This window comes from Leopardus geoffroyi, chromosome B2 (genome assembly GCF_018350155.1).
Source record: "Leopardus geoffroyi isolate Oge1 chromosome B2, O.geoffroyi_Oge1_pat1.0, whole genome shotgun sequence".
Classification (NCBI taxonomy): Eukaryota; Metazoa; Chordata; class Mammalia; order Carnivora; family Felidae; genus Leopardus; species Leopardus geoffroyi.
In genome coordinates, this window is record NC_059332.1 from 31,855,929 (window position 1) to 31,928,017 (window position 72,089).

The following is a 72,089-nucleotide window of genomic DNA, read 5'->3' on the forward strand; positions in this document are numbered from 1 at the left end:
TTTCTGCAAGGAAATATCAAAGATTCAAAACAGCCAAAGTAAAACCAATGAATCACTGAAGTAATAATTAATAAACTTTATTGTGCCCATGCCAAGAAGACAGTTTTTGAATCAAGAGCATTTATTTTCTTTCTTTATTATTTTTTAAAATTAAATCCAAATTAGTTAGCATATTGTGAAACAATGATTTCAGGAGTAGATTTCTTTTTCAATGATTTCAGGAGTAGATTTCTTTTTTTTTTTTTTTTTTTAATTTTTTTTTCAACGTTTATTTATTTTTGGGACAGAGAGAGACAGAGCATGAATGGGGGAGGGGCAGAGAGAGAGGGAGACACAGAATCGGAAACAGGCTCCAGGCTCCGAGCCATCAGCCCAGAGCCTGACGCGGGGCTCGAACTCACGGACCGCGAGATCGTGACCTGGCTGAAGTCGGACGCTTAACCGACTGCGCCACCCAGGCGCCCCTCAGGAGTAGATTTCTTAATGCCCCTTACCCATTTATCCCATCTCCCCTCCCACAAGCCCTCCAGCAACCCTCAGTTTCTTATCCATATTGATGAGTCTTTTCTGTTTTGTCCCCCTTCCTGTTTTTATATTACTTTTGTTTCCCTTTCCTCACGTTCATCTGTTTTGTCTCTTAAACTCCTCACATGAGTGAAGTCATATGATTTTTGTCTTTCTCTGACTAATTTCACTTAGCATGATACCCTCCAGTTCCATCCACGTCATTGCAAATGGCAAGATTTCATTCTTTTTGATTGCTGAATAATACTCCATTGTGTGTATATATATATATATATATATATATATATATATATATACCACATTTTCTTTATCCATTCATCCATCACTGGACATTTGGGCTCTTCCCATACTTTGGCTATTGTTGATAGTGCTGCTATAAACATGGGGGTGCATGTGTCCCTTTGAAACAGCACACCTGTATCCCTTGGATAAATGCCTACTAGTGCAATTGCTGGGTCATAGGGTAGTTCTATTTTTAGTTTTCTGAGGAACCTCCATACTGTTTTCCAGAGTGGCTGCACCAGCTTGCATTCCCACCAAAAATGCAAAAGAGATCCTCTTTCTCTGCATCCTCACCAACACCTGTTGTTGCCTGAGTTGTTAATGTTGGCCATTCTGACAGGTGTAAGGTGGTATCTCATGGTGGTTTTGATTTGTATTTCTCTGATGATGAGTGATGTTGAGCATTTTTTCATGTGTCGGTTGTCCATCTGGATGTCTTCTTTGGAGAAGTGTCTATTCATCTCTTTTGCCCATTTCTTCACTGGATTATTTGTTTTTTGGGTGTTGAGTTTGATAAGTTCTTTATAAATTTTGGATACTATCCCTTTATCTGATATGTCATTTACAAATATCTTCTCCCATTCTGTCGGTTGCCTTTTAGTTTTGCTGATTGTTTCCTATGCTGTGCAGAAGCTTTTTATTTGATGAGGTCCCAGTAGTTCATTTTTGCTTTTGTTTCCCTTGCCTCCAGAGACGTGTTGAGTAAGAAGTTTCTGTGGCCAAGATCAAAGAGGTTTTTGCCTGCTTTCTCCTCTGGGATTTTGATGGCTTCCTGTCTTACATTGAGGTCTTTCATCCATTTTGAGTTTCTTTTTGTGTATGGTGGAAGAAAGTGGTCCAGGTTCATTCTTCTGCATGGCGCTGTCCAGTTTTCCCAGCACCACTTGCTGAAGAGACTGTCTTTATTCTATTGGATATTCTTTCCTGCTTTGTCAAAGATGAGTTGGCCATACGTTTGTGGGTCCATTTCTGGGTTCTCTATTCTATTCCATTGATCTGAGTGTCTGTTCTTGTGCCAGTACCATACTGTCTTGATGATTACAGCTTTGTAGTATAGCTTGAAGTCTGGGATTGTGATGCCTCCTGCTTTGGTTTTCTTTTTCAAGATTGCTTTGGCTATTCAAGGTCTTTTCTGGTTCCATACAAATTTTAGGATTATTTGTTCTAGCTCTGTGAAGAATGTTGGTGTTATTTTGATAGGGATTGAATTGAATATGTAGATTGCTTTGGGTAGTATTGACATTTTAACAATGTTAGTTCTTCCTATCCAGGAGCATGGAATCTTTTTCCATTTTTTTGTGTCTTCTTCAATTTCTTTCATAAGCTTTCTATAGTTTTCAGTGTATAGATTTTTCACCTCTTTGGTTAGATTTATTCCTAGGTATTTTATGGTTTTTTTGTGCAACTGTAAATGGGATCAAGTCCTTGATTTCTCTGTCTGTCACTTCATTGTTGGTGTATAGGAATGCAACCGATTTCTGTGCATTGATTTTATATCCTGCAACTTTGCTGAATCCATGAATCAGTTCTAGCAGTTTTTTGGTGGAATCTTTTGGGTTTTCCATATACAGTATGATGTCATCTGCAAAAAGTGAAAGTTTGACCTCCTCCTGGCTGATTTGGATGCCTTTTATTTTTTTGTGTTGTCTGATTGCAGAGGCTAAGACTTCCAATACTATGTTGAATAACAGTGGTGAGAGTGGACATCCCTGTCTTGTTCCTGACCTTAGGGGGAAAGCTCTTAGTTTTTCCCCATTGAGGATGATATTAGTGTTGGGTCGTTCAGATATGGTTTTTATGATCTTGAGGTATGCTCCTTCTATCCCTACTTTCTTGAGACTTTTTATCAAGAAAGGAGGCTATATTTTGTCAAATGCTTTCTCTGCATCTATTGAGAGAATCATATGGTTCTTGTCCTTTCTTCTATTGATGTGATGAATCATGTTAGTTGTTTTTGTAGATATTGAACCAGCCCTACATTACAGGTATAAATCCCACTTGGTCGTGGTGAATAATTTTTTTAATGTATTGTTGGAGCCGGTTGGCTAATATCTTGTTAAGGATTTTTGCATCCATGTTCATCAGGGAAATTGGTCTATAGTTCTCCTTTTTAGTGTGGTCTCTGTCTGGTTTTGGAATTAAGGTAATGCTGGCTTCATAGAAAGAACTTCAGGGGAAGTTTTCCTTCCATTTCCATTTTTTGAAGCAGTTTCAAGAGAATAGGTGTTAACTCTTCCTTAAATGTTTGGTAGAATTCCCCTGGAAAGCCATCTGGCCCTGGACTCTTGTTTTTGACAGATTTTTTATTACTAATTTGATTTCCTTACTGGTTATGGGTCTGTTCAAATTTTCTATTTTGGTAGTGTATATGTTTCTACGTATTTGTCCATTTCTTCCAGATTACCCATTTTATTGGCATATAATTGTTCATAATATTCTCTTATTATTGTTTTTGTTTCTGCTCTATTGCTTGTGGTCTCCCCTCTTTCATTCTTGATTTTATTTATTTGGGTTCTTGCCTTTTTCTTCTTGATCAAACTGGCTAGTGGTCTATCAATTTTATTAATTCTTTCAAAGAACCAGCTTCTGGTTTCATTGATCTGTTCTACTGGTTTTGTTTGTTTGTTTGTTTGTTTCAATAGCATTAGTTTCTGTTCTAATCGTTATTATTTCCTGTCTTCTGCTGGTTTTGGGTTTTATTTGCTGTTGTTTTTTTTCTAGCTCCTTAAGGTGTAAGATTAGGTTGTGTATCTGAGATCTTTCTTCCTTCTTTAGGAAGGCCTGGATTGCTATATACTTTCCTTTTATGACTGCCTTTGCTGCGTCACAGAGATTTTGGGTTGTGGTGTTATCTTTTCATCGACTTCCATATACTTTTTAATTTCCTCTTTAACTGCTTGGTTAGCCCATTCATTCTTTGGTAGGATGTTCTTCAGTCTCCAAGTATTTGTTACCTCTCCAAATTTTTTCTTGTGGTTGATTTTGAGTTTCATAGCGTTGTGGTCTGAAAATATGCACGGTATGATCTCGATTTTTTTGTACTTACTTAGGGCTGATTTGTGTCCCAGTATATGGTCTATTCTGGAGAACGTTCCATGTGCACTGGAGAAGCATGTATATTCAGCTGCTTTAGGATGAAATGTTCTGAATATATTTGTGAAGTCCATCTGGTCTGGTGTGTTATTCAAAGCCATTGTTTCCTTGTTGATTTTTTGATTAGATGATCTGCCCATTGCTGTGAGTGGGGTGTTGAAGTCTCCTACTGTTATGTTATTACTATCAATGAGTTTCTTTATGCTTGTGATTAATTGATTTATATATTTGCGTGCTGCCACATTTGGTGCATCAATGTTCACAATTGTTAGGACTTCTTGGTGGATAGACCCCTTGATTATGACATAATGCCCTTCTGCATCCCTTGATACAGTCTTTATTTTAAAGTCTAGATTGTCTGCTATAAGTATGGCTTCTCCAGCTTTCTTTTGTTGACTATTAACATGATAGATGGTTCTCCATCCCCTTATTTTCAATCTCAAAGTGTCTTTAGGTCTAAAGTGGGTCTTTTGTAAACCACATATAGATGGATCTTGTTTTCTTATCCATTCTCTTACCCTATGTCTTTTGATTGGAGCATTGCGTCCATTGACGTTTAGAGTGAGTACTGAAAGATATGAATTTATTGCCATTATGATGCTTGTCGATCATTTCTATTATTTGTATTATTTCTAATAATTGTGTTATTTATATTTTTTTCTTGACTTGTACTGGCTAGGGTCTCTACTATAATGATAAATATTATTTTGCATTGTGTATAAAAATGTATATAGCAAATATTGTGTAAATAATAGGTTTATATAATATATTTATAATATGTTATAAATATTATTATGTGAATACAAAGCATGAAAATGTGAAATTTTCCAGTCTCAAGAGGAGAGTATTCAATAATTTAACATTAAGTACAGTATCTGTGGATTTTTTCTGAAAATAATATTTAAAAAAATTTTTAATATTTATTTCTTTTTAGCAGAGGAGGGGCAAAGAGAGAGAGACAGAGAATCTGAAATGGGCTCTGCACTGACAGGCTAACAGCAGTGAGCGCAATGCAGGGTTCAAACTCAGGAACCATGAGACCATGACCTGAGCTGAAGTTGGATGCTCAACCGACTTAGCCACTGAAAATAATCTTAATAGATTAAGGGAGTTTCCTTCTATTCTTATTTTGTTAAAAGTTTTAATCATAAATGTATGTTGACTTATATCAAATGATTTTCTATATCCATTAAGATAATTTTATGGTTTTTCTAATGTTATTCTGTTACCAGAATAATTCTGTAAGTATAATGTGCTAACATTAGAAAAATAAATTCTCGGGGCACCTGGGTGGCTCAGACAGTTAAGCATCTAACTTTTGATCTCAACTCAAGTCATGATCTCACAGTCTGTGAGTTCAAGCCCCATGTGGGGCTCTGTGCTGACAGCATAGAGCCTGCTTGGAATTCTCTCTCCATCTTTCTCTCTGCCCCTACCCTACCCGTGCACTTTCTCTCTCTCAAAATAAAGAAGTAAATTTAAATAAAAAGAAAAATAAATTATGACTGCATTCATGGAATAAACCCCACTGTGTTACAGTAGAGTGTATTTTTTCACATTGCTGGATGTAATTTGTCAAAATTTTGTGCAGATTTCTATATCTGCATCATAAGAGAGACTAGTCTGTAGCTTATGTTCTGGTTGTTTTGAGTTTAATTTACTCTTTTGTTTTCCTAGTTTCCAAAACTGGAAACCTAGGTTATTGATGTGAGGTTTGTTCTTTTCTAAAAGAGATTGTTTACAACTATAAATTTCCCTCTAAGCACTACTTTACCTGCATGCCATAAGTTTCATATGTTTTATTTTTGTTTTCATCAGTTCTAATCTCCCTTGTGATTTTTTTTTCTTTGACACATGGCTTATTGTAAAGTTTGTTGTTTACACTGGACTGGATAGACTTAACACATATATTCAGAACCTTTCATCCTAAAGCAACAGAATACACATTCTTCTCAAGTGCACATGGAACATTCTCCAGAAGATATCACATACTGGGTCACAAATCAGTCCACAATAAGTACAAAAAGATCAATATCATACCATGGATATTTTCAGAACATAATGCTATGAAACTTGAAATCAACCAGAAGAAAAAAATTGGAAAGACCACAAATACCTGGAAATTAAAGAACATCCTACTCAACAATGAATGACTTCACCAAGAAATTAAGAGAAAATTAAAAAGTACATGGAGGGGCACCTGGGTGGCTCAATCGGTTGAGCGTCTGACTTCAGCTCAGGCCATGATCTCATAGTCCGTGAATTCGAGCCCCACATCGGCCTCTGTGCTGACAGCTCAGAGCCTGGAGCCTGCTTCAGATTCTGTGTCTCCCTATCTTTCTGCCCCTCCCCTGCTCATGCTCTCTCTCTGTCTCAAAAATAATAAAAACATTAAAAAAAAATTTTTTTTAAATACAAGAAACTAATGAAAATGAAAACATTTTCAGTCCAAAACCTGTCAGGTACAACAAAGGTGTCATAAGAGGGAAGTATGTAGCAATCCAGGCCTTCCTAAAGAAGAAAGAAATGTCTCAAATACACAACCTAACCTTACACCTAAAGGAGCTGGAAAAAGAACAGCAAATAAATCCCCAAAACAGCAGAAGAAGGGAACCGATAAAGATTAGAGCAGAAATCAATAATATCAAAAGAAAAAAGAAAAAAGAAAAACACAGTAGAACTGATCAACAAAACCAGGAGCTGATTCTTTGAAAGAATTAACAAAATTGATAAACCCCTAGTAAGATTGATCAAAAAGAAAAAAAGAAAAGACCCAAATAAATAAAATCACAAATGAAAGAGGAGAGATCATAACCAAATCACAGAAATACAAACAATAAGAAAATATTATGAGCAATTAATTCCCAGACACATATAAACTACTGAAAAAAACTGATACATATAAAAACTGGAAAAATAAAGAAATAGAAAATTTGAACACACCCATAACCAGTAAAGAAATTGAATCAATAATCAAATATCTCCCAACAAACAAGAGTCCAGGGCCAGATAGCTTTCCAGGGGAATTCTACCAAACACCTAAAGAAGAGTTAACACCCATTCTAAAAGAAGCTATTCTGAAAAGTAGAAATAGAAGAAAAGCTTCCAAATTCATTCTATGAAGCCAGCATTATCTTGATTCCAAAACCAGACAAAGACCCCACTAAAAAGGAGAAGTACAGACCAATTTCCCTGATGAGCATGGTTGCAAAAGTCCTCAACAAGTTACTAGCCAACCAGATCCACCTATACATTAAAAGAATTATTCACCACGACCAAGTGGGATTTATACCTGGGATTCAGGGCTGGTTCAGTACCCATAAAATAATCAATGTGATACATCACATCAATAAAAGAAAAGACAAGAACCACATGATCCACTCAATAGATGCAGAGAAAGCATTTAAGCATTTAATTACGAAATTAAAAATGGAACTACCCTACCACCCAGCAATTTCACTATTAGGTAGTTACCAAAAGGACACAAAATGCTGATTTGAAGGGGCACATGCCCCCCAGTGTTTATAGTAGCACTATCAACAATAACCAAATTGTGGAAACAGCCCAAATGTCCATCAACTGATGAATGAATAAAGAAGATATGATATATATAAAGAAGATCAAGTCAATTGATAGCATTGTTAAAATTGTCTATATCCTTGCTGATTTTCTGACGACTTGTTTTATCAATTTTGAAAGCAGTGTAGTGAGATCGTCAGCTATTATTGTTGAATTGTCTATTTCTTCTTCCAATTCGGTCAGAATTTGCTTCATATATTTGGGGGCTATGTTGTTAATTGTATATATGTTAATAATTTTTATATCACCTTGAGAAATTGACCCTTTTATCATTGTGATGTGTCCCTCTTCATCTTTAATAATATGTGTAACTAAACTCTTTTTTTGTCTTATATTAATGTAGTCACTCAACCTCTCATGATTACTGTTTCTGTAAATATCTTTTTCCATTCTTTAACTTTCAAACTATGTATATCTTTGGATCCAAAGTTCGTTCTCATGAATTGCATATCACTGGATCATGTGTTTTAATCAATCTGAAAATGTCTGCCTTTTGGTTATTTAATTTATTTAAATTGAATGTAACTATTTATATGGATGGACTTATATTTATTTTTCTATCTCATGACTTTTTGGTTGCTTTGTTTCTCTTTACTGCCCTTTTTCTGTTAAATAGATTTTTATAGTATGCCATTTTAATTTTTGGTTGATGTTTTAACATTTTTAAAGCTATTTTTAATGTTTCCTACAAGAGTTACAATATGCATCTTAATTTATTGCAATCTTCAGATTAATACTAATTGAATTCCAGCAAACTACTAAAACTTTTGCACCAATATACTTTTATGCACCCTGTTGTCGCTCTGGTGTGATTATTGTCACATATATTATCAACATGTGTTACAAGCTCAACAATTAAACATTATAAGTATTGCTTTCTATGATCTTTTTTCTATTAAAGAGGTTAAAAAAGGAAAAGAATAATATTTCTAGTAGTTTTTATAGTAGCTTACATATTTACTAGCTCTGGTATTCAATTCATTCTAGTATTGTTCCCTTCCTCCAGTATAGTCCCATTCCTACCTCTACGCCTTTCTGCTATTGTTGTCATATATGTTACTTTATGTGTTATAAATCCAGCAATACAATTTTATAACTATTGTTGTTTGCCTAAATTAAGAAAAGCTATCAGGTATATACATAAAGGATACAAAAAAAACTGATTCAAAGGGAGATATGCACCCCAATGTTTATAGCAGCATGATCAACAATGGCCAAATTATGGAAACAGCCCAACTGTCCATTGACTGATAAATGGATAAAGAAGATGTGGTATGTATGTATATATGCATGTGTGTGTGTGTGTGTGTGTGTGTGTGTGTGTGCATGTGCGTGTGTCTCTTACTCAGCCATCAAAAAGAACGAGATCTGGTCATTTGCAATGATGTGGATGGAGCTAAAGAGTATTTTACTAGGTGAAATAAGTCAGTCAAGAACGACAAATACCATATGATTTCATTCATATGTGGAACTTAAGACACAAAACCGATGAACATAGTGGGGGAAAAGAGAGGTAAACCACAAAACAGACTGTTAACTATGGAGACTAAACTGAGGGCTATTGGAGAAGAGGGGTGGGGGGCTGGGCTAAATGGGGGACAGGTATTAAGGAGGGCACTTGTGATGAGGACTGGGTGTTGTGTGTAAGTGGTGAATCACTAAATTCTATACCTGAGATTAATGTTATGTATGTTAACTAACTGGAATTTAAATTAAAATTTGAAAAAGAGAAAAGAAACTAACAGGTATATGAAAAGATGCTCAGTATCGTTAACCATCAGGGAAATGCAAAATAAAACCACAATGAGATATCACCTCACATCTGTTAGGATGCCTATTATTAAATAAATAGATAACAAGTGTTGATGAGGATGTGGAGAAAAGAAAACCCTTGTACACTGTTGGTGGGAATGCAAATTGGTGCAGACGTTATCGAAAACAGTAAGGTGATTTCTCAAAAAATTAAAAATAGAGTTACCATACGGTCCAGCAATCCTACTTCTGGATATATATAGTCAAAGAAATTTAAGTTAAGATCTTGCAGTGATACCTGCACCCCCATGTTTATTGTGCCATGATTCATAACAGCCAAGATATGGAAGCAACCTAACTGTCCATTGATGGATAAATGGATGAAGGAAATATGGTAAGTGTACACAGTGGAACACTTTTCAGCCTTAAAAGAAAGGAAAGATATCTTGCATTTGTGGCAACACGGATAAACCTGGAGGACATTTTGCTAAGTGAACTAAACCAAACACAGAAAGACAAATACTATAATACAACTTATATAAGGAATCTAAATTAGTCAAACTTATAAAAGCAGAGAGTTAAATGGTAGTTTCCAGGGGTTGGAGGGAGGAAGAAATGGGGAGGTATTGGTCAAAGGGTACAAAGTTTCAGTTATGCAAGATGAATAAGTCCTAGAGATCTACTGTATAATATTCCCATTAGTTTATAATACGGTATTATATTCTTAAAATGTGTTAACAGGATATTTCTTATGGTAAAAATGTAACAGGATATTTCTTACTGTTTTTGTCATGAAGTGACAATAATAATTGTTATTATTAATCAATTAAAAGGGCAGGAGGAAGCTTTTGGAGATGCTAGATATGTTTACGACATAGATTGTGATGATGGTTTCACAAATGTACACTTATTTCCAAACATCATGTTGCGTGTATTAAATAAATGCAGTCTTTGTATGCCAATAATACCTCAGCAAAATGTTTTTTTAGAAAAAGAAATATACGTATATATTTTTATAATTACCTTTACCAGTATTCTGTGTTTCTTCATGCAGATTAACACTTCCATCTGCTTTCACTTGTTTTTAATTTCAAGAACTTGTAAGGCAGATTTGCTAGCAACAAATTCAGTCTTTCTTGAGCTGGAAACATCTTCATTTCACCTTCATTTCTAAAGGATAGTTTCACTGGATATCATATTCTTGGTTTGACAAGGGTTCTTTTTTTCTTTCAGCACTTGAAATACATCAAATCTCTCTCTCTACAGGCCACTAGTATTACTGATGAAGAGTTAGTTGTTCATATTATTGGGATTCCCTTGCACATTTGAGTCATTTACTGTGTTCAAGGTTTTCTCTTTACCTTTGGCTTTCAGAGGTTTGACTCTGATGTGCCTAGATGTGGATCTCTGTGTTTATTTTACCTGGATATGTAGATCACTGTCTTTTATGAAATTTGACAAGTTTTCAGGCATTACTTCTTCTCCTTTCTCTATTTCATTTCATGTATGTTGGTATACTTGATGACTACCCACATGTCTCTAATGATGTTTTTCTTCATTCCTTTAGTCTCTATTCTTCAAATTGAGGTAAGTTCCAATGACCTATCTTCAAGCTTCCTGCCAATATCCTCCTTCAGATCAGATCTACTGTTGAATTTTTCACTCCAATTACTCTACTTTTCAGCTCTACAATTTCCAATTGGATCTTTTTAAAAATAATTTACATCATTTTGTTGATGTTATCTATTTGATGAGTAGTTTTCACATTCTTTCCTTTAACATTTTAAGTCTGATTTTTTTTTTAGTTCTTTGAACATATTTAAATGATTTCTTTGAAGACTTTATTGGGCCAACATCTGGGCTCCCTCAGAGACAGCTTCTGTTGACTTTTTTTTTTTTATCGTGTGTGCGGGTAACACCATGCTCTTTCTTTTCTATTTTGCCTTTTTTGTTGTTGAAAAAATTTTCAGTAATATGTTGCATTAAAACTCTAAATACCGATTCCCCACCCAGCAGGAATGAATGTTCTTGATGCTTGTTTACTTTCTATTTTAGTGACATGCTTGGGCTAATTCTGTAGTCTGTTTCCCCACAGTGTGAAGACTATGCTGTCCTTGCTATGTTTCTATTACAATTCCTTTCTTAGTTTTAAGCTTCCCTTCCTAGCGTCACCCATGTGTCACTACAACCCAATGGCAACAATGATGGATCAGAGGTTCTGCTTAAACACCTTGAGCTAATAAGGTGTTGCTATTGGATCTGAGTGTGAGTTGGAAAATGTTTTCAAAGTTCAGGGAGTTTACAGATGTGTCCTATTTTTTACTTTCTGCTTTCTCAGAGCCTTACATTCAGCCAGGGATGAATAGCTTCCTAGGACACTATCTGGTCCCTCCTGAGCATGCACATCCAAGCTCATGTGCACAGACTTCCAGACCATCAGGGATAAGTGGTATTTTAGCAAGATTCTCATTGGCTGTCTTACTCCCTGGAACCCCCTATTAAATTTCTGATTGCTCTGCCATTTTGTTGCTTGCTCCAACTGGCATTGTGACCTCAAGCTAATTGAAATGTTCATCTTCCTTGTTTATTTGCCCCTAAGATCTCTACTGTTTTCTCTGTAACATCCCAAGACATTGGTTTTTTTTCATGCTCTTTCCCAAATAATGTCAGATCCCTCTGCCAGAGCAGAGGAGTTGCCATATCCCATGGCCTGGCTGCCAATCTAGGTAGAAATTCTGCAGCACCAAATGGATTTGGGACAGGATGCAGTTCAAAGAAACTTCTAGCTAAAATACTACAGACTTCCACTGTTATTATGATTCAGTTTAGATTCCCTTGTTAAATGTTTCCCAATTTTTTGTCCTTTCATCAATTTCCAGAGTCTGACAACTTTATCCAGTTTCATCATTGCTTCTTAAATTTATTTAAAGTCATTGAAATGTTTTCAATGCCAATATATGTGGTATATTTTGACATATCTTCCATGTGGGATAGAAAACAATGAATACATACCAGCTGTTGGTATATTTACCCTTAAATTATATGTCTTTTAAATGTATTGACTCTTGGGGCGCCTGGGTGGCTCAGTCGGTTAAGCAGCCGACTTCGGCTCAGGTCATGATCTTGCGGTCCGTGAGTTCGAGCCCCGCGTCGGGCTCTGTGCTGACAGCTCAGAGCCTGGAGCCTGTTTCAGATTCTGTGTCTCCCTCTCTCTGACCCTCCCCTATTCATGCTCTGTCTCTCCCTGTCTCAAAAAATAAATAAAAACGTTAAAAAAAATTTAAAAAAAATAAATAAATGTATTGATTCTTTCATTATGAAATGTCTCTCTTTATCTCTGGTAACATCCTTATAAAGTTTTTTTTTGTGTGATATTAATGTAGCCATTTCACTTTCTTATTAGTAGATGCACAATATTTTTTCCATCCTTAACTTTTAACTCCTCTTTATACTTAAAAGACTTTTTTGTGAGAAGCATATAACCCAATCTAGCGATTTCTGCCTTTTAATTAGACTATTTCATGGTACTGTTTAATGTGGTTATTAATGTGGTTGAATTTAACTCTACCACTTTGCTGCATGTTTTATTATTTTCCCCATCTACTCTTTTTCTTTCATTCCTCTTTACCCACCTGTGTTGGTATATTCATTTTATTCCTCCTAATAGTTGAGTAGTCGAGGAGAGATGTCAGAGTCTGAGTCTTGAAGATTTGTGGTACTTAATTGGAAAATCTCAGAAAAAAAGAAATACAACACATTAAAATTCTGTTTTGAAAGGAATATAGAATAGGGCTTCTTCTTTGAGTCATCAGTCCTTTTGGCCTACTGTCCTCAATTTCAACCAATTTCTCAGCACCAAACTCTGACTTCTGTCTTCTCATTCTGATAAGGCTGTATTTTTTTGCTTAAGCTCTATTCTCCCATCTACTACTTCAAACCAAGAAGCACCCTCAGGGGAAGAATCTGAGTAAATATTGAGCTTACCTAACTTATGTTATGTCTCTTTTTTCAAAAATTGTTTCCTCATTTATTCTGCCTACTTTGAATGGTCTCTAATTCTTTCAAATAGTTTTTTTTAATCATTGTTTTAGTTAGGCTTTATAATTTTTATAAGTTAAAAGGTATAGGCAAAATGTATAGATGTATAGTTTTCATTTATATTACATTTATAGTATAAATGTATAGATGTATAGTTTTCAATACAAGCAGGTAGCTATTGATATGTGTATGTGTGTACACAAATAGAGTCTGAGATTTTTGACATCTCAATAGCAATGAGCACACCTACCACATAGATATTGCTTTCGAAATACCATTCTTTTTCTATGTTTTTAATGTTTATTTTATTTTTGAGACAGAGACACACAGAGTGCAAGCAGGGGAGGGACAGAGAGAGAGGGAGACACAGAACCTGAAGCAGACTCCAGGCTATGAGCTGTCAGCACAGAGTGCAACACAGGGCTCGAACTCACAAACCGTGAGATCATGACCTGAGACAAAGTCACCCTAAAATACCATTCTTTATAAAAGGAGCCAGACTTCCTTGGAGATATAACTGATTTTAGAGCTGAGGAAAGGAAAATGCAAAATGATCATATAAAGTAAGAGTGGATGCATGCTCTTTACACATTGTGCTTTTGATTTGCGATGGTAAGTGATGACAAAGATCTCTTCCTGCGTCTGTTGGTCATCTGGATGTCTTCTTTGGAGAAATGTCTGTTCATCTCTTCTGACCATATTTTAACTGGAATTTTTGGTTTAGGGGTGTTGAGTTTTATAAGTTCTTTATATATTTTTGATACTAACCCTTTATCATATATGTCACTTGTAAATATCTTCTCCCATTCTATAGATGGCCTTTTAGTTTTATTGAATGTTTCCTTCGCTGTGCAGATTTTTCTTTTGATGTAGTCCCAATAGCTTATTTTTGCCTTTGTGTTGTTGTTGTTGTTGTTGTTGTTGTTTGCCTCAGGAGACATACCTAGAAAGAAGTTGCTACATTTGATGTCAAAGAGGTTACTGCCTGTTTTCTAGGATTTTCATGGTTTCATGTCCCACATTTAGGTCTTTCATCCATTTTGAATTTATTTTTGTGTCTGGTGTAAGAAAGTGGTCCCATTTCACTCTTTGCATGTTGCTGTCCAGTATTCCCAACACCATTTGTTGAAGAGACTGTCTTCTTTCCATTGGATATTCTTTTCTGCTTTGTCAAAGATTAACTGACCATATAGTTGTGGGTTTATTTTTAGGTATTCTATTTTGTTCTATTGATCCATGTGCCCATTTCTGTGCCAGTACCATACTGTCTTGATGACTATAGCTTTCTAATGTAACTCTATGTCCAGAGTTGTGATGTCTCCAGTTTTGTTTTGTTTTGTGAAGGTTGCTTTGACTATTTGGAGTCTTTTGAGTTCCATTCAAATTTTAGGACTGTTTGTTCTAGTTCTGTGAAAAATGCTGTTGGCATTTTGATAAGGACTGCATTAAATGTGTACATTGCTCTGGGTAATATAGACATTTTGACAATATTTGTCTTTCCAATTCATGAGCATGGAATGCCTTTCCATTTCTTTGTATCATCTTCCACTCCTTTCATTAGCATTTTATAGTTTTCCCAGTACAGGACTTTCACCTTTTTGGTTAGGTTTATTCTTAGGTATCTTACTATTTTTGTGCAATTGTAAGTGGGATTATTTTCTTAATTTTCCTTTCTGCTGCCTCATATATATATATAGAAATGTATATATGTTGTATATAGAAATGCAACAGATTAATGTACATTGATTTTTTTATCCTGCAACTTTACTAAATTCGTTTATCACTTCTAGCAGTTTTTTGGTGGAGTCTCTCAGGTTTTCTAAACGAAGGATTGTGTCATCTGCAAATAGTGACAATTTTACTTCTTTTTTATTGATTTGGATGCCTTTTATTTCTTTTTGTTCTCTGATTGTTGTGGCTAGAACATCCAGTACTATGTTGAATAGAAGTGATGAGAGTAGACATCTTGTTCCTGAAAGCAGAGAAAAAAATTCTCAGTTTTTCTCACTAAGAATGATGTTAGCTGTGGGTTTTTCATATGTGACCTTTATTATGTTGAGGTATGTTCCCTCTAAACCTACTTTGTTGAGGGTTTTTATCAAGAATGGATGTTATACTTTGTCAAATGCTTTTTCTGCATCTATTGAAATAATCATATGGTTCTTATCCTTTTTCTTATTGATGTGATATATCATGTGGATTAATTTGCTAATATTGAACCATGTTTGCAACCCAGGAATAAATCCCACTTGATCATGGTGAATGATTTTTAAAATATGTTGTTGGATTCTGTTTGCTAGTATTTTATTGAGGAAATTTTGCATCTGTGTTCATCGGGGATATTGGCGTGTACTTCTCTTTTTTGGTAGTGTCTTTTTTGTTTTTCGTACTATGATAGTACTGGCCTCATGGAATGAATTTGGAAGTTTTCCTTCCTTTTCTATTCTTTGCAATGGTTTGAGAATAATAACTATAAACTTTTCCTTAAGAGTTCCATAGAATTCTCCTGTGAAGCCATCTGGTCCTGGACTTTTTGTGTTGAGAGTTTTTTGATTACTGATTCAATTTCTTTGCTGGGTATCAGTCTGTTCAAATTTTCTATTTCTTACTGTCTCAGTTTTGGTAGTTACATGTTTCTAGGAATTTGTCCATTTTCTCTAGGTTATCCAATTTGTTGGCATATAGTTTTTCATAATATTCTCTTATCATTGTATTTCTGTAATGTTTTTGTTATTTCTCTTCTCTCATTTGTGATTTTATTTATTTGAATCCTTTCTCATTTTTATTCAGAAGTCTGGCTACAGGTTTGTCAATTTTATTGATGTTTTTCAAAAAACCAGTTCCTGATTTCATCAATTTGTTCTTTTTTTTTTTTTTTTTTTTTTTTTTTTTTTTTAGTTTCTATATCACTTCTTTCTGCTCTAATCTTTATTATTTCCTTCTTTCTGCTGGTTTCAGTGTTTTTTTGTTTTGTTTTGTTTTTGTTGTTCTTTTTCTAGGTCCCTTAGGTGTAACGTTAGATTGTTTATTTGAGATTTTTCTTGCCTCATTAGGTAAGCATGTATTGCTATGCACTTCCCTCTTAGAAATAGTTTTCCTGCATCTCAAAGCTTTTGAACCATTTTGTTTTCACTTTCATTTGTTTGCATATACTTTTTTGTTTTTTCTTCTATTTCCTGGTTGACCTACTCATTGTTTAGTACCACGGTATTTAATCTCCATGTATTTGAGGTGTTTCCCGATTTTTTCTTATGGTTGACTTCTAGTTTCATAGCATTGTGATCAGAAAACATGCATGGTATGGCTTTGATCTTGAATTTTTCGAGGCTTGTTTTATAGGCTAATATGTAATCATTTCTGAAGACTATTCCATGTGCACTTGAAAAGAATGTGTATTCTGTGTTGGGGTGGAATGTTCTGAATACATCTGTTAAATCCATCTGATCCAGTGTGTCATTCAAAGCCATGGATTCCTTGTCAACTTTCTGTTTAGATGACTTATTCATTGATGTAAGTGGGATTTTAAGGTCCTCTACTATTATTGTATTATTGTCAAGGAGTTCCTTTATGTTTCTCATTAACTGTTTTATGTACCTGTGTGTTCCTATGTTGGGTGCATAAAAATTTAACATTTGTTGTATCTTCTTGTTGGATTGTCCCCTTTACTATTATATAGTGTCCTAGTCATGAACTCCTTTTGTTTTTGTCTGTTTGGGAAATTCTTCACCTCTCCTCCTATATTGAATGATAGCATTGCTGGATAGAGTATTCAGGGCTTCAATTTTTTCCCATTCAACACTTTGAATATATCATGCCACTCCATTCTGTCTTGGAAACTTTCTACTAAAAAATCAGCTGATAGTCTTTTGGGTTTTCCTTTGTATATTACTGTCTTAATTTCTCTTGCTGCTTTTAATTTTCTTTCTTTATCACTACATTTTGACGATTTAATTATACTATGTCTTGGTGTGGATCTGCTCTAGTTAATTTTGTGGGGGATTCTTGTGCCTCTTGGATCTGGGTATCTGTTTCTTTCCCCAGATTATGGAAGTTTTCAGCTACTACTTCTTCAAATAAATTTCCTGCCCCTTTTCTCTCTCTTCTTCTTCTCTGATTCCTATAATACAAAGGTTATTTGTGTTTGATAGAGTCACTGAGTTCCCTAAATCTATTCTTATTTTGCATAATTCTTTCTCTCTCTTTTGTTCAGCTTGATCACTTTCCATTACTCTGGTCTTCTAGGTCACTAGTTAGTTCCTCTGCTTCTTCCATCAGGCATGTTTCTCATTTTGTTTATGGAGCTCTTTATCTCTGCTATGCTATTCCTTATCTCTGGATTAAGTTCTCACTTATACCTTCACTCTTTTCTTAAGTCCAGTGAGTACTCTTATGATCATTTCTTAAAATACTCCACCAGGCATGTAACTTACACCTGTTTCACTTAGATCTTTGGCCATGGCCTGTCCTGTTCTTTGGTTTGGGAGATATTTCTCTGTCTCGTCATTTTTGCAAATCTCTGTGCCTGTTTCTGTGTTTTAGGATAGACAGCTATGTCTCCTGTTTTTGAGCATAATAGCCCTATGAAAGAAAGGTCCTCTACTGCCCTGCCAGGTAGTATCCCCTCTTCCCCAAGACCTGATGCTTCCAATTGTGCCTCCAATGTGTGCTGCATGTGCTCTGCTGTTTTCTCCTGGCCTTCTAAAAGGCCAATCATCTGCAAAGATTCTTTTGGCCTGTTGTGGGAAGTGTTTGGTCCCCAGGCTGAATGTGGAGCATTTTAACGAGGTGTGCTCTGGTCTGCTTGTGAAATGAGACCTTTAACACCACTGCCAGTACTGAAGCTCCACAAAATTCTCCAGTCAAAAGACGTGGTGTGAGTATAGGTTTAGGTCTGTCTTCTAAGTGAGGGGATCCATTCCACTGGGACTGAGGCAAGTATGGCTGTGAAGAGCAGTTCCACAAAAGCATGAGGTGGCAGAGCTGGATGTAAGTAAGTTAAGTAGCAAGTGTCAATGCTGTGCTATTTCCCACAGGTGGCCCTGTTTATGCTGAGGGGCCGGGGTGGCAGGTGCCATTTCCTTTGTTCCCAGAGTGATCTTCCTGTTAATGCTGCCTCTCTGGGACAGGCTCCAAGATGAACAAATAAACTCCCCACAGTGTGCCACAGGTGCTCTTCAGATCACTGTTTCCACGCTGTGTGTCCATGGGCTATTTACCCTGTCCTCTGTCTAAAAGCAGCTCCAATTCTTTCTGGGCTCTACCTAAGCCAAGTTCACTGACCTTTAAAACCAGGCTTTAAGTCCCTCTGATTGCAAGACTCCATGCCACTTGGCTCCCCCTATGTTTCCAAGCTAATTGCTATGAAAATTCGTTTTCCCATGTGACCTACTATGTGTTAGTCTGTCTCCCATCCCTCTACATGACTATGGCTCCCTCCCCTCGGTGGCAGCCACAATCTGTTTCTGTCTCACACTGTATCTTTGTATTTCCTACCTTTTTCAATGTGGCCTCTTCTCTACCTTCAGTTGTGGAGCTTGTTCTCCCAGTCTTTGGGTTGATTTCTGGGGTATAAGATGATTTGATAGTTATCTAGTTGTATTTGTGGGACAAGGCAACCCTAGGGTCCTCCTACTTCACCACCATCTTCCCCTCTCTTCCATAGAGATTTTGTTTTTAATTTTTTAATGTGTATTTATTTTTGAGAGAGAGACAGAGCATGAGTGAGGGAGGGGCAGAGAGAGAGAGAGAGAGACACAGGATCTGAAGCAGAATCCAGGCCCTGAGCTGTCAGCCCAGAGCTTGAAGTGGGACTTGAACTCACAAACTGTGAGATCATGACCTGAGACAAAGTTGGACCCTTAACTGATTGGGTCATCCAGGGATCCCTCTTCCATAGAGATTTTTAAATGTTTTTTCTTTATGATTGTAAAACAAATTTAAAAAATCAGTAAGTACACCGAATAATTGAACAGCACTAATTATCAAATTAACCTAATTGATATTTTTAAAACATTACACTACATGATGGAAAACTAAAAATGTCTTTCAAGTGTACATGTAACATTCATCAAGATAAACAATATGCTGGAGCATAAATTTTGTCTCAACAAATTCAAAATTATTAAAATTATAGAAGCCCAGTTCAGGATGGTGACATGGGAAGATCCTGAATTCACCTCTTCCCATGGACACCAATTTACAGCTACATAAAAAACAATGCCTTCTTTAAAAAGAAAGAAAAAAAAACTAGCTGAACAACTGCTAACATAAGGCAAACAACAACAAAATACCGTACCTCAAAGCAGGCTGGAGAGACTGAGACACAATTTCACCATAAACTTAACCTTAAGCACATTGATCTACATTCAGGAGGGAACTCAAAACCCAGAGCTTCTCCAAAAAGAGTGAAGAATTTGAACTTCACATTAGGCCCCTAACTTTTAATACCTTCACCTAGGAGATGAGCCCCTAAGACCTGTAGTTTTGGAAACCAGCTGGGCTTGTGTCCATGAGATCCACAAGTCTATAGTAAACTGAGAAATGGCTCTTAGATTGTTCAACCACTAGCACATATGCACCCTGGGTCACAGCACAGAGGCATTCAATTGAGAGGCACACAGACTTTGTATGAAGGAGGCCAATTAGCAAACCTTTATAACTGCAGCCTGAGGGGTAGGCTTCTAATTAAACATACACGTAAGGGCCCACTGCAATCCTCTCCAGAGACCTTGGGAGATGAAGCCAACTTTGTGTTCTCCCTCTGCCTTGACCCAGAGCACCAGTATTTACTGGAGAAGCGCTTGTTCACATATCTGGTGCCCTGGGTTTTACCTCTGGTGCCCCAGTTTTTGTGGCTGTTGCCTGGTTTGCCTAGATCTGGTGGCCAGAGCAGCTTACTTTCCTGGGTCCCATGGGACAATAACAAACAGAGATATGGTTTGGGCCAGCTACCATCCACCAGGGCACCACACAGGCATCAGACTGAAACACACTCCAGTATTTCTATGAAAGGGCCCTATTTACTCAACCTGGAGCTGAAGATTGAAGCTGGCTTGGCCCACAGGTAAAGACCTACTGAGATACACTCAAGAGACAGAGGCTAGTAGATGCCATCTTTGCACTCTCCCTATGCCCCACTTCAAGTCATTGGTGTTTTCCAGAAAGGAGCTTTTTCACCCATCCAGCACCCCCATTTTTGTGACTGCCACCCAGGGGACACCTCTAGATTATGGAGCTCTGGTGCCTAGTGAGCCTTGCACTTGTGCTCCCAAAGATCTGTATATATTTGCATACTTTAAAAAGCATACTGAAAGTCTGGCTTCCAATCAGGCTGAATCTAGATGCTGTCTGAGATCATCCCCTTTGGGACACTGATAGGCCTTGGCACACTCTCAACTACCTGGAGTACTAAAAATAAAAGAGCCTGCTTAGACAAGCACAAAGATTTGAGAGATAACCAAGAACTACAGCAGTTTTGAATGATAAGTTTCATCTCCTACATGGGGCCACACCTTCAAGACTAGGAGAGGTAGCTTTTCTATCTTATGCATAAATGCCAATACAGAGAATCAGGAGAAATTAAGAAATAGGAATATGTTCCAAATAAAAGAACAATTTAAAACCTCAGAAATAAAAATAGAAAGAAACAATGATAAGTCATTTATCTGATAAAGAGTTCAAAATAATGGTCATAAAGATGCTCACTGAACTTGGGAGGAGAATGGATGAACATAGTAAGAACTTCAACAGGGAGTGACAACATAAAAAGCACCAAATAAAAGTCACTGAGCTAAAGAATACAATAGCTAAAGTAAAAAATAAACCAGAGATGTTCAACAGCAGATTAGATTAAGCAGAAGAAAGGATCAATGACCTGGAAGACTAGGCATTGCAATTCATTCAATCAGAGCACCAAAAACAAAAAAGATGAAAAAAAGTAAAGCTCACTTAGGAGGTTTATGGGACAACATGAAGCAGACCAACAGTCACATAATAGGGGTCTCAGAAGAAGAGAGAGAAAAAAAAAACAGCAGAGAACTTATTTCAAGAAATAATAGCTGAAAATTTCCCTGAAGGAAACATTTATCCAGGTCCAGGTGCTACAATGACTTCTAAACAAGATGAACCCAAAGAGACCCACAATAAGACATATTATAGTTAAAATGTCAACGGTTAGAGACAGGGAGAGAATCTTAAAGCATTAAGAGAGAAACAATGTGTTACATACAAGGGAAACTCTGTAAGACTCTCAGCAGATTTTTCAGGAGAAAGTTTTCAGTCCGCAAAAGAGAGTGGCACAATATATTCAAAGTGGTGAAAGAGAAAAACCATCAACCAAGAATATTCTACCCTGAAATATTGTCATTCACAATTGAAGGAGAAATAAAACATTTTCCAGACAAGCAAAAGCTAAACGGGTTCATCAACACTAACTCAGTCTTACAAGAAATGTTAAAGGGACTTCTTCAGGCTGAAAAGAAAGGTTACTTTTTACTGACAGAACAACATAAAAAATATAAATCTTACTGGGAAAGGTAAATATACAATAAAATTCGGAATAGTCTAATGTAAAGGATTAATCACTTCTAAAGCTACTGGGAAGCTTAAGTAAAAATAGTAAAAGTAACTATAACTACAATAATTAATAAGGGATACACAAAATAAAAAGATGTAAAATATGACATCAAAACACAAAATGTGGGAAAGAGTAAAAATATAGTTTTAGAATGCATTCAAACTTAAGTTGTCATCCACTTAAAATAGCTTGTTATAAATATAAGTTGTAGTACATAAGAGTCATGGTGACCACAAAGCAAAAACCTATAGTACATACAAAACCATGTGTAGTCATGGTTTAGAGAATTTTTTATTTTTTTGTCCACGTTGTTCTTATTCTAGCAACTGACTTCTCTGAAAGCTTTTTTCTTTAGATCAGGTCCCAAATTTAGAACTATAAAGACTGACACTGTATCTTTTGCACTGAGGTCATCTTTAGTTTTCTGAATGGATGTGTAATAGTCTCTTGTTTCACTCCTTTATCTTGCTTATGTAGCCTGTGGAATGAACGCATGACTAAAATAAAGATGCTAGCAACAATTAGTAGGGCTGTATGCTCCAGTGCTCTCAAAATTGCTCAACAATATTGAAATAGTTGGTTTGTTTGACAGGTACACCCCACTAGAAGAGATATTGAGAAAAAGGAAGTAGCTCATTCTCCCCCTTGGAAAGAAAAATTACTAGTAAGTTTACTTTTTCAGAGTAGAAACTTGTTTCTCTAGGGGCACCTGGGTGGCTGAGTTGGTTAAGCATCTGACCCTTGATTTCAGCTTGGGTCATGATCTTTCAGCTCCTGAGTTTGAGCCCTGCTTTGGGATTCTCTCTCTCCCCCGTCTCTCTGCCCCTCCCCCCTCCTCTCTCTCTCTCTCTCTCTCTCAAGTTAAAAACTTGAAAAAAAAAAACAAACGGGGCGCCTGGGTGGCGCAGTCGGTTAAGCGTCCGACTTCAGCCAGGTCACGATCTCGGGGTCCGGGAGTTCGAGCCCCGCGTCAGGCTCTGGGCTGATGGCTCAGAGCCTGGAGCCTGTTTCCAATTCTGTGTCTCCCTCTCTCTCTGCCCCTCCCCCATTCATGCTCTGTCTCTCTCTGTCCCAAAAATAAATAAACGTTGAAAAAAAAAATTTTTTTAAAAAGAAAAAAAAACAAACTTGGTTATCTATAAGGATGGACTGTAAGAAAAATAACTGCTAAAAGATTTTATTTATTTTCAATAAAACAAACAACATTCCAGACACAAGCTTAGAATCACTGGGCAGTTGCTAGTGAAAAACCAAAGTGGAGTTTGAAAACCAATCTTGCCAATATTTACACTGAGTAAAGAGGTGCCACAACACAATAACACAAGGTCTAGATTAAATGGACAGAAAACCAAACATCTTCCTACATACAATGTTCACGGACAGTCCTATGAGACATTGTTCTCTCCAGTTTTTTTCTCTCCAGTTGTATATATATATATATATATATATATACACACATACATATACATATATATGTTTATATGTATATGTATATGTATGTGTGTATATATACAAATATACATATATATGTGTATATGTATATATATATATACATATTTTTTTTTTAGGTTCTCAAGGCATTATAAAATACAGATAAATTGAACATAAAAATGACATTCAGAAGTTGAAACCCTGTCCACTGAGATAGCACCATAGTGTCAAGACTGGCTCTATCCAAAGTTCCTAAAGGAGGACATCACTGAGATCTCACTGGAAAGAGTCCTGTCCAACTCTGCTAAGTGCTAATCCAGCCTTTAAATGACTCAGTCTTCTGTTGACAAAGTATGTGTTCCACAGTAAGAAGAAATTGGCCCTGTTTATCCATTTCTTATTATTGTTATTTTTCATTAGGTTAGGGACCACTAACCTGCTTCTCACTTTAAGTTCCATATTAGTGCTAGTAGCTTTCTGAGAACTGTAGGACTTCTGTACTGAGCACCACTTTCTTTCGGGAACCAATTTAACTATCTTTACTGAGGATATGAGCCGTTATTTGACATTTCTTATACACAGCATAAGTGGAGCAAAATTGCTTCTCCTCTTGCTTTCAGTGAAGTTCAGCCTCAAGATCACCTGTACAAGTGATGGTTGGGTGACAGTCGCACCATTGTGTTTCCTGCACTCTTCTTATATTGAAGAAGGGTGTGAAGTATGTAATAATTAAAGAAGCATAATTTGGGGCGCCTGGGTGGCGCAGTCGGTTAAGCGTCCGACTTCAGCCAGGTCACGATCTCGCGGTCCGGGAGTTCGAGCCCCGCGTCAGGCTCTGGGCTGATGGCTCAGAGCCTGGAGCCTGTTTCCGATTCTGTGTCTCCCTCTCTCTCTGCCCCTCCCCCGTTCATGCTCTGTCTCTCTCTGTCCCAAAAATAAATAAACGTTGAAAAAAAAAATTAAAAAAAAAAAAAAAGAAGCATAATTTTATTACTCATAACATAGGTCGTACTCCTTGGTCCATTTTTTCAAAAATTATATTCAATTTTATAAAATATATACACATAAATTATATTCAAATTTATATGAACAAGAGTTGATAGTGTTCTTTTTATGTTTCAATATGTTCCTGATATAGAATTACCTTTCTTTGCCATTCCTCTTATTCTATAATCTAAGGTGAACCTTAGCTTGGCTTTCCCAGATTATCACATCACAATTAGCTTCTGAGTAAATTAGGATTACAGTTTGTCAAATTAAATGTGACATTGTCCTGGTCATGATCACATGACTTTCAACAGTACTGAACTATCACTGGGGTCCAGGAACATGGCTTCTTCTCAAATCCAGAGACAATAATGACTTCTACCCAACCTCTCCACAAAATGTTAAACTTAATAGAAATATATTTTTCCAAAGTGAGATACTATTTCTGTTCTGAAACTTGCACAGCATTATGCTGAGAACTCTGGAGTCATGATGGAAAATAATAAATTGGATTTAGGAATTTGGGGACCACTGATTATCTTTACTAGGAGGGACACTTGTACGTGAGCTGTGGGTGTCATTACATAAGGTAAATGCAAATGTTGTTATGTCCAACAGTGAGTGACACTAATGAGGGAATCTTTTCAAGGAACTAGAATTACAACACAGCAGCCACCTCGATTTATATAAATAAAATGCCATCAAGGCCTTCATTTCAAGGTTAAGTAATTTGAGAGGTTAAGTAATTTCCCCAAACCTACAACACTATGTTATGGTGCAAAAAGGACAAGATTTAAGGTCTTTCTGACTTACAATTCTCTTCCCACCACCCCTTCAGCTCCTAAATACACTCACAAGTACATTTGTTGAAACAACTCTGTCTTCCAGTGAGAGAAATAAATGCTCCTAGAGTTTCAAACCTGTGTGAAGCACAAAATTGGCTCACCATAGACGTCCAAAAATGTTTCACATATAACTAGATCAACCCTTAAGAGTACTAAATTAAACCAACCTTTCTAACTCAGGAAATTCTAAGTTTCAAAATTGGATCTTAATACTGAAACTCTGACCAGCAACAGATGATGCTTTTCATCTCTGAGACTGATTGGTTTTCAACACAGAGATTACCCAATCCAGAAACAAAAATGAATTCCTTCATTGGTATTACTTTGGATGTGGGTGAAGGATGGTCCTAGTCCTCACTGAAATTCGCCTGCTCCCCAGACCCTATCCTCTCTGTTCTCCAACATGGCATGCCTGTGGTTCCCTAGAGGTTTCTTGATGGCAGCTCTGATGGTAATGCTGATGGTGCTGAGCCCTCCCCTGGCTTGGGCCAGGGATACCCCACGTAAGTACATACCTTGGTGCATAAGCTATTGTGGGGTAGAGGTAGAAAGGGAGTTAGCTTTGTCACCACATCCAGGCCAGGTCCCTTAGAAATTTCTGACATTTTCTTCAGTGACCACCCATCTTTTTTATATGGATCCTCCATTCTTTCCACACAAAAAAGAGCCTGCACGCTTGCCCTTTCTACAAGAGCTTCAGAAGGGGCCTCCATATATATAGTCCATTTCTTCTTACTTCTCTTCTAATAAAACCTCTCCAGCCTTCCATCCCTTTCTTCAGGTTCTTCAGAAGATTTAGAAATAATGGTGTCCAAACGGTTTCCCATCCAGTTGTTCCCTTTTTTATGTTGAGTTATGCCAGAAAAAGGGTAAGTTTGTCTGAAAATTTTATGGGGAGTCAAAAGAGACTAGAAAGATCTCTTTTAGAAGACCTTGTGTTATGTCCTCAGCAGGATCTCTGATGTTGGTGCCTCTCCCTAATATGTGAAGATATATCAAAGGGTCTCCCCCATTATTTCCCTATCCATTATCCCCAAACCCTAAGGTTTGTAAGACCTGTATCCCTGTGCTATAGATTCTCTGACAGATGCTGGGGTTTGTTCTCCCTCTATTTCTCCTGTGGAGAGTACCCTAGAACTGAAGCACAGAACCTTAGTACTTGAAATGACCCTACAGGTAAGGAGCATCCCTGGGTGTTCTTTGATGCCTTAAAGAACTTAAGCTATCTTCTAAAACCCTGCCACAGGTTAGTGTTCATTATGAATCTATTTTGGCCTTTCTATACTATCAGCTTCTCCTACATCTCCCCTTTCTCTGGCCTGAGCCCACAAGAATGTATTCAACTAATACAGAAAAAATTATATGAAATTCTATTTGCATATGTCAAAAATAGTCAAGTATCAGCAATTTCATATGGTTCAAACTGGACACCCTGAGCAGGTTACCAGTGGTGTGAAGGTTGTTTATATTCCTGGGGCTGAAAGTCAAGGGAACTCACTGGCCTCCTGGAGTCTTAGCCCCAAAGTTTGTAGGGTCATTCATCATGCCCTCTCCTTAACTAGCCATGTTTTTTTTCCCTCTACTTCCAGTTCCTCCCTATTCTTTCTTCAGCTATGTCATCACCATTACTGAAAATCCCCACTGTTTGCCCAGACCCTCAGCACTATCACAGATCCATTGGATGAAATGAATTATAATGAAGTGTTCTCCTTCTTAAAATCACTTTTCCTTACCTGGGAATGTGTCTTCTGACTAGTAGGAATAGAAAGAGGAAGTTTGTCTGAATTTTTCACAGGAAGCAAATGGGATCTAATGTATTATCAGAATAAAAGAATGTTGGAGCTTGAGCCCCTTCATACTTCCAGAATACTCGCAATGATCAGGTCCCAGAACACTGGGTTTCTTCATTTGGGCCACAGATATTCTTAAGCAACTGTTACGTACTGGGTTCTGTTCTAGGATCAGAGAATTCTATTTGGATAAGAAAGAAAGGCCCTACTGTCATGGAACTTACCTAACGACAATAATAGGATAAATATTTAACAAAAAAGAAAAAAATTCCAGAGAGAGCTATAAATGCTCTTTAAAAAATATATCAGGACTGTGAAATGGAGAGAACTGGTTTCACTGACTTCAGCACAGTGGGTAGGTAGTTCTCCCTGAAAAGTGACACTAGTTGACACATGAGTGATGAGAACAAGCCAGTCATATGAAGGATCTAAGGGACAAGTGTTCCAGGGAGAGGGAACAGGGGAAAGGTCAATGTGTGGGAAGATGTTTGCTGAGTTTAGAAGACAGAAAGAAGGCAAGAGTGGCTGATGCATAACAAGGAAGTTGGAGAGTGACATAAGATAAGGTTGGAGAGGACGAAAGGAGCCAAATCATCTTAGATCCTGATGGCAATGGTAAGAAATTTGATTTTTATTTAGAGAGATATGTGGGGCTACATAAGGGATAAAGATGAGTCCATTTATATTTTAAAAAATAATTCTAGCCACCATGTGGAGATTGGAAAGTAGAAGGCCACAAATGGAGTCAGGGAGACCATCTGGGAGCATGATATAATTCTCCAGGGAAGACATACTTGTGGCTTCATTTAGTGTGGTAGTGGGTGACAAAGACAGTAGTAAAGGCAAAGTGAACAGATATGGGACAGATATTTGTAGGACATGTTAATGAATTAAAGGGGTGGGTGGGTAGGTAGAAAATCAAGCTTATCCCTAAGGATTTTGCCTTCAATATTGAGTAGGTGGATGCTGATGCTGTTTACTGAGATAGGGAAAACTGAGAGAGGAAATTATTTGAAGTGGTAGTTAGAAATAAAGACTTTCTTTCAGTTTGAAATGATTGTTTTTAACTTCTTTAAAATTTTTTAATGTTTATTTTTGAGAGAGAGTGAGAGAGAGAGAGAGACAAAGCATGAGCAGGGGAGGGGCAGAGAGAGGGAGACACAGAATCCAAAGCAGGCTCCGGGCTCTGAGTTGTCAGCACAGAGTCTGACGTGGGGCTCAAACCCACGAATGGTGGGATCATGACTGGAGCTGAAGTCGGACGCTTACCTGACTGAGCCACCCAGGCGCCCCAAGTTTGAAATGATTTTTGATATTTATGTGGAACTCTCATTGGTCAGAGAGAGAGTTCAAGAGGAGGCCAGGTCTGGAGGTATGTATGTTGGTGTCATCGACACATGTGCTGTGTTAAATTCCAGGAAAGTAGAGGAGGTCACATAGGGACAGAAGAGGGCAAGAACCAATGAGTTAGCCAAGGTGACTGAGAAAGGTACCCAACACGTGGAAGTCAAGGAAAGTAGTTTTCTTCACTGAGGAGGGAACGGCCGGTTGTGGTAAGTACCACCAAGAGGTGGGTGAATTGAGAACATGACAGCAAAGTGAACTGGGTTTGGTGGACTTGATGTTTGCAGATTCGGTCGAATATCCAAAATAGAAACTGGACTGGAGCATTTGAAAAGAGAATGGGAGCTAAAGAAATGGAGGATGGATTAGAGATAATTCTTGAGTAGTTGATCTCAGGGAAAGACTGTACTCTGGGATCAGGAAGCAGCTGGACCTAAAATATAAGAATAAAAGAGCACAGGGCAGGTGTGAGGAAAGGGCACAGAACTTTTTGGCCCTCGCCAAGCATGCCAGTCTCCCAGAATCTCCACCTGTTCACTAACCCAAAAGCTCCCTGAACCATGACTTTTGGACTTTTATGGAGGCCTCATCACATAAGCATCATTGATTAAATCCTTGACCATGATGACCGAACTCCAGCTTCAGCGTTTCCACCCTCCCTGGAGGTCAGGGGGATGGGACTAAAAGTTTCAACCCACTTGGTTGATTCTCCTGACAACAAGCCCCAATCCCAAAGGGGTATCCAAAAGTCACCTCATCAACGTAACAAAAGACACCTTTATTGCTCTTATCACTTAGGACATTTCTAGAGTCTCAGGAGTTCTGTGCCAGAAACTCAGACTAAGACCAAGTATATATTTCTTATTATAAATCATAATATAACAGCAACTGATTGCCAAGACAAAGAAACCAGTAAACTTTGGTCCTGAACAAATTTATTTTGCTGGAAAAACAGCTCTCCATTAGAACTAGATTTTTTGAAAATGTAAGTTTCATGTAAGACCAAGATTTTAAAGAGGTATGATACTGGAACTTTTTTCCATGTAATTTTCAGCTTCTTCATGATTAACAGTGACTTTTTCACCAGTTTTTTCCAGATGGGTTTCACTAGTGGTTGTCATGCAGAGATAGCTCACCACCCCTCCTCCCTGTTTCTTCACCCCATGATTATTTGACAATATCTGGAGCCAATTATGGTTCTCACACTAGGGATTTCCTCTGACAATGAGTGGGTAGAGGCCAGGGAGGCTGGTAAACAGCCTACTATGTCCAGAACAGGCCTCCCCAATCCACAACTACAAAAATGATGTGGCCCAAAATGTCTATATAGTGCTGAGGCTGAAAACTGCTTTATACTGTACTACTTCTAACATTTCTACACTCACACTTTATATACACACTCATCCTCCAATTTAGTATTCCATGGTTAATTTTAGCTTGTTTCATTACTAGACAGTTGCACAAATTCACCGCCTTTTGTGTTGAATCCATTCATTCAAAGCAAGTGCAACTCTTCATTTTTATTTTTTGCTTTAAGCCAAGTTTTTCAATATTTCACAAGCTTTTGCTCATTACATCTTTATCGACTTTCAACAACTTGCATTTTTAAGTTTTAACTAGTGGTGACTGACACAAATATTTTCCAGTACAATGCCTCATATTTCTGCAGTAATTCTATTTTCTAGACCATTGATGATATCAGAAGCTTCCATTTATCCATATTACTTTTTTTTAATGTTTATTTTATTGTTGAGAGAGAGAGAGCACAAGCAGGGGAGACAGAGACAGAACCTGAAACAGGCTCCCGGCTCTGAGCTGTAAGCACAGAGCCCAATGTGGGGCTCAAACCTACAAACAGTGAGATCATGACCTGAGCTGAAGTCAGGCACAACCGACTGAGCCACCCAGACCTCCCTATCCCTCACTTTTAACCACAGGGTTATTCTTTAACTCTTTTGGCATTGTCAAATGACAAAACTAAATCAATTTAGTAAACTATGTGATATCCTTTATTCAAGGCAAAATAATCCATGGATGGGGGAGTAAAGTGACTCACAAACTGTGGAGCACTTTCCCCAAGGGATTTGAACATTTATAGAGCATTAGAAGAGGGAACATGGAGACAGTGCATGATTGGCTAGAAGGTTAGGGATTTCCTTGTAAGGTGAGCAGGTGTGACTTTCCAAAGTCAGGTAAGCTAGCTAAACCTAAGTTGGAGAATTGTGATTGGTATCTGTTAAGGTTGCTTGACAGGTGTTTCCTGTAAGTGCAGGATGACTTAAGTTTAGATTTGGGATGTGAGTGAGATGCTGGGGTGGCCTCCATTTTATGGGTCCTGATAAAGAAATTAACTTTATTTTCACAGCTAAATTACATACAGACAAAAACACCAAATCTATATACATTTATATCATATATATCTATGCTTACACATATTAAAGCTACAGAATCACAAGTAAGAGCTCTGAGACACATTTGACTCCTTAATTCATCAGATCATATTTGCCGTATGAATTTTGGCACAAAAAAAAAAAAAAAAAAAAAAACTTGATTTTCTAAGCTTCCTGGATTTAGAAATTCGGAAGTGGGATTGTGACCCTGTATTAGGATCACAGTTTTACTCTCCTTAAAACTCTTCATAGTTTCCCATTATATGTAATATAAAGTCAAAATCCTAATATCACCTTCAGGCTTTAAGTGCCCAGCCCCATGTGATTTCTCGTTTCCTACTCTCCTTTCCTAATCCTTTCCCTTTCCTCCTCTCACTGTCTGTGCTTCAGTGAACTCTTTTCTTCTGGTTTCCCAAGCAAATTCACCATCAGCTCTTTCAGGCTTTTGCACATTGTATTACCCTTACCTGAAATGTGTCTTCCTTTCTCCCAAACACACACACACACACACACACACACACACACACACACACCCTGTCGCTCACATCTACTTACTCCTTCCTGTCACATCCTAAACATCCCCCTTGAGACCACCTGTCTGGCACCCTAAGGAAACGCAGATCATCCAGTTATCCCCTGCTCTAGAACTGCAGGCTTGTCTTGTGACATTTCTCACCCCAGGTAAAGTCCTGCCTGGCTGGGTTTTGTCTATCACTTTCCATAAATTTTAAGCCCTGCAAGTGGAGGAGATGTGGGGCTGTTTCCCTTCTCTGGGTTCGCAGGGGCGGCAGGGGCCTGAGCCAGCTCAGCCCAGACCAAGTGTGGGGTGGGGGTGGGGGAGGGGGACGCAGGTGGGACTTGTGTGAGGCCAGGAAAGGGCTGTGGGAGGCGAGGAGAGAGGTGGGTGTCCATCGGGAGGAGGCGTCCAGGAGGAGGCGGTGAGGGGCAAATCCTCAGGCTGGGAGGTCCAGCTCTGAGCCCGGGACCCAGTGACCCTGAGTGGCTCCCAGGAGAGGGGTCACCTCCCCGCCTCCCTCCGCGCCGCCGGCAGAGGAGAGAAGAGCCGTGGGTGGTGGTGGTTTGGGGGTGCGGGTGGGGCCCCGAGGGTTGGCGGTGTCAGTGTCTTCCAGGAGCCCACAGGTGACCGGGTCGCCCTGTCCCCACAGCACATTTCTTAACCATGTGGAAGTTCGAGTGTCATTTCACCAACGGGACAGAGCGGGTGCGATTCCTGGCCAGATATTTCTATAACCGGGAGGAGTTAGCTCGCTTTGACAACGAAGTGGGGGAGTACCGAGCGGTATCAGAGCTGGGGCGGCCAGCCGCCAAGTACTGGAATGGGCAGAAGGAAGTCCTGGAGCGGAAGCGGACAGCGGTGGACCGGTTCTGCAGACACAACTACGGTGTTGGTGAGAGCTTCACGGTGCAGCGGCGAGGTGAGCGGGGCAGGGGGGCTGGGGGCGGCCGGGGCTGCGCGTGTGCGACTGTGAGACAGAGACTGGGTCCCAGTGAGCCTACAGGGTGTTGAGCAAGTGCACGTTACGGGAATCCCTGCGAGAGTGCGACGTCAGGGAGTGTGGTGTGCCTTTATGACTGTGGGGACAGCGTGGTTGTGTCCTTGTGTGACTGTGGGGAGGGCGTGGATGTGCCCGTGTGTGACTCTGGGGACCATGTGGTTGTGACCATGTGGACAGTGTGCTGTGTCCGTGTGTGATTGTGAGGACAGTGTGGGAGGGGTGCCCTGTGATGTGAGGGGGACAGAGAATGGGTGTGAGGGGGGCTGTGGGCCTAGATGTGGGGGCAGGGAGGGAGCGTGTGTGGGGAGAGGGAGCAGAGGGGGGTGTCAGGCATCCTTGGTGGCCTCTGAGGCAGAGGTTAGACAGTACAGGGGCTGGAGGTGGTGGACTGACTGGGGCAGGTCATTGGAGACATGGAGAAGGCAGAGGACAGTGTCTCCAGTTGGGGGTGAACGTTTACCAGAAGTCGGATGAGGATAGAAAAGAGTGGGGAGAATGCGAGGCCAGTCACACTCTGTTTCTGACATGTGTGCCCTTCTTTCTTTTTTTCTTAATTTTTTTTTCATTCAGTGTTGTTGACATACAATGTTTCATTAGTTTCAGGTGTAAAACATAACACCTTTGACAAGTTATACACTAATCAGTGCCCAGCACAAATGTACCATCTGTCACCATACGTGACTATTACAGTGTCATTGACTATAGTCTTTGTGTCGTGCCTTCTGTTCCCATGGTTTACTCATCTCATAACTGGAAGCCTGAATCTCCCACTCCCCTTCACACATTTTGCCCATTGCCCACCTCCTTTCTGTTTGGCAACCATCAGTTCTCTGTATTTCCAGGCGTGATTCTGCTTTTTGTTTGTTTATTCACGTGGTTTTTTTAGATTCCTCATGAGTGAAATCATACGGTATTTGTCTTTATGAGTCTGACTTAGTTCACTTAGCATAATACCCTCTAGGTCCACCCGTGTTATCCAAATGGCAAGAATCCCATTTTTTATGGTTGTGTAATACTCCATTGTATATATGTACCACATCCTCCTTATCCATTCTTCTATTGATGGACACTTAGGTTGTTTCCATATCTTGGCTATTTTAAATAATGTTGCAATAAACATAGGAGTGTATATATCTTTTTGAATTAGTGTTTTTATTTTCATCAGATACCTAGGAGTGAAATTATTAGATTATATGGTATTTCTAATTTTTTTTTTTTTTTTTGAGGATGCTCCATACTCTGTTCTACAGTGGCTGCACCAATTTGCATTCCCATAAACAGTGTATGGGGAGTTCCTTTTTCTCCAAATCCTTGACAACACTTGTAACTTCTGATCTTTTGTATTTTAGCCATTCTGAATGGTGTAATGTAATATTTCATTGTGGTTTTGATTTGCATTTCCTTGATGATTGGTGATGTTGAGCATCTTTTCATGTGTCTGTTAGCCATCTGTATGTGTTCCTTGGGAAATGTCTGCCCATTTTTTAATCAGATTTTTTTAAGATTTTAATTTTTTTTAAGATTGTTTATTCTTGAGTAATCTCTATACCCATCATGAGGCTCAAACTCACAATCCCAAGATCAAGTGTTGCATGCCCTACTTACTGAGCCAGCCGTGCATTCAATCAGATGTGTGTGTGTGTGTGTGTGTGTGTATTGAGTTTATAAGCTCTTTATATATTCTGGATATTAACCCCTTAGAGTATATATAATTTTCAAATATCTTCTTTCATTCAGTAGGTTGCCTTTTTGTCTTGTTGATGATTTCCTTCATTGTACAAAAGGTTATTTGGATATAGTCCCAATAGTTCATTTTCCTTTTGTTTCCTTTGCCTTGGGAGCCATATCTAGAAAAATGTTACTATAGCCAATCTCTGAGAAATTACTGCCTGTTCTCTTGTAGGATTTTTCTGTTTTAGCATATGCCTTTCTTAATTCTGAAAATTCTGAGATAGGGGCACCTGGGTGGCTCAATCAGTTAAGCATCCAACTTTGGTTCAGGTCATGATCTCTCAGTGAGTCTTAGCCCCAAGTCAGGCTCTGTATTGACAGCTCAGAGCCTGGACCCAGCTTTGGATTCTGTCTCCCTCTCTGTCTGCCCCTCTCCTGCTCATGCTCTGTCACTCTCCTTTCTCAAAATAAATAAACATTAAAAAAATTTTTTTTTAATTCTGAAAACCCTAAAATAAGTGTGCCTCTGTGTACATAAGTATTTCACTGAGAAAAAAAAAATTTCAGACTAATTGTTGAGGGCTGGGAAACTTTGAGGCACCTCTACTCTCTCTAAGGCTTCTGTTAGGTAAATTTCCTGGGACTTTTTTCTTTTCTTAGAGAATATGTTTACACATAGTTGAAATGATTGTAAAACTACCTTTTGAATTATAATTTTTATTCTTATCATTAACATACTGATGTATCTCTTTTTATAATGTCAATCATATTTAAGTAGCTAATACTATTTGTATAGTTACAGCAATTTACTTCACAATCCCCTTTGTTAGGTTCTTTCAATATTGACACTAAGTTGGAAATTTCTCTATTTTTTTCTAAGCTTCTATTTTTTTCACATATTTATATGTCAATTATAATTACTGCCCTAAGTATTTTCTATTATCCTATTATCTCTGAGATCCCAGTTTTTTTCAGTAATTTTATGGGTTCCCTATGTAGTAAGATTGACACTTAGCTGCTATTTGATTCAGCATTTTCACCATTTTCAGGTATATATCTCATTCTGTTTTTTATTTTCCATGTTAAGAACTTACACATTTTTACTTACTGAAATGTACTGTAAAATTGTTGCCAATGATTCACCACCAATCTGAAATCTACTACTTTGTGGTATTATATAAATGTTGTCCACCAAGTTTTCCATTTCTTTTAAAACAATTGTATTAAGTGAGGGCCTGATAGTGTCAAAGATGGTCTCAAATGCTAAACACAAAACTAATGAATCCCAGACGCTGCCCTGGCTTCAAATATCAGTTGAGAAAAAGAGATAATTATAAAATAACAATTCCAATAAATGTGGCTTTTTGTTGTTGTTGTTGTTGTTGTTGCCAAGGATAGAGATGGATCACCTGAGTGTAAAGGTAAGAACTTTTTAATGAATGACTTTCCTTCCTTCTTTCGCTCTCCTTCAGGATCATGCTTTTCTTGAGACTCAACTCATAGATACATAAAACCATCTCTGTGTGTTCCTGCCTCCCAGGGTGGAACCATTTCTGTCATTTTCTAAGGTGTGAGTGCACTGAGGTAACATTCCCTGGATTTCCTACCTTTTATCCCCATCTAGACAACTGCTGTTTCCCAACTCATTCACAATGCTTTGAATCATATTTTCTCTCAAAGTAAACAAAAACAATAAATAGCTAGCATATTATGAGAGCTGAGTTCCAGCCACTGTTTTACATATTTTAGATCCATCGATCCTCATAAAAGCCTAAGAGGTAAGTTAATATATTTTCCCCTTTGTAGGTGAGACTCAACTAAGGCACAGAAGAATTTAAAAATTCTCCCGGGTTCAACTAGTAAGAGTCAGAGCTTGGATTTAAGCCCAGGCAGCCTAGCTCCAGATGTGATACCTTCAGTTAATATATCTTATGTCAGGCAAAGATTTGTAAACACTTCAACAATGAATAACTGTTTCACACTATGGGAAAAAAACACATAAATTTCCATAACACCTCTCGATTCTAATGGGCCTGTGCTGTCAGGATCGAATTCAAGACTCATGAGACTGGCTGGTACTGGGCCACGTGGCCAGCTTTGAGGGAGGCCTGCACGAGATGCAGCCTGGGACCAGAGACCGGAGGCAGGAGGGCAGCCAGCCAGGGAGACTCACTCTGTCGTCCTCACTTAGTCCCGCTACCACTTGTCTTCTAGTTGAGCCGACAGTGACCGTGTTTCCCTCGAAGACGCAGCCCCTGCAGCACCACAACCTCCTGGTCTGCTCCGTGAATGGTTTCTATCCAGGCCACATTGAGGTCAAGTGGTTCCGGAACGGCCAGGAGGAGGAGACTGGGGTCGTGTCCACAGGCCTGATCCGTAATGGAGACTGGACCTTCCAGACCCTGGTGATGCTGGAAACAGTTCCTCAGAGTGGAGAGGTCTACACCTGCCACGTGGAGCATCCAAGTCGCACGAGCCCTATCACCGTCGAGTGGAGTGAGAAGCTTTCTGATCCCATAAGTTCCTCACACAGCAGGGAGGGGACTTTGCTTTCCCTGAGTGTTAGGTCTCTCCTCTCCCCACATCATACTGTCATTTGCTCCATGTTCTCCTCACCACAGGTCCCTGGGGGTAGCCAAGTGATTGTTTCCACAAAGACCTTACTCCTTGGGAGACAGTTATGCCTGGCAGGCAGAAAGAGGTCATGCCTGTTTTGAGCCTCCCTGTGATATCACAGTTCACGGTTCCCCCTTGACCCTGGGCACCAGCCCCCCACCTCGGGTTGGACTTGTGCTTTTGGCACTGTTGCTCTGAGTTACCCATTGTGACCTAAAAAGAGGTACGTCATCTACAATGTAGGGACCTTCCTGACATGAGGAGAGTCCAATCTCACCTCAGGTTTCTATTAGCTGTGTTCCCCTGGACAAGCTACTTAAACCTCATGGAGTCCCACGCTCCTCCTCCATCAAATGTTGAAGTAGTGCATTTAACAGAGCTGTGATATTTAAAACGACTTCATTGCCTGAGTCTATTATATATTCAGTGTGATTTTTAAATCTCTTTTATGGTAACGTCCAATTATTCTAGTACCTTCAGGCAGACTTCTTCCCCCATTCTCAACGCTCTGAATCTGGGTCTCAGTTGGAGAAGGAGGACTAGGGATAAACATCACTACAACTAGCTTCTTCTCTCAGGGATACAGTCTGACTCTGCACAGAGCAAGATGCTGAGTGGAATCGGGGGCTTTGTTCTGGGTCTGCTCTTCCTTGCATTGGGTCTGTTCATCTACTTCAAGAGTCAGAAAGGTAAGGCACCTGTTGGTAATTGAGACTCCCCGTAGAATTTTTAGGGGAAGAAATATGGCTTTTTTAAAGTTATTTCTCTGTGCATCAGTGGCTCTTTATAAAACATCTCTTTAACCTGGAAATTTCCTGGAAATCCAGACATGGAGATCTTGGGTAGAATCCCAGGGGCAAATGCAGAAGGAACCACTAATGAAATCACAGTGGATTTGTATGACAGAAATTTCATGGGTCACCCCTCTCACTTTCTGCTCTCCTCTCAGCCCTGCCATCATGTGATGTGGGTGGTGGTGTTAGAGAAGTCTGAGGAGTGGTCTCTGGGGCTGGGGACATTGTATCTGGGGACAGACTTGCCGCCATACTTTTAAGTATATATGTTCCCCCTCTCTTGCAGGACACTCTGGACTTCCACCAACAGGTAATGCCTTTAATCCTCTTGTAGAGATAGACTTGGCCTCTTAGAACTGATGTAGAGACAACAAGCCAGGAGACAGAAATCATAGGAAGACTGAAATGTGATCAGACAGTTTGCAGTAAAGCTTCTTTTCACCTGTTAATAAATGGTTTGCACTCGAAAGTAGCTTTGGTTCAAGGATACTTAAGAATATGTTCTTCTTACTGTGGTGCTTTGACACAAGGCCCTGAGAGAGGGGAGAGGAAGCTGCTTGTGGAGGTGGGTCTGGGAACAACACTCTGCTCTGTCTTCTGCAGGACTCCTGAGCTGAAGTGGAGATGCTGAAACTCCAGGAAGAACCTTCCTTTCAAGCTTCTTTGCAGAGTGAAAAGGTTCCCAGCTTGGCTAGGGGAAGAAATCTTGCTGCTTTAAAAGTTAGTTCTCTGTAAATCAGTGGCCCTGTAGAAAGCATCTCTTTAACCAGGAAAGGGCCCATATTTCTTCCACAAACACGGTGCTTTCTCAGGATCTGGTTTGCCCTGGCTTCAGTGACCCCGCAGAACCCATGCTTCCTGATGGCTCCCTCCACCCCGTCCTTGACCTGGAAGCCCCAGTACTGACTGCAGTTCCTTATCTTCATTCTCTCCTGGCCCCCTGTGAATGCAGCCCTTACAGCCTCCCCTGCATTGGAACTCACCTTCTGCTCACGTGTCTTTAGAAGCTTTTCTCAAATAAACGTGGAGTGAAAATCACCCCTTTCACACAGTTTCAAGGAAAAGAAGTATTAAAAAAGGAGAGAAAGGGAGGATTCTATCACATAACAATCATGGTTTTCATTTATACTCCTGAATTTTGGTTACATGTGAATCTGAAGATTTGCTTGGTTCCTTCCCTGTTTTTCCCTTGGGTCTTCTGCATTCTGTGACTTGGCATGTTTACCTGAGCTAGAAGGAAGCCCTTAATGAACCCATATCATGTTGGTGTCCTATGTCTCTGTGTTCTCAAAGAAAAAGACACACGTGGGTCCCTTTGCACCACGGGATATGAAAGAAGACAACAAATACAAGAAATGCAGGTTTCAGTTCAAAATGGTGACAGAGGAAGATCCTGAACACACCTCTTCCCATGGACACACTGAATCTGTAGCTACATGTGGAACATTTTCCTCTGAAAAGAAAAAAAAATGAAAACAAAAACAAGTAAAACTGGCAGGGTAACCCCTTTAGTAGGGCAAAAGAGAGGGAAGCCAAATGGAAGTTAGTAGGAGAGGCTAAGATACAATGTCACCACAAACTCCAAGGCCAGCAGGCAGCCATAATAGGAGAGATCTCAAAGCCCAGAGTTTCTCCCTGAGGACTGAAGGGCTCATACCCCACATCAGGCACTCCAACTTTTAAGACCAACACCTGAGAGACAAACCCCCAAAGCATCTGGTTTTGGCGACTGATGGGGCTAATGCCCATGAGATGCAGGGGGCTGTGGCAAACTGAGTGTTTGAAGGTAGAAGAGGGACAGTAAAGTATCCTCCAAACTGAGAAGGCACTTTGAGACCAGGAAAATGAGGCAGGTGACTCCATCGAGTTTATGCAGTTTTATTCAGGTAACTTACTGACAGGGGATCAGGCAGGCAATGATCCATGTGCTGTGCAGCTATTCTCTGCAAAGTCTGGATCTTAACCCATGCATTTTATAGAGCAAGGGGTTGTGGTGAGGTCAAAGTGTCTTAACGTTTAACAGACCTTGTGGAAGCACCTGTGTGGCAGAAAGGGGTGGAGGTGACTGTGTTATCTCTACTAGGTATCTAAACAACTTTAGACAAGGCTAGAACAAGACTTCCTGCATTCCAGTCATGGCATACACTCACCTCCAAGAGGCCTGGAACATTAATCCCCAAGGGAGGTCATTGCATGGGTAAGAACAAGATGGAGGGCCAAAGAAGGGGTCAGTATTGTCAGCATTACTACAGAAGAAACAGCTCTTTAAAAAAAATTTTTTTTTAATATTTATTTATTTTTGAAGGAGAGAGAGAGAGAGACGGAGTGCTAGCAGAGAAGGGACAGAAAGAGAGGGAGACAAGGAATCTGAACAGGCTCCAGGCTCTGAGCTGTCAGCACAGAGCCCAACACAGGGCTCAAACCCATAAGAACCCACGAATCATGAGATCATGACCTGAGCCGAAAGACACTTAACCAACTGAGCCACCCAGGTGCCCCCCCCCCAAGAAGAAACAGCTCTTAAAGGGCCCATGAAGATTCACCTGCCCCAGGGTCCAGCAGAGAAACAGCCCTTTGAAACATGCCCAGACTTATATGAAAGAGACTTATTTTTAATTTTAAGTATTGGTCTTAGGGACAGGGGCCTCTGGGAACACTCTCTGGGTACAGATGCTTGTAAATACCATCTTCCCACACCCCCCTCTGCCTTGCTAAAAAGCCAGCAAGTGCAATCTTTTTTCAGTCACCTTTTCCTTTATTTATTTGCCTTTTTTCTTTTCTTCTTGTTTTCTTATCATTTTCCTTTTTTTTTTTTTTTTATCATTTCTTTTCTTTTCTCATGGCAGTTCCCATCCTTGTAATGCCCTCTGCCTTGCTTTCACCAGTGGGCATCATCTTTGTGCTATCCCTCTGCCGTATTCTACAGCATTAATATCTCCCAGAGGGGAGCTTCTACATATGTCTGGTGCACTGGATTTTATGCCTGGTGACCTGGTTTGTGCAGCTGCCACCCAAAGAGGTGTCCCTTAATTGCCTGGCTCCAAGGGCACTGGGACTTGTGTCTCAGGTTCACATAGGACTACAACAATCAGAGAGGCGGTTCTTGGCAATTGTCTGTAGGACTGATTCTTGGTGGAGGAATGCTCCCAGGATACTGCACAGGGAGCAGACTGAAACACACGCCCAGTCTTTCGGAGAAAGAGGCCTATTTGGCTTGCAAATTTGTCCTGAGGGGCAGGCTTCTGGTTTGGCACACTTCTAAGGTATACAGAAGTGCTCTCAGGGAACAGAGACCAGTTGATGCAGTCTTTGTGCTCTCCGTTTACTTTATTATAGCTCACCAGTATCTTACAGAAAGGAGCTCATACACCCTTTTCAGACTAGAATAATGTCTGCCCTTTGAAGTCTCCAGAAAGGTTTACAGCCAGCCCCTTAGATGTGTGTTTAATTAGAAGCCTGCTGCTCAGGCTACAGCTATGGTGATAAGCTAATCAACCTGTTTTGCAGAACAATCGAGCTCCTAGGTCTGTTGCTTCTTGCTGTGCCCTGAGGGTGGGAGTTACTAGAGAACTCTTTTTCTGTTGGTTACCTTTGTGGGGGACCTGCAAACTTCAGGCCAGCTGGCCACCAGAACCAGGTGAAGTAGAGTGTTTCCCTGGTGGCAGCAGCAAAAAACAGGGAACTTGAGAAGGGTATTTAAAATATTTAAAATAAAAATTAAAAGCTCATTATCATTAAGGAAACCTTCATAAAACTTCAGCAGATTTTTCAGCAGAAACTTTTTTTTAATCTTTTTTTTTGGGGGGGGGGGGGAAGAGTGCACACAAGTGCACAGGCATCGGTGGGGGAGGGGCAGAGGAAGAAGGAGACAGAGGATCTTAAGCAGGCTCCACACCCAGTCCAGAGCCCAATGCAGAGCTTAATCTCATGATAGTGAGATCAGGACCTGAGCCTAAATCAAGAGTTGGACACGTATCGGACTGAGTCACCCAGGCCACCCTCAGCAGAAATTTTAAAGAGAGAGTTATTGGGGCGCCTGGGTGGCTCAGTCGGTTGGGCAGCCGACTTCGGCTCAGGTCATGATCTCTCGGTCCCTGAGTTCGAGCCCCGCGTCGGGCTCTGTGCTGACAGCTCAGAGCCTGGAGCCTGTTTCGACTTCTGTGTCTCCCTCTCTCTGACCCTCCCCCATTCATGCTCTGTCTCTCTCTCTATCTCAAAAATAAATAAACGTTAAAAAAAATTCATTAAAAAAAATAAAATAGAGAGTTATTGAAGGTGTTGTAAGAAACAAATTCCCAACCAAGAATACTCTACTTAGCAAAGTTATCATTCAGAATTGAAAGAAAAAAGGAACACTATTAGTAACAACAAAACATGAAAGTATAAATCTCACTGGTAAAGATACATATATAGTAAAAGCAGTGGATTAATATACAGTTTATGAAGCTGGAATAGAAGTTAAAAGACAAAAGTAGTAAAAATACCTGTAACTACAATAATTAATTAAGGGATGCATAGGATAAAAAGATGTAAAATGTAACATCAAAAACACAAAACATGAGGGAAGTGTAAAATTTAGAACTTTAGCGTGTCCAAACAAGTTATAAGCCTAAAATAGACTCTTCTAAGTTGTTATATGTAAGCTCCGTAGTAACCACCAAGCAAAACACTATAATAGATACATAAAAGTAATAAGAAAGGATCTAAGCATAACATTAAAAAAGTCTAGGGGCGCCTGGGTGGCGCAGTCGGTTAAGCGTCCGACTTCAGCCAGGTCACGATCTCGCGGTCCGTGAGTTCGAGCCCCGAGTCAGGCTCTGGGCTGATGGCTCAGAGCCTGGAGCCTGTTTCCGATTCTGTGTCTCCCTCTCTCTCTGCCCCTCCCCCGTTCATACTCTGTCTCTCTCTGTCCCAAAAATAAATAAACGTTGAAAAAAATTAAAAAAAAAAAAAAAGTCTAAAACCACGACGGAAGAGAGCAAGAGAAGGAGAAAGGAATGGAGGAATTACAAAGCATCCAGGAAACAATTAACAAACTGGCAATAAATACATACCTATCAATAATTACTCCAAATATAAATGGGCTAAATTCTCCAAAAGATGTAGTGGCTAACTGGATAAAAATATAAGGTCTATCTATATGCTGCCTACAAGAGACTCACTTCAGACATAAGCACACACACAAACTGAAAATGGAGAGATGGAAAAAAGATATTCCATGCAGATGTAAATCAAAAGAAAGATGGGGTAGCTATATTTAGGTTGACAAAATAGACTTTAAAACAAAGACTATAACAAGAGACAAGGGCATTACATGATGATAAAGGAATATAACATTTGTAAATACTTACACATCCAACATAGGAGCACCTAAATATATAAAGCAAATATTAACAGATCTTAAGAGAGAAATCGACAGCAATACAATAACAGGGGATTTAATATCCCATTTTCATCAATGTATAGATCATCCCAAAAGAAAATCAATAAAGAAACTATGGCCTTAAATGACACATTAGAATGTATCAGATATATAAAAAACTTTCCATCCAAAGGCAACAGAATACACATTCTTCTCAAGGTCACATGAAACATTATCCAGGACTGATCATGTGTTAGGCCACAAAATGAGTCTTGTTAAACTTAAGAAGATTAAAATCATATCAAGCTTCTTTTCCTAACACAATGGTATGAAACTAGAAATCAATTAAGGATGAAAACTGGAAAGACCATGATCAAGATTAACATTATTGCAATTAGTATCAACAATAGTACTGAGGAAAAAAATGTTGACAATCAAAAGAATTTAGTGTTGAATTCTTGTTCTGGAAGCAAAATAAACCAACCACCATGTATTTAGCCTAGATGATAGAACCAATTGTCTGTAGGACTGATTCTTGTTGTACTTTCGTGTTTTTCATCACTTAGAATTTGTATCAGCAATAAAGTCCTTCTAGAAAAGCTTAAAATTTCTAATAGTCCCTATGTTATTTTTCTGCTTTGATTATTAGAAAGCACGTTTTCTCTGGTTAATAATGTAGCCATGGTTTAGATAAATTTTTTTTGTGTGGCCCCTTTGTTCTTATTTGAACAACTAACTTCTCTGAAAGCTTTTTCTTTAAGATTAGTTCCCAAATTCTGACATATAGAAAGTCTGACCTGACAGGATAACTTTTGCACCCAGATCATCTTTAGCATTTCTAGATGGAATGTATGTAGCATATTTTTCTCCAACTTGCTTGCGTAACCTAGAGAATGAACATATGACCAATAGATAGATGTTAGCAATAATCAATGAGGGTCATTTACTCCAAAGTTCTCAAAATGGCTCTACAATATTGAAAGAGTTGGTTTCAATATAGAAATCTGTTACACTTCTATAAACTGATAATGAAGAATCAGAAAGAGAAAGTAAGAAAGCAATCCCATTTATAATTGCATGAAAAAAATAAAATACCTATGAATAAATTTAACCAAGGAGGGGTAAGACTTGCACATTAAAAACTATAAGAGGGGCGCCTGGGTGGCGCAGTCGGTTGAGCGTCCGACTTCAGCCAGGTCACGATCTCGTGGTCCGGGAGTTCGAGCCCCGCGTCAGGCTCTGGGCTGATGGCTCAGAGCCTGGAGCCTGTTTCCGAATCTGTGTCTCCCTCTCTCTCTGCCCCTCCCCCATTCATGCTCTGTCTCTCTCTGTCCCAGAAATAAATAAACGTTGAAAAAAAAAATTTTTTTTTAATAAAAAAAAAAATAAATAAATAAATAAATAAATAAAAACTATAAGAAATAGGGGTGCCTGGGTGGCTCAGTCGGTTAAGTGTCTGACTTCAGCTCAGGTCATAATCTCATGGTTTGTGAGTTCAAGCCCACATTTGGCTTTGTGCTGACAGCTCAAGCCTGGAGCCTGCTCCAGGTTCTGTGTCTCCTCTCTCTCTCTGCTCCTCCTCTGCTTGCACTCTGCCTCTCTGTCTCTCAAAAATAAATAAACATTAAAAAAAATTAAAAACAAAAAAACTGTAAGAAATTAATAAAAGAAATTAAAGAAGACATAAATAAATGAAAAGATATTCCATGCTCATGGATTAGAAGAATTATTATTAAAATGCCCATAATTGCCCAAAGCAATCTAAAGATTCACCACAATCCCTATCAAAATTCTAATGGCAGGTGCTTGGGTGGTTCAGTGGGTTGAGGATCTGAATCTAGATTCCAGCTCAGGTCATGATCCCAGGGTCATGGGATCAAGCCCTGCATGGGCCTCCATGCTCAACATAGAGCCTGCTTTAGAGTCTTTCTCCCTCTCTCTCTACTCCTTTCCTGATGCTCCTCTCCCTTGCTCTGCCTCTCTCTGTCTCAAATTTTAAAAAAAATTTTTTAATTAAAAACAATTTCTCTAATTCCAATGGTACTTTTTCACAAAAATAGAGCCAAAAATCCTAAAATTTGTAAAAAAAAAAAAACAAAGCCAAAGAAAACTTGAGGAAGAAAAACAGCTGAGGCATTACACATTCTGATTTCAAACTGTATTACAAAGCTATCATAACCAAAACAGTACGGTATTGGCATAAAACAGACACATAGATCAATGGAATAGAACAGACACCCCAGAAATAAACCCATATATATATATATATATATATATATATATATGTTCAATTCATTTATGTACAGCATAGTGACTGTAATAACAATACTGTACTGTATATTTGAAACTTGTTAAAAGACTAGTTTTTAAAAGCTATCATCACAAGAAAATTACATTTGTAACTATGTGTGGTGATAGATATTAACTAAACTTACTGTGATGATCATTTCATATCAAAACATTATATTGTACACCTGAAACTAATATAATGTGTTAATGATATCTCAATAAAAAGAAAATGTTTATAACCCAATATACTCATATGGGCATAACAAATCTCAAATGCCATCAATACAATGATATCCCTGTGAACTGTGGCAACTGTATTTTTCTGATGACCTCTCAAAAGTAGACAATAGCAATATATACATATTAAAGAGGTGTATTTGAGAAGTGCTCTATTCCATAAGTCCAGTAGCCAGTGCTGTTGTTTCCCAGTAACTTCTCTCTTTCTTCTTCTGATAAAAGACTGCATCCCCATGAATACTCCAGTGGGCAACTGACCTTCATATAGCTATCAAATACTTCATCACAATGAACAGAGATATTGGTTGAAGGATAAGTATATGGCTCAGTGTAGCCAATAATTATCCTTCCTGGAATTTTCTACCAGGAGTGATGATTAAAGCACCATTGACTTAAGACTAATGTACTGGAAGGATGTGACTTGAGAAGTGAGAAAGGACAGCCATATTTGTCACAATGTTGAGCAAGCAGTGAGAGAAAATAAGGTCAACATACCAGGAGAAACAAAGCTTAAGGGACAGAGAGCTAGGACAGAAAAACAAGAATGTGACCCTGAAGTCTCTGTTTCTCTTTCTCTCTCTCCCCCCTTTTCTTTTCCTATCTCTGTCTCTGTCTCTCATTTTTGCTATCTTTTTTAACTTATTCTTTTAGACCTGGTTTCCTATCAATTGTAACTGAAAGAATCTCAATTAAAGCTAAAACAAGTACGTGGAATTTGGTTGAGTATATGGCATAGGCTAAAACATACAACCATTTGAGTTTAGCTGGAAATGCGTCCATCATGTAAAGAATGCCAACTGGTACTATGTGGGAACATACCAGTTGAATAAAATATCTCCTGTAGTCAGATCATGAGCCTACTAAGGTTCTAACATTAAAAATATTGATGTATAATTGATATAATAGTACAAGAAAGAATCAAATTTCTTTTTAAGCCAATTCACCCAAAAGCATAAATACTAACCACGTTTGTTAAGTGGTACTTTTTCTCCCAATAGCTAAAAACCCAAGAGAGCTGAGACACGAGTGGTTGCATAGTATATGGAACTGGTAAAACTGGAATTATCTGCTCCATAAAGACTTGCTGGATGTAGAGTTAAGCAAAAAGGAACATACAGAATGAGAAATTATTGTTTCCCAGAAAGAGTAAGGGAAGTATTTGTGTGAGCATGTACAATGATCATTTAGAAATCTTCCAGGTGTAATACAATTCCTTCCTGATAAAGTTACAAATATCTTCCATTTAAAAAGCTATTAACTGGAATGGGACCCAGAAGATGAGTCAGAGAAGTCTGTCTCTTTGTCACCATTTGCTTCCTATTCATAAGAGAAGAAGAAAACAAGTAAACTGAAGACCTGGGACTATGGTTGGAACACCTAAACCTGTGGTAATGAGAGAAAAGCTACAAGAATTGAGCCTGTATACATTTAAGCATCTTGACTCAATAAGAATTTAGTTATAATCAAATTTCCCACTAGGATGAAAAAAAATGTTTCAAAAAGAATTTAGGATTGCATAATGCTTAAGATATTCTTTAGCATCCAGTGTGTCTACAACTACCCCCATGCTTCATTAAGCACACCAGAATGATGAGGTCACCTAAACTGTGCAACACACAGAAAAAGCCTGCCCTGTGCTACCTCACAGAGGAGCCATGTGAGAAGAGAGACAACATAAACCCTTCTTGGAATCAGAGCCAAGGTATAGCCAGATTATGAGACCAACCTCACTCCTCTTCCATCTCACTCAGCAAGTTATGCTCTAAACCTTTCCCCCTTTGAGGGGAAAGGGAAAAAAAGTTAGAGAGGGAGGGAGGCAAAGCTTAAGAGACTCTTAAAAACTGAGAATAAACTGAAAGTTGATGGGGGGTGGGAGGGAGGGGAAAGTGGGTGATGGACATTGAGGAGGGCACCTGTTGAGATGAACACTGGGTGTTGTATGGAAACCAATTTGACAATAAATTTCATATTAAAAAAATAATAAATAAATAAATAATAAACCTCCCCCCCCCTTTGCTGATAGTAGTTTTGTTGTGGTTATGCTATTGTTTTCTCCTGCATTGAAGAAAGTTGGATTTATCATTTCACTATTGACATCCACAGCAGAATAAGAAATTCATTATTACCAAAGATGCTGGACTTGAGAGTCAAAGTGATTTTTTTTTTTCTCTCTTTAAAATTGGACAAATGAGTTTGGTTGTATATGAACTACATAAATTCTACTTATAGGGAGAATCTTCCGAATTTTTTTAACAGAAATAAGAGAAAGCAAAAAAGCAGAGAAAGAACATATCAGAATGTATCAGCCTTGTATAATGGATTATGATAGTAGTATTATGATCACCATCATCATTATCATCATCATCATCATCATCATCACTGCTATCGTTACCTATCCAGCCTTGCTCTTTTCCATCCTTGTTTAGAGAAAGAAAGAAAAATGTCTCCATCTGTGACACAGAAGTGACACCAAATCCAAGGCCTGGACAATCAGAGCCCCACATCTCCCTGGATAAAAGTGATTTGTTGAAAAATTGGAGTGCCACTCAAGCTGGGATTTCCACAGATTGTTAAATTGAGGCTGACTTAATGGTCTCTTGCTATTCAGGTAAGGGGCTAAAGTATGAGATGGCACTCCTTAATCCCCAACACCTATTTAACCCATCCCCCCATCTGCCTCCCCTCTGATACCATCAGTTTGTTGTCTGTAGTTGAGTCTGAAAAAAAAAATGAGGCACCTGGGTGACTCAGTTGATAAAGCACCCAACTCTTGATTTCGGCTCAGATCATGATCTCACAGTTCATGAGATCAAGCCCTGAGTCAGGTTCCGTGTTGACAGCATGGAGCCTGCTTGGGATTCTCTCCCTTCCTCCCCCTCTCCTCTCTCTCTCTATCTCTCTCTCTCCCTCTCAAAAATAAGTAAATAAATATTTAAATAAAGAGTCTGTTTCTTGGTTTGCCTCTCTTTTTCCCTTTGCTCATTTGTTTTGTTTCTTAAATTCCACATATGAGTGAAATCATATGTTATTTGCCTTTCTCTGACGGACTTATTTCATGTAGCATAATACTTTCTAGCTCCACCAATGTCATTGCAAATGGCAAGATTTCATTCTTTTTGATGGCTAATATTCCATTGTATATATATAGTACATCGTCTTTATTCATCTGTCAATGGATACTTGGGCTGTTTCCATAATTTGGCTACGGCAGATAATGCTTCTATAAACATAGGGTGCATGTATCCCTTTGAAATAGTTTTTTTGTATTCTTTGGGCAAATATCTAGAAATGCAATTGCTGGATCCTAGGGTAGTTGAATTTTTAACTTTTTGAGGAACCTCCACACTGTTTTCCAGAGCTGCTCTACCAGTTTACATTTCTGCCAACAGTGTTAAGAGGGTTTCTCTTTCTCCACATCCTCGCCAATATCTGTTGTTTTCTTGTGTTGTTCATTTTAGCCATTCTGACAGGTGTGAGGTGATATCTCATTGTAGTTTTGATTTGTATTTCCCTGATGATCAGTGACGTTGAGCATCTTTTCATGTGTCTGTTGGCCATCTAGATATCTTCTTTGGAAAAATGTCTATTCATGTCTTCTTCCCATTTTTTTTATATTTTGTTTTTCTTTTGTTATTGTTGTTTAATTTTATTTTTTTAACTTATATCCAAATTAGTTAGCATATAGTGCATATGCTATGCACTATATGCTATAGCATATAGTGCATAGCATATGATGTCAGGAGTAGATTCCTTAATGCCACTTACCCTTTAGCCCATCCCCCCTCCCACAACTCCTCCAGTAACCCTCTCTTTGTTCTCCATATTTAAGTGTCTCTTATGTTTTGTCCTCCTCCCTGTTTTTATGCTATTTTTGCTTCCCTTCCCTTATGTTCATCTGTTCTGTGTCTTAAAGTCCTCATATGCCTGAAGTCATATATTTATCTTTCTCTGACTGACTAATTTCGCTTAACATAATACACTCTAGTTCCATCCACATAATTGCAAATGGCAAGATTTCATTCTTTTTGAATGCCGAGTAATACTTCATTATATATACACACACACACACACACACATACACACACACACACATATATATATATATATATATATATATATATATATACCACATCTTCTTTATCCATTCATCCATCCATGGACATTTGGGGTCTTTCCATACTTTGGCTATTATTGATAGTGCTGCTATAAACATGGGGGTGCATGTGTCCCTTCGAAAGAGCACACCTGTATCCCGTGGATAAAAATACCTAGTAGTACAATTGCTGGGTCATAGGGTAGTTCTATTTTTAGTTTTTTGAGGAACCTCCATACTGTTTTCCAGAGTGGCTGCACCAGTTGACATTCCCACCAACAGTGCAAAAGAGATCCTTTTTCTCCACATCCTCACCAGCATCTGCTGTTGCCTGAGTTGTTAATTTTAGCCCTTCTGACAGGTGTGAGGTGGTATCTCATTGTGGTTTTGATTTGTGTTTCCCTGATGATGAGTGATGAGCATTTTTTCATGTGTCAGTTGGCCATCTGGATGTCTTCTTTGGAGAAGTATCTATTCATGTCTTTTGCCCGCTTATTCACTGGATTATTTGTTTTTTAGGTGTTGAGTTTGATAAGTTCTTTATAGATTTTGGATACTAACCCTTTATCTGATATGTCATTTGCAAATATCTTCTCCCAATCTGTCAGTTGCCTTTTGGTTTTGCTGATTGATTACTTTGCTGTGCAGAAGCTTTTTATTTTGATGAGGTTCCAGTAGTTCATTTTTGCTTTTGTTTTCCTTGCCTCCGGAGATATGTTGAGTAGGAAGTTGCTGCAGCCAATGTCAGAGGTTTTTGCCTGTTTTCTCCTAGGATTTTGATGGCTTCCTGTCTTACATTGAGGTCTTTCATCCATTTTGAGTTTATTTTTGTGTATGGTGGAAGAAAGTGGTCCAGGTTCATTCTTCAGCAGGGTGCTGTCCAGTTTCCCCAGCACCACTTGCTGAAGAGACTGTCTTTATTCCATTGGATATTCTTTCTTGCTTTGTCAAAGATGAGTTGGCCACATATTTGTGGGTCCATTTCTGGGTTCTCTCTTCTGTTCCATTGATCTGAGTGTCTGTTCTTGTGCCAGTACCATACTGTCTTGATGATTACAGCTTTGTAAGACAGCTTGAAGTCCAGGATTGTGATGATTGAATTCTGGAAAATAATGAAGCAGGAAAGAAGAAGGAAACAAAGCAAAAAATCATGATACAAGACTGAGAGTACTCAGTGACTTGTTAAAAAGGAATAACATTCGAATCATAGAGCCACAGAAGATGAAGAGAAAGAAAGAGGAGCAGAAAGTTTATGTGAGCAAATTATACCTGAAAACTTTCCTGATCTGGGGAAGAACACAGACATCAAAATCCACGAAGCACAGGGATGCTTGAGTGGCTCAGTTGTCTAAGCATCTAACTTCAGCTCACATCATGATCTCGCAGTTCCTAAGTTTGAGCTTTGCATCAGGCTCTGCATTAGAGCCTGGAGCCTGCTTCAGATTCTGTGCCTCTCTCTTTCTGTGTCCTTCCCCTGCTCATACTCTGTCTCTGTCTGTCTGTTTCTCTCTCTCTCTCAAAAATAAAAATAAACACTAAAAAAAATGTTTTAACCCAAGAAGCACAGAGAAGGCCCATTACATTCAACAAAAACCAACAATAATCAAGGCATAGCCTAGTCAAATTCACAAAATACACAGACAAGAATCCTGAAAGAAACAAGGGAAAAAAAGTCCTTTAATTACAAGGGAAGATAGATCAAGTTGTCAGGAGATCTATCCACAGAAACTTGGCAAACCAGAAGGGAGTGGAAGGATATATTCAACATGCTGAATCAGAAAAATATGCAGCCAAGAATTCCTTATGCAGCAAAGCTATCATTCAAAATAGAAGGAGAGATAAAGAGTTTCTGAGACAATCAAAATCTAAATGAGTTCATGACCACTAAACCAGCCCTGAAAGAAATTTGAAGGAGTACTTTTGAGTAGAGAAATAACAAAAAAGACCAAAAGCAACAAAAACTAGGAAAGGCCGTGGAACATCACCAGAAACACTGACACTACAAGCAGCACAATGACACTAAATTCATCTATTTCAGTAATCATTCTAAATGTAATTGAACTAAGTGCTCCAAGAAAAAGACATAGGGTATCAGAATGGATAGGAAAACAAGACTCATCTATATACTGCCTACAAGAAATTCATTTTAGACATAAAGACACCTGGAGATTGAAAGTAAAGGGATGGAGAACCATCTAACATGCCAATGGCCAACAAAAGAAAGCTGGAGTAGCCATATCAGACAATCTAGACTTTAAAATAAAGACTGTAACAAAAGATGAAGAAGGGCATTATATCATAATTAAGGGGTCTATCCACCAAGAAGACCTAACAATTGTAAACATTTGTGCTCCAAACGTGAGAGCACCCAAATATATACATCAATTAATCATAAACATAAAGAAGCTCATTGATAATAAAACCATAATAGTAGGGGACTTCCACACCCCACTTACAACAATGGACAGATCATCTAAACAGAAAATCAACAAGGAAACAATGGCTTTGAATGACACACTGGACCGAATGGACTTAACAGATATATTCAGAACATTTCATCCTAAAGCAGCAGAATATACATTCTTCTCCAGTGCACATGGAACATTCTCCAGAATAGACCACATACTGGGACACAAATCAGTCTTCAACAAGTATAAAAAGATTGAGATCATACCGTGCATATTTTCAGACCAAAACGTTATGAAACTCGAAATCAACCACAAGAAAAAATTTGGAAAGGAACAAATACTTGGAGACTAAAGAACATCCTGCTAAAGGATGAATGGATTAATCAAGAAGTTAAAGAGGAAATTAAAAAGTACATGGAAGCCAATGAAAATGAAAACACCATAGCCCAAAACCTCTGGGATGCAGCAAAGGCAATTATAAGAGGAAAGTATATAGCAATCCAGGCCTTCCTAAAGAAGGAAGAAAGGTCTCAGATGCACAACCTAACCCTACACCTTAAAAAGCTGGAAAAAGAACAGCAAATAAAACCCCAAACCAGCAGAAGACAGGAAATAATAAAGATTAGAGCAGAAATTAATGCTATCAAAAACAAAAAACAAAAACAAAAAACAAAAAAAACCCAGTAGAACAGATCAATGAAACCAGAAGCTGGTTCTTTGAAAGAATTAATAAAATTGATAAACCACTGGCCAGTTTGATCAAAAAGAAAAAGGAAAATACCCAAATAAATAAAGTCAAGAATGAAAGAGGAGAGATCACAACCAACACAGCAGAAACAAAAACAATAATAAGAGAATATTATGAACAATTATATGCCAATAAAATGGGCAATCTAGAATAAATGGACAAACTCCTAGAAACATATAAACTACAAAAACTGAAACAGGAAGAAATAGAAATTTTGAACAGACCCATAACCTGTAAGGAAATTGAATTAGTAATCAAAAATATCTCAAAAAACAAGAGTCCAGGGCAGATGGATATCTGGGGGAATTCTACCAAACATTTAAGGAAGAGTTAACACCTATTCTCTTGAAGCTGTTCCAAAAAATAGAAATGGAAGAAAAACGTCCAAACTCATTATATGAAGCCAGCATTACCTTGATTCCAAAACCAGACAAAGACCCCACTAAAAAGGAGAACTACAGCCCAATTTCTCTGGTGAACATGGATGAGAAAATCCTCAACAAAATATTAGCCAACTGGATCCAACAATACATTAAAAAAATTATTCATCACGACCAAGCAGGACTTACACCTGGGATGCAGGACTGGTTCAATATCTGCAAAACAATCAATGTGATACACCACATCAATAAAAGAAAGGACAAGAACCACATGATCTTCTCAATAGATGCAGAGAAAGCATTTGACAAAATACAGCATCCTTTCTTGATAAAAACCCTCAAGAAAGTAGTGATAGAAGAATCATACCTCGAGATCATAAAAGCTATATATGAAAGACCCAAAGCTAATATCATCCCCAATGGGGAAAAACTGAGAGCTTTCTCCCTAAGGTCAGGAACAAGACAGGGATATCCACTCTCACTACTATTCTTCAACATAGTATTGGAAGTCTTAGCCTCAGCAATCAGACAACACAAAGAAATAAAAGGCATCCAAATTGGCCAGGAGGAGGTCAAATTTTCACTCTTCACAGATGACATGATAGTTTATATAGAAAACCCAAGGGGCGCCTGGGTGGCTCAGTCGGTTGAGCGTCCGGCTTCGGCTCAGGTCATGATCTCACAGTCTGTGAGTTCAAGCGCTGCATCGGGCTCTGTGGTGACAGCTCGGAGCCTGGAGCCTGTTTCAGATTCTGTGTCTTCCTCTTTCTCTGCTCCACCCCTGTTTGTGCTTGGTCTCTGTCTCTCAGAAATCAATAAATAAACATTAAAAAAAAAAAAGAAAACCCAAAAGATTCCACCAAAAAACTACTAGAACTGATCCATGAATTCAGCAAAGTTGTAGGATATAAAATCAATGCACAGAAATTGGTTGCATTACTATACACCAACAATGAAGCAACAGAAAGAGAAATCAAGGAATCCATCCCATTTACAATTGCACCAAAAAGCATAAAATACCTAGGAATAAATCTAACCAAAGAGGTGAAAAATCTATACACTGAAAACTATAAAAAGCTTATTGAAAAAGACACCAAAAAAATGGAAAAATATTCCATGTTCATGGACTGGAAGAAAAAATATTTTTAAAGTGTCAATACTACCCAAATAAATCTACATATTCAATGCAATTCCTGTCAAAATAACACCAGCATTTTTCACAGAGCTAGAACAAACAATCCTAAAATTTGTATGGAACCAGAAAAGACCCCAAAGAGCCAAAGCATACTTGAAAAAGAAAACCAAAGCAGGAGGCATCACAATTCCGGACTTCAAGCTCTATTACAAAGCTGTAATCATCAAGACAGTATGGTACTGGCACAAGAACAGACACTCAGATCAATGGAACAGAAGAGAGAACCCAGAAATGGACCCACAAATATGTGGCCAACTCATCTTTGACAAAGCAAGAAAGAATATCCAATGGAATAAAGACAGTCTCTTCAGCAAGTGGTGCTGGGGAAACTGGACAGCGCCATGCAGAAGAATGAACCTGGACCACTTTCTTCCACCATACACAAAAATAAACTCAAAATGGATGAAAGACCTCAATGTAAGACAGGCAACCAACGGAATGGGAAAAGATATTTGCAAATGACATATTGGACAAAGGGCTAGTATCCAAAATCTATAAGAACTCACCAAACTCCACACCCGAAAAAAAAATAACCCAGTGAAGAAATGGGCAGAAAACATGAATAGACACTTCTCTAAAGAAGACATTCAGATGGCCAACAGGCACATGAAAAGATGCTCAACGTCGCTCCTCATCAGGGAAATACAAATCAAAACCACATTCAGATATCACCTCACACCAGTCAGAGTGGCAAAAATGAACAAATCAGGAGACTATAGATGCTGGAGAAGATGTGGAGAAACGGGAACCCTCTTGCACTGTTGGTGGGAATGCAAATTGGTGCAGCCACTCTGGAAAGCAGTGTGGAGGTTCCTCAGAAAATTAAAAATAGACCTACCCTATGACCCAGCAATAGCACTGCTAGGAATTTACCCAAGGGATACAGGAGTACTGATGCATAGGGGCACTTGTACCCCGATGTTTATAGCAGCACTGTCAACAATAGCCAAATTATGGAAAGAGCCTAAATGTCCATCAATTGATGAATGGATAAAATAATTGTGTTTTATATACACAATGGAGTACTATGTGGCAAAGAGAAAGAATGAAATATGGCCCTTTGTAGCAACATGGATGGAACTGGAGAGTGTGATGCTAAGTGAAATAAGCCATACAGAGAAAGACAGATACTGTATGTTTTCACTCTTATGTGGATCCTGAGAAACTTAACAGAAACCCATGGGAGCAGGGAAGGAAAAAAAAGAGGTTAGAGTGGGAGAGAGCCAAAGCATAAGAGACTCTTAAAAACTGAGAACAAACTGAGGGCTGATGGAGGGGTGGGAGGGAGGGTAGGGTGGGCAATGGGTATTGAGGAGGGCACCTTTTGGGATGAACACTGGGTGTTGTATGGAAACCAATTTGACAATAAATTTCATATATTGAAAAAAAAACCACAATGAGATACCACCTCACACCTGTCAGAAGGGCTAAAATTAACAACTCAGGCAACAGCAGATGCTGCTGAGGATATGGAGAAAAAGGATCTCTTTTGCACTGTTGATGGGAATGCCAACTGGTGTAGCCACTCTGGAAAACAGTATGGAGTTTCCCCAAAAAATTAAAAATAGAACTACCCTATGACCCAGCAATTGCACTACTAGGTATTTATTCAGGGGATACAGGTGTGCTGTTTTGAAGGGACACATGCACCCCAATGTTTATAGCAGCACTATCAACAATAGCCATAGTATGGAAAGAGCCCAAATGTCCATCGATAGATGCATGGATAAAGAAGATGTGCTATATATATATATATATATATATATATATATATATATATATGATGGAGTATTACTTGGCAATCAAAAAGAATGAAATCTTGACATTTGCAACTATGTGGATGGAACTAGAGGGTATTATGCTAAGTGAAATTAGTCAGAGAAAGACAAAAATCATATGACTTCACTCATATGAGGACTTTAAGATACAAAATAGATGAACATAAAGGAAAGGAAGCAAAAATAATATAAAAACAGGGATGGGGACAAAACATAAGCTGTTGCAGGGAGTATGGCCAGAGTCGCAAAAGATAAGTCCACAAACAAAATGCAGTTAAGTGAAGGGCCTCATGCTCAAGTCGGCATGAGGCCCCAACTCCAGAATGAAGCCTCTTTTTATTAGGGTAATTGCTAAAGACTACGTGCATAAAATCAGCTAAGCAAGTGTAGTAATCAACTTAATGGTTTTGCTTTTCAAGGTTGAATTCTGGGATAATTATTTTTTATAATACTAGGAAGGGTCAGGTGTGAAGGAGGATCTGGCCCTGGACAATGTTAATGGCAGCCCTGTTCAGCTGTGTAAGCATGTCCTAAGGCCTTGCACCTTTTCCAGCCTCTCCCTTTTGAAGTCTTTTCCTTTGATGCTTCTCTCCTGCATCTCCCACAATAAGAGACTCTTAAATATGGAGAACAGAGGGTTACTGGGGGTGGGGGGTGGCTTGTGGGAGGGAGGATGGGTTAAATGGATAAGGGGCATTAAGGAATCTACTGAAATAATTGTTGCACTATATGCTAAGTGGGATGTAAACTAAAAAATTTTTCAGAAAAAAAAAGAAAATAATCTTGCCATCTTCAACAACATGGATAGAATTAGAGTGTAAGCAAAATAAGTCAGTCAGAGAAAAACATCATATGATTTTACTTACATGTGCAATTTGAGAAACACAACAGATGAACATATTGGAAGGGAAGGAAAAATAAGATAAAAACAGAGAGGGAGGCAATCCATAGGAGACTCTTAAATACAGGGAACAAACTGAGGTTTGCTGAAGGGTGGGGGATGGGCTAAATGGGGGATGGGAATTAAGGAAGGCATTTGTTGGGATGAGCACTGGGTGTTATATGTAAGTGAGGAATCACTAAATTCTAATTCTGAAATCATTATTACACTATATGTTAACTAACTTGGATTTAAAATAATAAAACAATAAACTGAACCTAGATGAATTAAAGAGCTAAGTCTGAAATGCAATGTTACAAATGCATTGGAAAGAAAAATTAGAGACATATCTGTGACTGTGGAGTTGTAAAGGATTTCTTAAATCATTAAAAGCATTGACCATAAAGATGAAAGAATGATGAATTCAACTCCACTAAAAGTAACAACTTCTGTCCGTCAAAAAATATCATTGAAAGAGTTAGTTAACAAGACAACCCAGAATGTACTAACAGGTATTTGTAAAGCATGACGGACAGTAGGCTTGATTCCAAATATACTTTTATCCTTTAAAAACAAATAGGAAAATACACAAAGTGTAATGGAGAAAAAAGAAGAAAATATCTAAGTATTTCATAGAGAATAAATATCAATGGACAATAAACATATGCAGAATTGCTCATCCTCAGCAATCAGAGGAAGTGCAAAAAAATACAGTGAAATACATACTCACCAGATCAGGAAACATTAAAGTCTAAAATACCAAGAGCTGCCAGGAATTGGGTTCTCTTGTAAATCACTTGTAAGAGTGCCCATAGAGACAATCAATTTAAATAAGAATAGGATATTCTGTTGTAAAGCTGACAACATGCAAACCTTTCTGACACACCAATTCCAAATTAAGTAGACAGTCTTGTCTGAAAACATATAGACTCATATGCTCCAGGATACATGAAAAAATGGAAACACCCCAAAAGTCCATCCACATTAGAATGGATAAGTACATTGTTGTACCCTCATAAAATGGAATCTACTCCATAACAATGAAAAAAGATAGACAATTATTCATGGAAGACCAATGACTGATCTTCTCAAACATAATATTGAGCAAAGAAGCAAAACATAATACATTTCTAGAACATTTAAAGGATGAAATACTAATCTATGTTGCTTAAGGATATGTTTTACATATGTTTAAACCATAACAAAAAGCAATAAAATTAAGATTACCAGAGTCATAATAGTGCCTACTTCTTGGAAGTATAAGTGGATGTAATTAGAAAGAAGTACATGGGAGCCTCTTGGGATCCTGGTAATATTCAGTCATTTTGACTTAATTAGCGATTATTTGGATATTTCTCTCTAACTTTTGTTAAACTTTGCGTGTGTGTTTTATTATGTAATGCCTGTGTTATGTTATATTTTAAAATAACTAATGTGGGGAAAAAAGTGAGATAATACTTACCCAGGAGTCAACAGTGTGTGTGTGTGTGTGTGTGTGTGTGTGTTTTAGAAAGATTGAGTGAGGAAGTTTGTGTAACAATACTACTACAGCACTTGGGATTTAGTGGTTAGAAAATAAATATTAATTCCCTTGTTTCACCATTCTTACAGCCCTCTGCACCATCAATATTGACTCAAGTTTGTACATAAACTCAGAACTAGTGTCACTGCCTGTCCTCATCCCATTTTTCCTCTCCAACCCTAAGATATTATCTCTGTGAACCTGCAGCTTACACCCAAGGAGTGGATAATTGCGCTGTTCTGATAGTGTAGCTACAGAGACCATGGCTGTAGTGAATTTTTCCAACCTGAAGTCTGATCATACATGAACACCACTTGGCCCAGAAAGTCTCTAGGGTGGTAAATCCTTTCAACATACTCTCTGATGTTTCTGACTGCTTGTCAAGTGGTGCCATACGCATTCTGTCTTGCATCTGGTATTGGAATGCGCTTTCTCTCTTCCAACTCTGAAATCCCAAGGTCTTTTTCCAGAGAGAAGTATCCTCCTTTCAATTGCAGAAGGTGAGAGAAGAATCTAGCAAAATTATTTTTTCTAAGGAGGAGAAATTTGGACAGTGATAACAGACCTTCCAAATTCTACCTGGGATTTTGTCAGAGAAAAACACACCTAACCCTAAGCCCCAGAGCCCCCAAGAAATTAATTCCCAGATCTGGGACTGCTGAAGAGTAGTTGTCCAACTCTTCCTTGGAGCTTCTCTGCAGTGAGCCATGGGGGTCCTCAGCACCATGAGAACAACCATCACAATCTCAGCTACAATCCAAGGGTTTCTGATGATGGTCACAGTCATCTGTCTAGACTTGAAACAGAAATCATGTAAAAAAAACATTGGCAGTCAGCACAGCTGCCACCAATTAACATAATGTTTCACTTTACAGAAAACTAGGAAACCTTCTATGAATTTTTGGACTTGACAGCTCCTAGGAAAAAAGCCAGTCACTTAACAACTCAAACTGTCATTTCTCTCTGGGTAAACTTTTTTAATGAAAGTTCAATATTCAAAATTATTCATGGACTGTGAACTAGTTCTTAGTACCCAGCACTAGCCCATTTAGTTCATCACCCAAATATCACTGAACTTTATGATATGCTGAAGGTACATGTGGAATTTCCAGGAACCAGAAGAATAAAGTGACTTTCAGTATTTTTTTTCTGGTACATTCATTTAAATTCTCTGGTTCTTATATTTAGGGTTTGCTGATAGGAAGGTAGAAAAAAATGGAATGATATTCCCTGGGAGAGAAGATAATTGTTTAAGAGGTCTTCATTTCCTTCCTTGACACAGCACTATAAGACATCATAGGATGCAACATAAAAGCAACAGATGTTGAGAAAAACGTATTTGTATCACAGACAATTTATAAATGTTGTGACCTTCAACAAATTATGTAATCTCTATTAGCCTCAGTCCTCCTATAAAGTGTAGACAATATCTACTTGGTGGGGTTACTATTAAGACGAAATAAAATTAGGTATATAATATGTTAATTGCAAGTTCTGATAGAAAGCTATAACTGAAGAGGTAATAGTTCATTTTCCCCCAGAAATAAGCTCTGTTGTGTGCTCTTAGAGGGGACAAAATAGAAGCTGTGATGAGCAGATGGTTGAGTAAAGCTCATGGAGTTATTTAATCAGCAACCTGCATTCTCAACACATACATCTTACATAACCAAAATTCAGAGGATGCTATCCAGAAACTTGGCTTCCCAGGGATACCTTAGTACTTCTGAGGCTACTGATAGCCCCAGTTACTACAAGAGCAACAGGGAGGTAAAATAGGCTAAAAGGTTAAAATGGAGCTTTTGGAGACATGAATCTATGACAGAGAAACACAGGCACATATTATTATTATCATCACCATTAATATTATTGTTTGTATTGATATAACAATAATAGCTATCAGTTTTAGACCAGTATATGCCAGACACTGCACTATACATTAAAATGTTACTTTATGCTATCTTATTAACAAATTATGAGGTAATTATTGTTACCTAAATTTCAGATGAGAAAACCGTTCCTTAGTTTGAATGACTTGCCCAAAACCACAGCTTGTAATTTGTTTTAATTATATACCTTTTATAATCAGGATTGAGCCTTACATGATACTTAGTCATTTATATGTAACAGAGAAGTATTTGAGCAAAATACTGAAAAAACAGAACTATATCATTTCACACAGTAGGCTTTTGTAAACCCAATTAAGTACATTACCAAGAACTAGCCTGAGCGCTGTCAATTGAATCAGAATGATAGTGATCATAATGCTCCCTCATAATTGTCTTGCAAGCTGGTACAAAACATTCACCTATATCACGTTAATATTAAATATAGAGATGCCTGGGTGGCTCAGTCGGTTAAGCATTCTACTTCAGCTCAGGTTATGATCTCACGGCTGGTGAGTTGGAGCCCCACATCGGGCTCTGTGCTGACAGTTCAGAGCCTAGAGCCTGCTTCAGATTCTGTGTCTCCCTCTCTCTCTGCCTCTTCTGCTTGCGCGCGCTCTCTCTCTCTCTCAAAAATAAATATGGGGCGCCTGGGTGGCGCAGTCGGTTGAGCGTCCGACTTCAGCCAGGTCACGATCTCGCGGTCCGTGAGTTCGAGCCCCGCGTCGGGCTCTGGGCTGATGGCTCAGAGCCTGGAGCCTGTTTCCGATTCTGTGTCTCCCTCTCTCTCTGCCCCTCCCCCGTTCATGCTCTGTCTCTCTCTGTCCCAAAAATAAATAAACGTTGAAAAAAAAAAATTAAAAAATAAATAAATAAATAAATAAATAAACATTAAAAATTTTAAATATAAACTTATTTCATGATGTACATTAAATGATTTTATATAAGTGCTTTCAAAGTACTTATGATGCTTGAAAATTAGACATATATATATATATATATATACCCCCAGCTACACCTTTTTTAATAAAGTGAGCAATCTCTAATTTTTATTGAAGAAATAGAATCTTACCTCAAGTAATTTTCAGGTAAATCTTTGAATTTTTGAATGCTGATGATTAGCAAATAAACACCCATTATGTTTCATATATTATGAACAATTAAGAATAAAGTTCTATGTCAATTGACAATAAAGGATCTGCATTGATCAGACATGCCCCTAATCTCACTGTTATAAGTGTCCAGATAATTTTTGGGTTCACTATAGACATGGAAAACATATTTTTACAAAAGAATCTTTCTATGGTGTCTGCCTTTGGCTTTTGTGCCTTCCCTATTATACATAGTTTGCTGGTTTTTCAAAATTAAAAAAAATGTTCAAAGAAGATCAATCTAAAGAATGTGATACACATTCAATAAATGTCTACTGAATGCCTAACATGTGCTGCTGTAAAGACACACATAAAATAGCTACCTTCATAGTGTGTATATTCCACTGGAAGAAACATATTAGATTTTTTGAAAGATTTTATTTTTAAGTAATCTCTATACCCGACATGAGTCTGAAACCCACAACCCTGAGGTCAAGAGGTGCACGCTCTACCAATTGAGCCAGCCAGGCACTCCATAGATATTTTTAATTAATAAAAAGTTTAGCAGCCATTATGCATCAGTCACTGCACTAAGTGCTAGGGGTATACAGTAGCCCCCCCCCCACACACACACACACACACACTTACAGTTTCTCTTTCCATGGTTTCTGTTACCAGGGGTCAACCTTAGTCTGGAAGCAGATGACCCTCTTCTGAGGATATGTCATAAGGTCAATAGTAGCCTGAGAATAATAGCACTTCTTCTCAGTGCCTGTGTCACTCACCTCACTTTATCTCATCACATAGGCATTTATCGTGAGATGATAAAATGCATCTCACACCCTCACAAGATGAAGAGTACAGCATAGTAAGATATTTTGAGATAGACGACATTCACATAACTTTTTTATAGTATATTGTCATATTTTATTTTATCTATTTTATTATTTATTTTATTAATGTTAATTTTTTACTGTGCCTAATATACAAATTAAATTTTATCAGAAGTATGTATCTATAGGAAAAAAATATAGTATATATAGAATTTGGTACTGTCCATGGTTTCAGACATCTACTGGGAGTCTTAGGACATATCCCCAGCAGATAAGGGGGGATTATTAGGATGTAGAAGAAAAATGGGGTTCAAATCCCAACAGATGTGACAAATATTTTCTTTTTCTTTTATCATATTAAGATCTGGAGGAAAAGGATTTTAGGCAAGAGATACTGCAAAGCCCCTAAGGAGGGTATGAGTGTGGTTTGTGTAGAGAACAAGATCAGTGTGGCTGGAACAAGATTAGAGAGTTCATAGAGAAAAAACTCAGGTATGACATGGCAAAGAGTTTTGATTTTATCCTAATGTTAATCAAAGCAAAGACCTCCACCCTAATACTTGATTATCATATTTCATAAAGACAATAGAAACATGAAATCTGTCAGTGATTTTTTCTGCTTTTTTCCCCTAAAGATATCTCTATATTTTCAAAGATAAATCCAGAGAATAGAATATAATTCAGCACTAAAATGAGCTATCAAGCCATGAAAAGACTTATAGGAAACTTAAATGCATATTACTCAGTGAAAGAGGCCAATCTAAAAAAGGTTACATGGTTCATGATTCCAACTATATGCCACTCTGGAAAAGACAAAACTATACAATAAAAAGATCAGTGGTTTCCAGACATTAGAGGGGAGGGAGCAATGAATAGGGAGAACACAGAGGATTTTTAGGGCAGTAAAACTACCCTGTATGACACTATATTGATGGATACATGTCACACACACTTGTCAAAACCCACAAATTGCACAACATCAAGAGTGAACCTAATGTAAACTACAGACTTTGGGTGATAATGACATGTCTGTGTAGGTTCATTGATTGTAACAAATATACCACTTTGGTGTGAGATGCTAATAATGAAGAAAGTTATGTATATGCAGGAACAGATGACGTATGGGAACTCTGTATTTTCTGCTCAGTTTTGCTGTGAACTTAGAACTGCTCTAAAAAACAAAATCTATTTGAGGAAAAATATATACATATGTACCTACATACATACATACATGTATAAATAGATATAACAAGATAGCACCCAAGAGTAGAACCTAAGGAGAAGCAAATCAGGAAGAAAGATACCAGGAAGTAAGAAAGAGCTAGCAGAGGGATATAGAGCTGGCCCTGGGCTTCCTCCTACAGTGAGCTATGAAGAGCAGTGGCCCCTCAGAATAGAAATGTGTTCTCTGGAAACTCAGAGGAGAGACACCTGACTCAGACTGGAGCAGGGTGTATGTGTTGAAAGAGTACTCCAGGAAAGAATTTTCTGTGAGAGAAAATTGGCAATGAGTCCTGGAGTACATCACACAAGCCTTCACCTGACCTCCCCTCTCCCCTCCGACCCATGCCCACTGCCTCTCATCTCACACCCCACAGAGATGTCAGAGGCATTGGCATGCTTCCTGCCCTGAGTAACCGTAGCAATTTCCAATCTGCTATGACTTTATGTCACCTGGAGTTCTTCAGTCTGTAGAATTTCCTAATCTCAGAGGTGACTTTACACAGACCCTTCAAGTTACAATAGACTTTACAGTTCAGAGGTCTTTTATGAATAACTGAAACCTGATCTGACAAGGCCAGCTGGTTACACCCAACTCTAGCTTTCTCTCGATTCCTTCTTGACATCATCTTGATCTGTGTTCTGTTATGAAGACAGTCACTGCCAAGAAAAATGCCTGAGAAGATGGTGACCCAGGAAAATATCTTGGTTCTGGGTAAAGTCCTTCTAATTATTCTATTTGGCAATGAGCGTAGTATAGACAGATGTGGGGATGGAAGTAAGAGGCAGACAAGGAAATGCAGTGAATATGAGTTGGAGGAGTGGGGAACAGTCAAGAGAAATTTCCCTGGTGAACACTGTCTGTCTAAACCCAGATGCTCTCAGTTTTGGAAGATCCTTGGGGACAAATGTCCAAAAGATACCATCTTCTTTGATCAACATCTCTCAGAATCTATGCTTTATGAGTAGAGTTCAACGTCAACATCAGAACCTTCCTCTACTACCAGAGGACCCAAAGTCTTATTTTGTATTTAATTTGGAAATCAACAAATATATGATGAAATTATTCTGTAGTTTTATTTTTGCCAACCTCAGTAATTTTCAATAGTCTTCAACAAACTTCTTCCTTCACTAGCAGTTACTAATTTAATCACTCAATTGCTTTGCAATTTTTTGTGTCTTATACATTTTTAAGCTATACCATCTTGGACAACGAGTTGTATTAATTTCTTTTTTTTTTTTTTTTTTTTAATTTTTTTTTTTAACGTTTATTTATTTTTGAGACAGAGAGAGACAGAGCATGAACGGGGGAGGGGCAGAGAGAGAGGGAGACACAGAATCGGAAACAGGCTCCAGGCTCTGAGCCATCAGCCCAGAGCCCGACGCGGGGCTCGAACTCACGGACCGCGAGATGGTGACCTGGCTGAAGTCGGACGCTTAACCGACTGCGCCACCCAGGCGCCCCGCGTTGTATTAATTTCTTATGTGCCATTTGGGGTACACCTTTTGTCACAAATTTTCCCTTTCAAATCACAAAGTGAGATTAAAGGGGTATTCGCTTTTTCATTTTGAGGAAACTAATGAACAACCGACATTAGTAGGTCCATGTTTCCACATTTGTAAAAATTATAAACACCCCAGAGTCTGTTGTTATGAACAGCAATTGATAGGATTTGCAGTAGAGAGCCAACCATGTTGCTCTTTATTAGAATGGGCATGCCTTGAATTTTTTATAGGTCTATCGAAATCAGAAATGCGTTTCTTTTTTCTAATCTAGAGCTTATCTAATAACGAACTCTGAGCTCCTGATACGTCTAACCATTTCAGATCATGACTGTATCCTGCCCAGTCATCCCCATCTGCCTACACAGGTGTGTCCCCACAGGGGTCTTGACCTAATAAGCCCACATGAACTTGTACACAGTCCTATTCTTGGAAGAGAGTTCCCAAAAGCAGAGGCCCAAAAAAGAGTATGTGTCTGAGAGCTGAGGCAAGAGAGCTTTTTACTATCTCATGCTGAGAACAGACTACATGCTCACACATCATTTTGGCTTTGGTTCTCATATCATTCTTCCCTAATATTCCCAAGCTTACTTAACTTATTAATGTAATATACATTGATATATCTACACTAAATACATTTACAGCATGCTAAACAATGTGTTGTAGTGTCACAAAATTTTAATTTAGTTAATAAATATTTAACATTACTTAGTGCCAGGCATTGTTCTATACACTTAAGAAATAATAATCTTCATAAAAATCATACAGGATCAAATACTATTGTCATTCTCACTTTAGAGATAGAGAGACCAAGGTATAGAGATGCCAGATAGCATGTCTATGTTCGCACAATCATTACATGACAGCGATGGCATTTAAACTCAGACATCAAGGCTTCAGAGTCTGTGCTCTAAACCACTATGGTGTGCTACTTTTGATAGAACCATAATGATACACAGATAGCTGAAAGCTGTTGGATAGATGGATGGAGAGAGAAAGAGAAATTTACAGAGGGAGGGAGGGAGGGAGGATACAGAAGCGAAAGAGGGAAGGAAAGGAAAAAAAAAGGTTATGTATTTTGGTCTCTCTGCCTCTCTGTTACCACACCACACAAAAATAGTGCTAGAAATTTGCTATGCATCAGTAGCCAGAGCTCACTCTGCAGGAGTAGCCAGAACTCACTCTGCAGGCCCTGTGTAGGTGTAGTGCTCACAGAGGAGGGCAAAGTGAGTGTGGAATGCAGTGATGATTACTGCTGCAATACACAAAGTCAGGGACACATTTTAGAAAAAACATCTCACTGCATAGGTTAAGGATTCATTGAATACCTGGAAATACATGGAAAACCTTCAAGGCCAAGGATCAACCACATTAGGAAAGGCCACCCTGCTCCCTCCCACAGAGGCATTTACATTCCAGGGCTGGGACCTCACCTCTTTATTGGTCCCTTGTTTATAGGGCACATGTAAGAAAGTGGCCTTGTCAGTGAGAATATTCAGATTGGTGCCAAGAAGACAGGATTTGGGCACAGATATCTGTCTGGGAACATCTGCTACCAGCATCTGGGGAAGTTTCAGCCCATGAGAAGTTATTAATTCCTCTGGATGGGAGAGGGAGACCTCTGATATGACAGGAAGTTAAATATTGGCCTCAGTTCAGCCCCACTGGCTGGCAAGAGGCTCCCTGGGCCAGCTAGCTCCCTGTCCAGGCAAACCAAGTGAGCACATGGGCAGCCTTCTTGCTGCATGGTGGTGAGCCAGGGTGGAGACCTGTATGGCTGCTCCATGCAAAACACCACAGTCAGGAAATAAATGAAGGGTGGCTTCAAACATGAATACCTAATTTAGGAAAAATACAAGATCTGGATTGCAAAATTGAAGATATTGATTCTCAGTCAAGTTGTAATTCCCATGAATTCTTGCAGCATATGCAAGAGTAGATAAAGGCAGCAATTTTAACAGGTCTCAAGAAACACCATATAGTGATGTGTGTGCATGAATATGCATATATATGTAGATACATATGTGCATATATGTGTTAATATTCAGATAAGCTCTAAATGCTAACAAAACTATCTGAGAAGAAAGATAAAAAAGGAAAAAGACTAATGAATGTGGTCAAGCTAGCAGAAAAATAATTTATATCATTTAGATATTTCTGACAAAAAGAAAATCTTTCTAGGCTTCTGGTGACTAAACTGCTTTAAGGAGGAGATGAAGCCTTTTGTACAATAATTAGAACTAAAAGACTCAAAACAGTAATATTGTTGATAGTTTACAAATTTTTTAATGTTTATTTATTTATGTTTTAGACAGACAGAGAGAGAGCACAAGGAGGGGAGAGTCAGAGAGAGAGGAGGAGACACAGATTCCGAAGCAGGCTCCAGGTTCTGAGTTGTCATCACAGAGCCTGACACAGGGCTCAAACTCACAAACCATGAGATCATGACCTGAGCTGAAGTCAAATGCTCAACCAACCAACTAAGCCACCCAGGCACCCGGTATTCTACAAATTTGTGAAAGGAGCATCAAACAGAAAGCAAAAAAATAAATAAATAAAAATAAATAAATAAATAAATAAATAAATAATTTGACCTTACACTAATTGGCCATATGACCCTAGATAAGCACTGGTGCAGAATAAACAGTCTTTTCTGATTCCCCAAGTGCGTGTCACTGGTCTCTTCCTGGCCTCTGAATATTTGCTATAACATTTTTGGTGCATTGGCCAAGAGGTTGACAGCCATGCTGGCCCCTTGAACCACTGTTGTCAGAGGCCAGCAGAGAAGCCACTTGTTGGGGGCCCTGCAACAGAAAGGAAGGCGCACTGCCAGTGATTTCACTGGTCCCCAACCCTTGCCAGGCCAGCAATAATTGGTCACCACTGTGCTCAAACCAACTTTAGTGGGAATCAGAAAATTCTGCCAGGACAGGACATCAGATCAGGTAAATGTCTCCAGGGACCCAGAACCAAATTCAGGCCCACCCTAGAGGTGGAAGGGAAGCTTGATTACCTCCCCAGTGACATAGTTGCCACATAGGACAGAGAAGTCCTGTGTGGAAGTCTGCAATCTGTCTAAATGCGTATTGAGTGCCCGTACTCCATGATTTCAGCTACAGAGACTGAATGGGTCCTACCCTGCGATTCCATGATGACCTCATACAGCTCAAGGCAGAATCAGGTCCACAGAGGCCGGATCTGAGTCAGGGGTTTATACTGACCTTCCAATGCTAAGAGGTATCTAAGCCAGGTGAGGGGAGCACCCAGAGACAAAACCGTCTTTCTCTTCCCTCTTGTTTGTCCTGTGGCACCATACATTGGGAGGGACCCATCTAGAATACCAGGATGGGGGAGAATTCCTCAAAACCAACTCTTAAAGCCAACTATCTCTGGTCACTCTACCTCAAAATGGGGACTTTAAAACTATTCCTAAGCAGCCGCCAAAACTCCCTATGTTTCAGGGAAATTCCCTGTCGTCTCTGGACTGACATGGACTGCCTAATTCCACCAGTGGAAAACAAAACAAAATGAAAGAAACCTGGGGTCTGCTCCTCTGTCCGAGCTGACAAGATTTAAAACTGGGAATTCTCTTTCTCTACCTTCTGCTAGCACCTCACCCCTTCTGCTTTCCTTCCCCTTCCCTCCCCTGCATAACTGGCTCCTCAATGCCTCAGGCACCATCAGCTCCTCCTCCCACCATAGATGTCAAGGAGCAAAGACTACCCACTTCAGATTTCCCCACCAGTGTTCCAGGTAAAAATTAACTATGGGGAAAAATGCCTTAAATGGATCCAAGTAAAACATATTCAATGTAGGGGTGCCTGGGTGGCTCAGTCGGTTGAGCGTCTGACTTTGGCTCAGGTCATGATCTCACTGTTCATGAGTTCAAGCCCCACATCAGGCTCTGTGCTGACAGCTCAGAGCCTGGAGCCTGCTTCAGATCCTGTGTCTCCCTCTCTCCCTCCCTCTCTCCCTCCCCTGCTCATGTTCTGTCTCCCTTGCTCTCTCTCTCAATAATAAATAAACATTAAAAAAAATGTTTTTTAACGTATTCTGTGTTTAAGCTAATTTAAGTTTGTTGGTTTGAGATAGACAATGTTTATCAACAGTAAGTTAAAAACAAAACAAAACAAAACAACACTTTTATTCTACCTAGATTTGCTGAAGGTCAAATAAACTCATGTTATCTCTGTTCCAATTTGTTAGCAAAAGGACGCCTTAAATAATTGTTAATTTTGTCTCATAGTTTTCATGGGTAATTGTTAAGATGCTTTCAAAGTCTTTGTTAACCTAAAACATTAAAGTTTTACTTCCATGATAAATCGGGATTGAATTCATTGGATATCTAACAAGATAAGAGGCAAAAACACTAATTACTAGATGTAAGTTTGTGCTTTTGACTTGTGCAGAGAAACTAAGGATATTTCAATCTGTTGGAAAATGCGCTTTGTGCTTAATTGATTTCTAAGTTTGCCATTTAAGGAATTCTGATGTAACAGACAGTTCATAATCAGTTACTTAGTTACTTAGTTTTCACTGGAGACTAAGGTTTCTAAGAGTTAAAATTTCTGCTAAATGTAATTAAGACTGCTGGAAATAAGGAAACAACTCTGTATGTAAAAAAGTAGATATGTAAGAAAGATATAAGAAATGGAAATACATCTTTATTGTAGGTAAAAGAAAGTAATTTTGGTGGTGCCTGGGTGGCTCAATCAGTTAAACATCTGACTTTGGCTCAGGTCATGATCTCACAGCTCATGAGTTCAGGCCCTGCATTCAGCTATGTGCTGACAGCTCAGAGCCTGGAGCCTGCTTTGGATTTTGTGTCTCCCTCTCTCTCTCTGTGCTCCTCCCCCCTCGTGCTCTCTCTCTCTCTCTCTCTCTCTCTCAAAAATAAAACATTTAAAAAATTAAAAAAAAAAAAGAAAGTAATTTTGTCCTAAATGAGACTGGTTATTTGGAGACAAATGACTTGGGATAGAATCTAAATGCGAAGGAAAGCTGTAGAAGGCTCATGAAGGGAAATCTTTAAAAAGAAATTTTATATATAGTCAGGACAGACTAAGATTAAAATGAATGGACTTTAAAAGTACATTGATTTAAGATTAAAAATCCTCCTCCTTTGATTCAAAGGCTGGAAAAATGATGGCAATACCTTGGTGCTGGCTTCCAAATCCTCCACACTTGTGTTGTTCCTATTTAGCAGAGGAATGGATGCCTGTGCCATATGAGGGATGGATACCATATGAAGGGCTTTTACCAGATATAAGGGAGCCTTTTTACCATTGTACGCTGAAAATGAATATCCACATGGCAGGAATATATTTATGTGAACATTGATGAAAAAGGCAGGGGAATAGACCTTGACTTTGGCTCTTTAATCACCCCCGCAATGGCCGATGACCAATATGTAAATTACTGTTGGTCCAAAATAAAATTAGTGCATCCTATGACAACCTGGGAAGTCTTGTTTGGTTATAGCCCATATCCCCAAGGTCTTGTAGGTGGGAAACAGAGAGGTAGTAGAAATCAGGGAAGACCAGGTCAGTTCTCAGAGGTAGGGTCAAGTCTGAGTAAGAGTGACTACTCCCAGCACCTCGTGCGAGTCAAAGCACTTTTGGTTGCCAGTAGCATAGACAGCCAAAATGTGAGGTGAGGAGATGGGGTTTCTTCTGGCCAGCTATAGAAAATTAAGATAAGGGACGCCTTTCTTCCTTTTTCTTATAGTTGAGTAATTCCCCAACCAAGGCCATTATTCCTTTGGAATGCATCATGACTCATTTTCTTTTACACAAAGACTTTGCCCCAATACAAATTGGAGGAAGAAACCTGGCCACCAGAGAGAAATATCAATTATAATACTATCCTACAATTGGACTTGTTTTGCAAATGGGAAGGGAAATGGGGAGAAGTCCCCTAAGTTCACTGTTTTGGGGCCTTAAAAAAATTGAGATATACGTGAGCAATGTAAGGGGAATCCTGATTTAATGGCAACTCTTTCTGAAGTCCAGCAATCAGGAGAGGAAACAATTAAGGGCCCCTTACCTCCATCCAAAGCAGATCTAGAGAAGGAGGAAGGGAAGTCTTGCATCTCAAACTCCTCCTTGAGTCCTCAATCTATATAAAAAGTGAAATGCTGCTCCCTGCTGCCCACCTCATCCAGGCCGTCACCATAATGTAACAGGCATGTTTCCCTTATGAGAAGCTAGAATGCCAGGAGGAGAAACCTTTTACATTACAAGCCTTAAGACACATAAAAGGAGACCTAGGTAAATTTTCTGAACGGATAAGTATATAGAGACTTTTCAGAATATTATGCATGTTTTTGAGTTGACCTGGAAAGATATAATGCTTTTGTTAAGTCAGACTCTTCATAAGGCAGAAATTATGGGGTTCAGGCAGCAGCTAAGAGATATGGGGATGAGTAACTCATTAATTATCAAGGAACTGGAAGTCCTATAGGGCACTTCCAGCTCCCTACTGGAGCTCAGGCAGTTTCACCCCAAGATCCCAACTGGGACTATGTCCACTGCATTGGGGAATGGTATCGCTACCACTTCCAAGCTTGTATTTTAGAAAAATTAAAGAAATCTAAGATTAAGCCCTTAAATTATGCTAAATTAGCCACTATTTTACAAACACAGAATGAGAGCCCAATGGCCTTCCTGGAGAAGTTGAGGGAGGCTCTCATTAAATATGTGGCTATCTCCCCTGACACTCCTAAGGCTGAGATTATTTTAAAAATTTTTTTTAATGTTTATTTATTTTTGAGAGAGACAGAGACAGAGTGTGAGTGGGGCAGCGGCAGAGAGAAAAGGAGACAGAATCTGAAGCAGGCTCCAGGCTCTGAGCAAGCTGTCAGCACAGAGCCCGAAGCGGGGCTTGAACTCACAAACCGCAAGATCATGACCTGAGTCAAAGTTGGACACTTAACCAACTGAGCCACCCAGGCGCCCTGAGACTATTTTAAAGGGTTAATTTGGGGGCGCCTGGGTGGCTCAGTCGGTTGGGTGACCGACTTCGGCTCAGGTCATGATCTCGCGGTCCGTGAGTTCAAGCCCCGCGTCGGGCTCTATGCTGACAGCTCAGAGCCTGGAGCCTGTTTCAGATTCTGTGTCTTCCTCTCTCTCTGACCTTCCCCCATTCATGTTCTGTCTCTCTCTGTCTCTAAAATGAATAAACGCTAAAAAAAAATTTTTTTTTTTAAATAAAGGGTAAATTTGTCACTCAATCAGACCTAGATATTCAGAGGAAATGCAAAAATTGGCTGTTGGCCCGGAGGGGACCCTGGAGGAGCTCTTACAAGCTGCCAATTAGGAATATTACAACTGAGATGAAGAGAAAAGAACAGGAACGGAAGTTTAAAAAAAAAATCTGAGGCCTTAGTCGCAGCCTTACATACTACGTCAGACCAGACTTCCCAAGGTCCTGGCACCA

At 38.8% G+C, this 72,089-nt stretch overlaps 1 protein-coding gene across 1 annotated transcript; it reads left to right on the forward strand.

The window, feature by feature from the left end:
* Positions 1-25,443: 25,443 nt before the first annotated feature.
* LOC123608209 (DLA class II histocompatibility antigen, DR-1 beta chain-like) lies at positions 25,444-38,267 on the forward strand. Its single transcript, XM_045497848.1, has 6 exons — positions 25,444-25,610; positions 31,798-32,067; positions 36,034-36,315; positions 37,014-37,124; positions 37,516-37,539; positions 37,833-38,267. The coding sequence occupies exons 1-6, from the start codon at positions 25,511-25,513 to the stop codon at positions 37,844-37,846; spliced, it is 801 nt and encodes a 266-aa protein (XP_045353804.1). The 5' UTR covers positions 25,444-25,510; the 3' UTR covers positions 37,847-38,267.
* Positions 38,268-72,089: the final 33,822 nt, after the last annotated feature.

Excerpts from the sequence above, each read along its gene's own strand:
- LOC123608209 (XM_045497848.1), top strand. The coding sequence starts at position 25,511 with ATGGCATGCCTGTGGTTCCCTAGAGGTTTCTTGATGGCAGCTCTGATG. Across the intron at positions 32,068-36,033 it reads CTTCACGGTGCAGCGGCGAG|TTGAGCCGACAGTGACCGTG; the intron begins GTGAGCGGGGCA and ends CTTGTCTTCTAG. Across the intron at positions 36,316-37,013 it reads CCCTATCACCGTCGAGTGGA|GGATACAGTCTGACTCTGCA; the intron begins GTGAGAAGCTTT and ends TTCTTCTCTCAG.